Genomic DNA, 72,089 nt, shown 5'->3' with positions numbered 1-72,089 from the left:
ACACCAGCTTGGTCCAACAAAAATATAAATATTTGATTTTAAATATTCTAGTAGCCACATTAAAAACTAAAAAGAAACAGATGGAAATTGTGTTGATGATGTATTTTATTAACACAATATACCCATGTTATTTCATATTATAACCAATATCAAAATTATTATCTTGATATTTTATATTTTATTTTTATGCAGTTTTGAAATCTCAGTGAGTGATTTACATTTTCAACACTTCTCCATTTGAATGGTGAATTATTATCTAACGTATTAATCTGAATTTAAACTGCATGAATTTACAATTGAAACTATAGATTCACATGTGCAAGTCATTCCAAATATATTTAAAAGTTTTTAATAACTGAATCTATATTGTTTGGAATTTTAAATTAAATAAAATTGAGTTAAAATTTACATCTTTAGTCATGTTAAATACATTTCAAATGCTTGATGGTCTCATGTGACTACTAATATTTCAGACAGTACAGGTATAGAGAGGAACAATCGTGGCACAGGTAGATTATCTTTCTTGAAGGAAGTTTATGCCTAATCTGTCTTCAGATTTGAAAATAAATGTGACCTTTAGCTGCCTTGCTTCTCAGGCTTTCCAGCAAGTACTGAAAAACACAATCTAGGTCTCTAGCTTGCCAACTGCAGATTATGCTGCAGACTCTGGGACTTTTCAACCTCTGTAACCAGGTAGATAAGTCATTCTCTCTCTCTCTCTCTCTCTCTCTCTCTCTCTGTGTGTGTGTGTGTGTGTGTATTCATCTCTTCCTTAAACTACAGTGCCCCCCAGATTAAGTGGCTCTAACTTCTCACCTCCTGTTCTCTGCTCAGCTCCATCCAAGGAGGTTTCTACCTGAAGCATTCATTAAAAACTGCTCTAGAATTCCATCACATGTTTCTTTTAAATAAATTATATATGATATATGTCTATGTGTGCATATGTATCACATACACACACATATACATCAATGTAGATATAGATCACCTGTAGTTTTTGTTATTTAAACATTTTTGGTCTATATAAATCCCATTAGGACATAAATTCAAAATTTCTCTTGTATGCTATTCCAGTGCCAAGGTTATGTATATTTATTGAATAAATGTATGGAATGGCTATATCAAAAAATAACATTTATAGAGTCAATTTCACTCAATGGGGCAGCAGAAATATCTAGAAGAATGCCCCACATATTATCCATCCTCATTCAGTGTTATATGCACAGACACTTTATTGAATATCCATGATCATTCTTGAAAGATCTGCTTTGTTCTCTGATGTGCATATTGGCCTCTTGTAGTAGTGGACATAAAGAAAAAAACATTTTAAAATTTTTATTGAGGAAACTTACATATATGACTTAGACCATTGCAAGGAGTACTTTTTATTAATTTCATTTTCCCTTGATTTATTAGGGAAAAATCATTGGAAAAGTTATACTTAAAAATAGTCATTAATGAAAGATGTCTTAAAACACTTCTTGTGAGGAAAAATGCAATTTAGAAGAAGAGAATATTTTTTTATATACCTGAATTGGCAAAAATTATTTAATAGTCTCCAGAACTTCAGCAATTTATTGGCTTATAAGCCTAGGGCTGTAAAATGTCATAAAATTGTGCATTATTATTTTTGGAAGGGAAATAGGAGGAGTGTGGTATACTCGTATGGAAAATGAAGCAAAGAAAGACTCAGGGTGGGGCTGTTCTAAGGAACAATGTAAGGAGCATACAGCTGACTACATTGTCTTCCAACCAATTATTATTCAACTTTTCCCAATGTTTTGACTTTTACTGAAAAAATTGAATATAAATTCCAACTTCTTATACAGAAAAATTTAAACATGTTGATAAGAAATACTCATCTTTGAATGCATTAAATGTACTGTTAATACTAATTTATTATGGGTTATTGGGACTTCCATTTCTAGTTTGTTACATATGTGAAGAAAGGAAAGGGACTTAACCCTGTGCCGTCTCTGGGAAGCACATTGTTTTAACATTCCTAAATTTTCAGTAAATGGTTGAATTATTAGGGGTGCAGAACAGGGGCAATGTTAGTCAAAAGAGATACTCAGAAAAGCAGGAGCAAGAAAACTAAGAAAAGAAGAAAATCAACTTTCAAAGATGCTGCTGTGGGTTGCAACTTAAACTGTAAAGTTCTTAGAGAGATGGAAGTAGAGACAGAAATTCTTTTTTAAGTGTTTTGAGTTGTTGGATTGTATTCCCATGACGATTTCATGTAGAGTCAAAGTCACGTAGTGACTACAATTTATGTTTGCTCAGGTTATATCCTGGAGGGTGCAGTTAATAACATCTCTAGACCCAACTAAACCTCGTCACTGTACAAACTGAGGCAAGGTTGTGTTCTCTCTGACAAGCCTGACTGCTGAACTCCTCATAGAAAGGAGCAGAAATAATCAACAGAAGCCATTCCAGCTTCTAGAAAGTTATGTCAAAGTCACAAGGTGTAGATAATGCTAAAATAGAAATTGGGTTTTTATTGTGGAGAAAAATAGGGTTTATGTGGTATTATGAGATTTTATTACCTTGATGAAATCTTAAAACCCTCTACTGAAACTATGTTGGAAATGAGGTTCTTTGCAATCTCTTTGACACATGCTTTATAAGGAATCACAGGTTCCTTACGCATAAGGTTGTGTGTATTTATTGGCTTCCATGTGATAATTCAATACATGTACATTGTTTTATGTTAAGGGAAAACATATCTGTATCCTCAGGCATTTGTTATTTCCGTATGGTAAAAACTTCCAACACCATTTGTTCTTGCTTTAAATATATATAGTACATTATCATTATTTATAGTCACCCTCCTATGCAATGGTACACAAGAACTTCTTTCTTCTAACTTTAACTTTAACTTTGTACCAATGGATCAATCTATCCCCCCTCTCCCTTCTTCCTACCCTCCCAGCCTCTGGTAATTCTACTCCTAATTTCTGTGAGATCAAATTATACATTACTTTTATTTCTGTGTTTTATTTTACTGAATGTAATGATTTAAAGTTCCATCCACATTGTCACAAATGATAAGACTGTACCTTTTTATGGCTTCAGAGTATTCGATTGCATATATATGGACACTTAGGTTGTTTCCATTTCTTGAGTGTTGTGAATAGTGTTGCAATTATAATAATTATAATAGTGTTGTGAATAGTGTGCAGGTGTCTTTTCAACATTCTAATATCATTTCCTTAGATTATACACCCAGTAATGGGATTTCCTGATCCTATGATTGTTCTACTTTTAATTTTTTGAGGACTCTCTGTCCTGTTTTCTTACAATGGCTCTCCTAATTTGCATTCTAAAAATGACATGAGGGTTCACTTTTCTTGACAGCCATGCCAGCACTTATTTTTCGTTTTTGGGTGTGTTTTTGATAATAGCTGTTCTAAGTGAGGTGAAGTGATATCTCACTGTTTCTGATTTTCATGTCCCTGGTGATTCCTAATGTTGAACACATTTTCATATATATGTTGACCATTTGTATGCTTTCCTTGGAGAAATGTCTGTTTATATATATTACTCATTTTTATTTATCTTTATTATTTTTTCTACAGTCACTTGGGATTTTTATATATTCTAGATATCAACCCCTTGTCAGATATATAGTTTGCAAATATTTTACAATATTTTCAAAATACCAATTGCATTCTTTATAAGGTTAAAAAAAAATCCTAAAATTTGGATGAAACCACTAAAAAGTTCCATATAACCAAAGTAATGTTAATGAGAAAAGCAAGAAACATTATACTACCTGACTTCAAAATGTACTATGAAATTATGTGGTATTGGCATCAAAACAGATAAACCAAAGAAGGATTACAGTCTAGTAGTCAACCCACATCTACAGTCAGCTGACCCTCCACAAAGGTGCTGAGTATACACATTCAATAAAGGGCAGTTATTTCCACACATAATGCTGGGGAAATGAATATCCACATACAGAAGAATGAAATTTGATCCCTGCCTCTAACCACATAAAATATCAGCTCAAAATGAATTAAAAACTTAAATGTAAGACCTAAAACTACGGCACGCCTACAAGGAAACATAAGGAAAATGATTCAAGACATTGAAATGGGTAAGGACTCTTTGGACCAAACTCAAAAAGCACAGGAAACAAAAGCAAAAAAAGTAAAAAAGTAAAAAAAAAAGAATAAACAGGAAGATTATACCAAACTATAAAGCTTCTGCACAGCAAAGGAAACAATCATGCCAGAGACAACTTAGAGAATGGGAGAAAATGTTACAGGCCATTTTGATGGCAAGGAATGGTCAATGGCTGGTCATTAAAATTGGTTTCAGCTTCTTTCAACTAGTACTGCAAAGAGTACTTCACTCCTCCTCATGAAACATGAGATCAACTAGGATTCTTCAATGAGACAGTGTAATCCTTAATAGAAACAATAGAAAAATAGTGGGTCAAAAGTAATTTTGTCACTAGCAAGTGAGTGCTCTGTAATTAATATGTAATATCAGCACTCCAAAGTGGGTATTTTCAATATTTTCCTAAAGACGGACTGGGAAGTAAACCAGAGGATACCTATTGTTGTAATAACCATATCTCAGCTACGAATTATTTCAGGTTATACTAAGCATGTGCTTTTACAAATATTTACATTTATAAACAATTTATTCAAATAAAGTCATGAATTGAAGATAATATATAAAATGATAAAAGCAAACTTATTCAGTAATTGAAGTGGGAGTGGGAGATAACTTACTCAACACCTACTCTGCCTCTTCCCCTTCCCTAATGTGGACATTCAGGCACTTCAAAAACTGCTTTAGGACCCAGCTAAGAGCATTTTGAAAATCATAGCTTTAATCCATTTCCTATTAATTTTGTGGATCCCAGCCATTTGTTTGCCAAATTACTAGGCAAAGTCCTAACTTCTCATTTTGTAGACTTGCCTTCTGGGAAAGAACACATTTTTCATTTCATTATTTTGCTGCTTTCACTAATTAAATATCTTCCATCATCCTAATAAGAGCACCCAATTACTGAGTGCATATTTTGTGCCTGCCAGTCTCCAATGTCCTGATTGCATTATCTCATTTAATTCTCACTACTTGTCTGTAATGGAAATCCTGCTGCTATTATTATAATTACTTCTCTGGTTTTCTGGATGAGGAAACTGAAGCTGAGAGATATTAAACAAATAATGCAGATACAGTTGGTTCTCCGCATCAGTGGGTGGTGCATCCTCATATTCAACCAACAATGTTTTGAAAATATTCAGAAAGAAAAAATATGCACTGATGTTCATTATCACCCAAATGATAAGCATAGCGACTATTTAGATAGTATTTATATTATATTATGTATTATCAGAAATCTAGAGATGATTTAAAGTATAAGGAAAGATGTGTGCAGATTATATCAAATATACGTAATTTTATATAAGGGACATGGGTACTTCCAGATTTTGGTATGCAGTGGGCTCTGAGATCAATCACCCTCCCATGTGGGTGATGAATCAATATAACTTGTGAGATCATAACACCCCCAGGATATTGAATCCAGGTCTTTGGGACTCCAGCATCCACCTGTATAACCAGTACTTGCTGTTTCCACCTTTGTTAAATAATTTGATATTTGGAATAATATTTCTGATTTCTAAATTAGGATTTTTGTTCTTTTCCATGGGTATGCTCCTATTTTTCACCATTTGTTTGGTCTGAAAATGTTTATTAATAGTCCCGAAAATTCAAACTGATAGTAACACAAAAGAACCTATTCTAAGTATATGTTAAAGACCACTTGGTTCAAAACTCAGGTTCAGCACATTGATATTTGCTGGTTTGTGAGAGCGGCGGCCACTTCTCTCTATTCATACACTGATTCTGGTAGGAGATAGGTCTGGCAATGCACAAAGTCCTCTGGATATCATTTGACTAGAGCAGTCATTGTTTACATCTCCACATCCTTGATCTTTCCCAGACTTTATGAAGAAAGTGGCATGCATTTATCAAACTTTTTTGCAGTTCTAGCAAAGCTTGCTAATCAGGTACAGGCTGGGATCCTTTCTGCCAAGATGGAAGGAGGGTTAGTGAGTTCTCTGCATTCCTTAGACTCACTGGAGGGTGCACCTGGTCTCAGTTAATTGGGTGAAAGAGTTTTGCCTGTGAGGTGAAAGGAATTAGTGACAGGTTTCCTATTCTCTAGACCCCCTGAGGTGGGATAAAAAGCTTGACTGGTTCCCTCATTTTACAAGACCAATTGGGGACAGACACAATTTTAAAAACGATGGTGTGGCATGAAATTATTTTCTTGTTTTGTTATGACAAAGGTCAAGTAATACAATTTTAGACAAATATTGGGTTAGCTGGCTTCATTTTTAATATCAGTTAGCAAACTGCAGAGACAACTAACTAGATCATGTAGCACCACTGGGTTATAAATTTACCATTATATGATTTAGCTGAGTGATGTTGAATAGGTCTTATAAAGTTTATTGGAGTTCAAGAAAGGAAACCATCACACCTGGCTCGCTCTGACATAAGGGAAAGTGCCTTGTGGGAGTTGGTTAGACCTTCTAATATGATCAATGGCCTGATGTTACCCAGCAAAAAAGAAATAAAAGACTTGACTTGGAAAGTGTGTTAATTCTTTCGGGCTATTTAGTATAATTTAATGTACCGTAAAGTGCCCTAGGGTATTGAAAGAGTTAAACTCCCTGGAAAAATGAAGAATTACTCCCTCTTTCCTGGAAAAATCTGGCCCATATGTATAGAGAGAACTTTATTAGAAACGGTATTAAAATTGGTTTCACTATTAGCGATTTTCCTAGGTCCCATTTCTGTGCCATCTGTCCCTTCTTTTTCCTTACCCATAAAAACAATAAAATGTACACATTCACTAAGAAGAAAGGAGCAGAGTTTTATGGTACTCAAGCTTCATTAAAATTCTGTTCTCTCGTAGGCTCTATCTTGTTCTTTCGGATGCTGTTTTTATAACTGGTTCCTAATGTATCTTTCAAAATAGTCCATTCTTAATGTTCATGGACACACACACCAATTGGGCAAAAACTATGAACAAAACAAATCCCAGGTAAGGTAAACAATAATAACCACATGGTGGTTATAGTTTTGAAATAGATGAATCACAACAGGTGAAACTAACCTGCTAGTGGAGCTAACCTTTCCTTCATGGTCTGCTACTAAGCGGGAAAAAAAAAAAAAAAAAAAAAAAAAAAAAAAAATTAAATTAATAGAAATTGGATCTTTCCAGAACATGTTCCCTTGGAATCTGATCACTATAGAAGATCAATGGTAATGAAGAACTAAAAGATTCAGTCATGATATGATTTTTGTGAAATCACTTTCCTCAATTCAGATCAAAGTTCTCATAACATTTACCTTTTATCTGTGCTTTGGCCTGCGCTTATATTTATTTTATGGAGTCTTTCTCTACTTTCTTACTCTTCAAAGAAAATGAATGTTTTCAGTGGCACTCATTACACTCAACCCAATACCTGCTGAAACTTTTGCAGAATCATATTAAATATTTTCATGAAGATATTTGGCCAAAATGAAGAAAGAAAGGAATGAATTTGACCCATTGCTGTTGAGTGCAAGAGTTTTGACCTCCAGTTAATTTGTACATGTCATTTCTTAAAATCATGTAGGTTGGAAGGTGTCATTCTGTGATAATTATCATATTCTGAAGCAAACCCTTTTATGCATTGATCCCAAATCATTTTTCAAATAAATGAAGAGCATTACGCATGCTATCTGACAAGGGAAAGTCAAGGACAGGAAGCTAAACTTTCCTTCCTGAAGTTGTTCTTTGAGAAGAAGATAAGTCAAGGATAGAGCTTAAAATAACATACTATTGATTTTTCTGTGCCATTAGATCACAAGCATTTCATTCAACAGCATGTTTCACAATTTACCAGAAGGCAGTAGCACCTTATCTCTCTTGGTGCTGAGGGTTTTTAAGTCCCTTCTGCTCCATTATCTAATTTGATCTCCAGAACAAACTTCCCTGTGCACCAGTGTCTCTGAATCTGTTTTCTCTGCCCTCAGATGAGGAGTTTATCCAGATCTATGGATCTGAGAAAACTCCTGGTCCAGAGATGCCCTTCTCATATTTTACACTCTCTGTTCAGAAACCCAAACTGGAAAAGTTTCTGGTTTTTTAAAAACAGTACTTTTTCAAAGCCTATTTAGTTATTTTTCAGCAACCTAAATAATGTGCTACTGTCACTATATACATAGAAAATACACAGAAAATAAAAAAATAATTGTGCTCATATGCCTCCATCAACACACTTACTGTTCATATTTTCTATTCTCTTGTGGGTACATTTGTGCCATGTGACACAGGGCTATATTTTATTTCTGTGTTCTCATTTTTTGCACAGAGCTTTGTAATATAAAATATAACTGTGAAATAAAAACAACTATTTCTGAATTTTATTTTGACAGTGGCTTCGTACTAACAACTGCATGTCTCATCATCTATTTTAGTGTTCTGTGTTCATCATGGGAAACGTTTTGAGTGTAATACAATAAATGGCACTTTTGTTCACCTAGTATTAAATGAGTTTAATGTCAATTGCTTATAATCTACCTTCCTCTAGGAAGATTTCTCCAAGTATGAGTAACATTTTTAAGGCTGTTGATTGTCAGAGTTTGTTCTAAAATGGACTCGAATCCAGGCTCTGGAGCCTACATTTAAATTTCAATTCTCTCTCTTATTCTTGTATAATGTTACTAAGATAGTAAACTACGTTTTGTCTCCGTTTCTTTGTGTGAAAAATGATGATACAGATTATATAAGCCATTGCTTTAGGTTTAAAAAGTTAATATTGACACAGGATTAAGAAATGTTAATGTACATTTTGTGCATATAATATATAATGAGATATCATGTAATAATTATGATACAAATTAATGTAAATATAAGAATATTAAGCCTAAATTATGATTCTCAAACTATTTTAATTCACCTAAGTCAATTTTGTACAAATATTCATAGAACCAAAATCTTGGGACATAATGAGTTAAGTGTTCAATAAATATTTCATCTCACATACAATCACCAGTACATATAAGAAATAAGAATATTTGTTGTACTATCCGTCTAGTATCATAGGATTTGATATTTTGATATATGTATTAAAATGGATGAATGGTATATATTAATTTCAAAGATAGTAAAATAAGCCAAGAAATACTAAAAGTTGAAAATCTCTGTAAGCATATCCCATATAAAAAGCAGATAAACAATTAATATTTAATATCATCTCTCTAATATGTCAAATTACCACATTTTTATAAATGGGTTCATAGTTTTCTATTGTCACTTTTTTTCTTTCTGCCATTATCATGGTCTTAATTGTGACACATTTTTTATAGTTTAATATTCAGTTCAACATTTCACCTTTGCCTTGTCCTTTCTCAAGAATTTCTTGGCTGTTCTTGGACCTTTGCGTTGCCATATTAAACTTAGAGTTAACATGCCAAATTTCATCAAAAATAAAGACAGCCACGCACTGTGGTGCATGTCTGCAATCCCAGTAGCTGGGGAGGTTGAGGCAGGATGATCATGTGTTCAAACCCAGCCTCAGCAAATTAGCAAGGGCCTAAGCAATTTAAGGAGACTCTGACTCAAAATAACAAAGCAAATAAATTAAAAGGGCTGGGAATGTGGTCACATGTCTCTGGGTTCAATTCCTAGTACCATATAATAATGATAATAAAAATAAATATCATTACTATAAATAGGCAAAATGCTGCAATTTTACCTGGAATTGCATTTTTATCAAGAGAACAATTTGAAATATTTGTGATAAAAGTCTTGTAATAGATCACTTACTTAAATCTTTAATAGTAAATTGTCCATCTATATTCTTCTACCTGAGGAAGCTTATTCAACTTCATTATTAATTATAATTATTTATATGTCCACTTAATTATATATCACACATATATAAAAACCATGTTTTAACCTTACTTTCACTCTTCAATACTTTTACTTACGTTTTCATTTTTTAATTGCACTGACCAGACTCTCCAGTAAATTATGAAAGAATAGTGGTTCTGTAGTATGTCATTTTTTTTTTCTTTATCTTGAAGAGGATGCTCAAAATGTATCATTATCACTGGGCAGAGTATCCTCATTCTTAAATTAAAAGATCTACTTCTATTGATCTTACTTCTATCTTAACATGAAGGAATCTAGAATTATATCACATTTTTCTGTTTATTTGTGTGGCCAGGTGCTGTTTCTTCTTTAGTCAGTTTATCTAGTGTATTATATTAACAAATTGACCTCTGTGAAATTAGTCTTTTATTTCTTGGGTAAACTCAATGTGGTCTTATGGTAGATTAAAATTCTTATGTATTTCCTAAGAACACCGCTACTTGATTTCATCAGGATTACTGCATCAATAGTTTGAGAGATATTTCTTCTGTTTTCATCTTTTCTACATTTAAATGATTGTTTTATTAAATTTAAAAGTTTTAAATTATCTCAATGGAGTAAGTTGAAAAGAGGATATCTGCAGTTTTTTTCTTTGTTCTTATTTTAGAATAATTTCTGTACAAGTGAAAGTATCTTAAAGATTCATAAACATTTAGTAGACATCACCATTTAAGATCTATGGGTCCCACAAAAAAAAGAATTTTTGTGCATTATAATTTTGTATCGGTGGTGGAAAATATTTAATTACTTTTTACGGAATATGAGTTTTCCTGATTTACCAATTTTTCTTGCAATAGTTTTGACAAAGCATTTGGTGACAGATAAGATTGTTCACTTTGCCTTTTGAGCGGGGGTCTGTGGATTGAACTCAAAGTTGCTTTACCTCAGAGCTACATCCTCAGCACTCATTATTCTTTATTTTGAGACAGGATCTGACTAAGTTACTTAAACCTTGCTAAATTGCTGAGACTGGACTTGAACATGTGATCATCCTGACTCAGCCTCTTGAACTGCTGGGGTTACAATTTACCTAACTTTTAAAAGGTTTCTCAAAAACATCTTCTAACTACCCTTTTGCTACCTTTATAATGACTGCATCTTCTATGTTTACCTGTCCTTCATCAAAAAACTTCTTTCTTCCTTTATCATACTACTTGATAATTATCCAGAGTCTTTTTGAAAATTTTATTAGTCTTTTGAAAGAAAAAAAAAATCTTTTTATTCTGTTGACTTTCTCTAGTGTATCTGTTTTTATTCTCATTTTTCTGAAGTTTACTTTGTTACAAATTTTAAAGATTTTTATTTTGATAAGAAGCCTAATCCATGTACTAGAAAAACAAAGGATATTAAGAACAGATGATTTCACTATTTTTATCAAGAAAATCAATATTTAATCTATAACACATTTTCACATTGGCATATCCACCAATAATACTAATAAATGAAATCAGGTATTGATATTAATTACTCCTTGAAACTATTACCTTCATACTGCCAGTACAGTCTCAGGCGGAGGAAAAAAATGAACACTATCCCAGAGCTGAAGAAACTGATGACCTTGTTAATCTCCTCTGTCCTCTACACAAAGGCCATATTCCTCTATGGCAACTGGGTCCTGTTTGGTGGAACTGTCAGAGGCCTTGACCCTCTTGTGCAGTCTGCCTAATTATGTAAAGAGTGGCTGTTAGTTTCTGTTTCTTTATCTACTTTGTCACAAAAATTCCTGCTCTTAAATTTTACACCTAAACACAAAGGGTATCTGTAGCTATGCATTTGCTTTTTCTTTCTGTTTTGTCCCAGATCAATATTCATCTCCAATAATATTATTTTATCACCATTTTAATTTATTTGAGTAATTTTGATATGGGAACAACTTGCCTTTGACTCTATATAATAATCATATAAATAAAGTTCTTTAACATCAATGTGATTCCACTGTTTCTTTCATAACACTTTTCTGGAATCATTATAACATGACATTTGTTTCAAAATGAGAGTTGCCTATTTCTTGATTGTTAATATGTAATTGGATACATCACCAGTCTTTCATTTTAGAAATAATAGTTACTTTTTTAAATGTACCAAACTTCCTTGAAATGTAACTCCTATGTGGTAGCAAATGTCCATTTTACATATGATAAACTTTTAATTTTCACCACAAGTTTTCATGAAGTTTAGAGGAACCTCAGATAATCCATACCAATGATGACTTTTGATTTGTGTATGTAAGTGTCTGTGTGTATTTATTTGTGTATGTTTCTGATCAAAAGTTTCTTCTACTGGCAGAAGTTGAAAACTGAATGGAAGGATTGAATGCAGAACATTAGTTCCAACTGTGAATGACAGAATCTACAGGACAAAATCCATTCTTTAAAAACTCTTATCTCCTCCACCTGACCCTAGGGGGCTTCTTCTGTGATAAATGTGGGAACATTTTTATAAGCTGGTTTCTAATAAGAGAAGAATGTGCCTCATTGTCTGTACTAAATACTTAGCTGAACTCTATGAACTTGTAAGTACCTATGTGCAGACCGACAAGGGCTTTTCAAATCCTTGAACAAGTGGATTGTAATACTTTTAATCCAGATTCCTAATCTAAATTATGACAGTGTTGGTTATGGTAATCAGGAATTCCACTTGCCCTTTGAAAAGAAGTTAAAATTAATAACAAACTATAAGCTGCCCAAAGTCAAAAATGAAAATGTAACTGCCAAAAGATAAATATATGATACAGATCTCAAGATATTATTTGTGAAAAATGTATCTTTTTGCAAACAATCAACTTTTTTTTGACAAAAACCACTGCTTTTCCTGGTGTCTGTGTATGCACTAAACACTTTGCCAAATTTCTATTACAGATCAAAGAACAGAAGGCTGCAAAGACAGTAAAAACAAGGTTTGGAAGGTTTCCATGATTTTTCTCCAGTGATTTAAAATTATTTAATAGAAAAAACGCTGAAGTAGACTTATTATTTTTGACCTTAAAAAATATTTTGCTTTAATCTGAAACTTGATATTTTTATGAAGCATTGTTGGATTTGGTGTGTATTTATGAGGAGGGGGCAGTGTACCTGTCAGAAAACAGCCCACATCTCTTTCCTTTTCTTTTCACAGTGTTGAAGTTATGAGGGGTCCACATACAGACATGGAAAGAAAAAAATCATCATAATAAAATATGTAATAAGAACCAGGAATTTGGAATTCTCTAAGAGCTTGAACTTTTTACCCTTCTAACATTGTTCCTGCCCCCCCACCCCCGCTTCTTTCTCTAATGTCAATCTATCTATTAATCATCACTAAGTCCTCTAAGGATTATTTTGTAAAGTGTGTGTGAGGGTGTAGGCCCGAATTTCCTGTGGAATGACTCGGAGATCTGTGAAATAAAGCAAATATATATGTCACTACATAGTAAAGTTTAGAATTCTTCTTCTTTTAGTGTTCTCTGGTCTCTTCCCATCCCCTTGTCATTTACTGAGTGCCTTCTAGGTACTTTAATCTGTCTCTTACTCAGCTGACTTCCTGCATAATCACTACTGCTCTGTGTTTGACAATTGTCCTCTAACCTCTGCTCCATTAGGAAACAGAATAAATAATATGCCTATGCAAAGACATGAATGCTTACATGCATTTCTTGCATTCTAAATAGTGAATTCTCGGAGACCATCATGCTAAGTGAGATAAGCCAATCTCAAAAAACTAAAGGACAAATGATCTCGCTGATAAGTGGATGATGACACATAAGGGGGAGGGTGGGAGCATGTACTACAATGAAAAAATGCAATATTGCCTTTCATATTCAACAGTATGCTTTTTTTTAGTGTTTTGTTGGTGTTAAATAATTAACCTTTAAGTGATCCTCTGGTCACAATCATGGTGAAAGATTTATACTGTAAAAAGATATAAAACATTACACTCTATCTTTCCATAATTCTGGAGCTGACATAGCAGGTAAATATCCTTTAAGCAAATTAAAGCATGGTCACAAGTTGAAAGAAAAAATAATAAACATCAGAGCTATGATACATAAAGAGTGTTCCCAAAGATGCACAATTTAAAACATTAGGAAAAAGTTGGTTGTTATTATTGTTTTAAGTTGCAGACTTTTTTTATGGTACTGAGATTTGAACCCAGAAGGGCTGTACCTTGGAACTACATTCCCATTACATTACATTACATTACATTAATTTGAGACAGCGTCTACTTAAATTGACAGGGCTGGCTAGAACCTGGGTGAATCCTCCTGTCTCAGCCTCCTGAGTCAATGGGATTATAGATGTATATGACTATGCCTGGTAATTTTCCTTTTTAACCAAAATCTATTGTGTATATGTAAAGAAAATATCATGATGAATATTAAACCACTTATCTGCTACATACTCTGTGAATGTTTTCCCATTCTGTGAGTTGACTACACCTTGCCGACTGTTGTCTTTGCTGGGCAGAAGTTTTTAGTTTGATGTTGTCACCTTCATACATTTTTGCTTTTGTAGCTGAATTTTTGTTCCAATATTTAAGAAAGCATTTCATGGTCACCTTCATATATTTTTGTTTTTGTAGCTGAATTTTTGTTTCAATATTTAAGAAGTCATTTCAAAGGACAATGTTGAGGTATTTCACTAGTGTTTTCTTTTCAAACTTTCATTTTTGACTCTCAGGTTTAGGTCTTTTATTCATTTTGGGTTGAATTTTTGTGTATGGTGTACACAGATTCCATTTATTTTCACGTGGAAGTCCAATTTTCCAAGCACCATTTGATCAAGAAATTATCTTTCCTCATGTATTTTTGGTTCCCTTGTCAAAAACTAGTTGATTATAGATATTTGGACTTATTTCTGAGCTTTCTATCATAATTCACTATAATTTTTCATGCCTATATCTTGCTGTTTTAATTATGATAGCTTTGCAGTATAATTTTAAATCAGGAAGTGATATCTCCAACTTTGTTACTTTGTTTTCTGATTGATTTTGGTTCGTTTCCCTCAGAATTGTTTTGGCTATTTGGGGTCCTTTATAATTCCCCCCCAAATTTTAGGATTTTTTTTCTTGGAAGAAAACCATGGAGATTTTGATAAAGATTGCATTGAATGTATATATTGCTTTGGGTAGTATAGGCATTTTAATAAGTTTGATTCTTTCAATATATGAACACAAAATATCCTTCCATTTGTTGGGGGAGTCCTCTAAAATTATTTTCATCAATGTTTTGCTGTTGATTTTGGTCAGCTACAATCTCATTTCATATTTCAATTCCTAAGTTGTATTAATTTAAAAAGGAATACTCAAACACCAGTTATACTTACATACAATGATATACAAATTTTCACTGAGATATTATTGTCAGCCACTTTAAAAGGTTTCATATTATTTGGGTGATTAGAAATAAAATTAGGTTTTATCTAATTTCCAGGGAATTTAAGAAGGGAATGATGAAAATAAAATATTGAAACCTGAATTCAGAAGGGAGGAGTTGAACTACTAAAGCAATGAATTTGAAGGTTAATGTAATAATAATAGGAGAAAACATCAATAATAATAGGTTAAAAGTGAAAAATTCTAAAACTCAATATTGGTTGAAAATATTTTTTCTTTTACCTTTTCGCATGTAAATAACATAATGAGATTAAACAGAGTGACTATTTTAGAATATTTATGTGCATCTAAACTTTTTTAAATTGATTTATTTTCTGAATAAGAGAACTTTCTTAGACGGCAAACATATCTTGGGATAGTGGTCACTAACTAGATTGTTCACTTATTGTGTCTGCTTAATGTTGAATAATCAATGTGAAAGATGCCTGAGGTTTTTGATGTTAAAATGTATATTTAATATGGATATACTGTGACCATCTGCCTTCTGTATGACAGTTTTGTTGCCTTGGGATTAGCACAAATTTATAGAACTTAAAATTGTTGAAACATAGGTGAATATGTATGACTCACCATGTCAACAAGAGAATAGAGAAATATCACCAGATATGAACTAAAATTGTCTTCTACCTATATTCTGATATTTTGTTTGTTGGCTTATTACTTGTTTTTATCTATCTATCTATCTATCTATCTATCTATCTATCTATCTATCTATTTATCTTCAGGCATGCCTCAAATTCCCAAAGAAAAGATGTACAGCTAACAATCTTTAAGGTCATGATTGTGTAAATTGCACATAAATTTACCTGAAATATATGTTATCTGCTATTGAAAAGTAACTATGACTAAAAAGTAACTATGATTGACTAAATAGTTTTTTTTTGTGTGTGTACTGTAAGAAAATATTATAAAAATAATTTAAAACAATACAATGTATATTTGATGAGCTTATGAGCTACTGTAGCAGAAAAGTACTTAAAATATTAAAAACATATGAGCAATTATACACACCTATAGAATAAGAAAATGGAGATGGCATTCAGTTCAAAAATATATTGTACTTAGTTTATATTTTTCCTACTTAGAAAATTTCCATAAATCTATATAAATTACTAGAATAATAGAGTATAGTAAGATAGTTAGATTATTTAAATCCAAAACCATATTATATAACTGCATATTTGATCAAAAATTGTATGTAGTTAATATTTTATTAATTGTATATAATTAAGATTTTATCCTGAAGCTTTAAAAGTACTTATTTGAAAACATACATATCATTACCATAGTATCACAGTGTATTTAAGAATGACTCAAACACAAAAAATTGATACTGTATGAAATATGTAGAACTTTATTTAAACATATGTATCCTGTGTTCAACAATAAAAAACACAGTAGAATGAAGATTGGAAATCTTGACTTTTGGTCTGTGGAGCCAATGTAATTCCAATTAGAAATCAGGAATTTTAGTTGGCCAATTAAATTTGTCTGTGTAACAGCAAAACCCTGAGAAAAGCAAAGAATTATTGAGAAATGAAAAAAATAATGCAAAGCATTTTAACTTACTATATTCCAAGCTATATTCCAATTTATCTTTTTATTTAAATTTTTTAAATGCGTACTATTAGCTCAGGGATAAACAGTTTGATAAAAAACAGAATAGAAAGCTTAAAGATAAACCCCACATACTTTAAAATTTGAGTATGAAACTAGTGGCATTGTAGGGCCATAGAAAAGTAAAGACTTGTTCAACAAAATCTATGAACAAATCAAATAATATATGAGGTATGTACAATATTTGTTTGTACAAATATTAAATTTTAATTTGATTAAGAAGAAAGACCTAAAATATATTGAAAAAAAAAAAAAAAAAAAAGATAATTAGGACCAGGTTGGAAAACAAGATGAATTCATAGGAGTAGAAAGTGATTGGGGTTTGGCACACAGTCCTGTCCCCAAACCTGTCTGCAGTTGCACTACATGTGTGCTATAGAAGAGTCACTTATTTCTTAATGACCTTCCCTTCAACCCTCCCATCCTTTCTACTTGGTCTTTTCCTCCTCCTCCTCCTCCTTCTCTTTCTCTCTCTCAATCATACCTAAAAAATATTTTTATCAAATATTTTGGCATTTGATATTAAGAATTGGTCAAAATCTGATTCAGAAATAATCATTAAAAATGTAATCAAATAGTTCAAGTAAGAGAACTTGCATATTCAGAATTCAGAAATTCATGATTAAAATAATTTTGTCACGTCAGTGTATAAAGCATGTTTATTTTGTTCATGTTTTCAGAAATTAATGAGTAAAATATTCCATTTATATACTTGTTTACCCTGTGCCTAATGCTTTAAAACTGTTGCTATAAATTCACTTACAATATTATCAAAATAATCTACTATATATTGCCTTAAATGATAACTTTCAAAAGCAGTGATTGAAATGAGGAATGCATTTAATTTACTAGGGAGGTGATTCCAGTAAGCAGGAATGAGAAAGCAATGAGAAAGAAAAGGAAAGAGAAATCTGGAAACATATTTTGGCTACTAGTTTTCATTATGGGCTGCAAGGATGTGGTTCCTTTTTGATCTCCTGAGCAGTCAACCAGAGCCCTCTTGGTATGCCTAGTGGAAGCAGGTTGACTGGGAATCTTCACCGGCCTACCAATTCATTGACCATGGAGACTCTCTGGAAAGGGTTAATTTCCCTGTGCTTTCTTGATGTACTTAAGCTTCAAACTAAATATTTTTTCTCGTTTCAGAGATCTTGAGGCAGAAAATCAAGGTGAGGTATGTGAAGTATATGATCGTGCCTATGTGAAGTCTGAATGAACTCCATGTGAAATCTTTCCTTCATCTGAACCTGAGATCAAAAATCAAATTTTTTATGCCACAGAGAATAATAACTCCCTTAAGCATATCTTTTGGTATTATTAAAAGTCCCCATTTTAGTGCCAAGATGGACAACTATATGAAATCGAGAAGTTATCTAATGCATGAGACAGAATAGTCTCAAAAATTTTGTTATTAATTAGGTAATAAAAGTAATATTATCTAATATGCATTCATGGTGTCCTATAATTTTTATCTCAGCCTAAACTGTTTATTTTTGTACTGAAATATTTTAAAATAAGCAATATTGCTGAGTTCACTTCACTGAGACTTTGGTAAACAAAATATCCATGAGATAAAAAGACTTTTTCACTCATTTACGTGTTTGCAAGTGGAAAATAAGAAATTACTCTCATGAGATTAGTTCCAGCAGTATGAGATCATACTAAGGATAACTAATCACAAGATCACATGGTAATTACAAAATCCAAAATGCTTCACCTATTACAAAATGACATATTTTACTACCTTGCATGAACTAATGTTCCAGGCTCATGTTTGGGACCAACCAAGCTAAGAAATAGAAAAGATATTTCAGTAATGTGTTGTTGACATTACCAGTGACATAAAGGCCATAATGATTCAGAATACAAAAAGAAAATGATCTCCCTAGTCGGAAGCCATGAAAAGAAATTGCTTAGAGGAATGCCATTTTTTTTTCCTTCATGAAAATATCAAAAACACTATTCAGGGCAAATATTCAAGTAGAAACAGTTAATTTTTTTAAAAAAATAGGACTACATGAAAAAAAATCACAAAGCTATAAGTACATAAGCAAGGATACACAAAGTCAAATCTATTGTGGAAAATTATCACTTTACAAACTATTGAACAATGGTTATTGTTTTCTCAAAACAGTTAAGAAAAATTTCTGAACATTCCTAAAAAAATTATATTTTTAATGAATGCAAAATTGCATGAAGTACATTATCCTATATAATATATTTTATGTATTTTAAACAAAAATTTAACTGTGGAAGAGTATATTTAAAAATGTATACTGTTGTTTCCTCTTTTAATTTAAATTCCATTAAAAGTAATTTTTTCAATATATTTAATCAAAAATAATGTTTTGATATTTTAAAATGATATGATATTATCTCCACATCCATTTGAGTTGACATAAAAAATTTCAATATTTCACTTTTCAATAGCGTAAAAGGAAAAGCTGGGAGATTTCAAGAGTGATTTCAAATTTGGAGTAAATTTAGAGGATTCCTCTGAAGTCTTAATGCTTATATACAAATTTCTTTTAGTTAGCACCAAAATCAATATTATCTTTTGCTATTTGTTGCTGCTTATATATGTGAAAGAAATTCCTGTTGAAGAAGACATTCAAAACAACTGGAAGAACCATCATTGAAAGTTTCAATCACATTTTCAGTTTAAAATCTGAAAATCAAAGTTTCTCAGAGGCCAATTTTACTAGTTCATTTTCCATTACCATAAATGCGATACTTGAATGACACATAGTGGGGGGTGGAAGGGGAGCAAGAATGGAGGAAGGAGGGACTGTATAGAGGGATAAGAGGGGTGAGAGGGGTGGGAGGGGTGGGGGAGAGGAAAAAATAACAGAATGAATCAAACAACATTACCCTATGTAAATGTATGATTACACAAATGGTATGCCTTTACTTCATGTACAAATGGAGAAACAAGATGGATCCCATTTGTTTACAATAAAAATAAATTTTAAAAAAATGCAATACTTGAGACTAACTCTTAAAGGAAAGAAGCTCATTTAGTCCACAATTCTGGAGGCTGAACATGACTGGGAGTATTTGCCAGAGGGAGAGATGGTATCCACAGACCTGAAGTCAAAGAGCAGAGAGGGAATCTTGTATAATAATTTGCTCTCACCAAAGCCAATTCATAGTCCCATGAAAAATACCTTCACTTCATGGGAGGGCACCATCCCTATAAGACTCGTAATTTCCCACCAGTCTGCATATCTTAGCATTATTGTCCACTCTGGGAACCAGGATTCATGCACAGGAACCTTTGGAAGGGAAGCTCAAATTATAATTATACTATAGCACCACTTAAGCTTCTTATTTAAAATTTTGAAAATAACCTATTAAACATTCAAAATGGCATATATCCCACATTCATTTTATTTTAATTGTGCAAAATAGAAAGAATGCATTATTTCATCAAGCCTCCCTCAATTCACTCAGATATCCTCCATTTACCCCATCATGTTGTATATGGAACTTTTTCTTTATGTACATGAAATATAACATGAAATAATAGCAAAGCAAAGTTTTTAAGCAGTAATTAGAAGGTAAACTATTAAGGTTGATTAGTTGAAATATTTTTCTGAGGAGTTTGCAGGTTAGATGAACTGAATGGGATTTGGAGTGTGCTCAAAACTGTCAGAGTAGTGATAAGATGTACGGACAAGTTCTGAAACTAGAAGGAAATGTGAAAGAAAATATGGATAGAATCCATGAGATTTGGAAACAGACTGACTCTGTGGGAGGTCATGCATAAAAATCCTTGAGCTCTGATAGTCAGAGTATAGCTATAGTTATAATGATGCTTGTACACTATGAACAATGGCACTATTCCTAAATGTCTTATTTTTATTATTAAATATAGTTGGTATCATTTTACACTAATTTATGCACCTACAGTTTGCTGGTATCTTTGCAACTAGGATTTCTGAGTAGTGATATAATAGATTGTTACAGGCGCCATGTGATGTATGCCTTTGAAAGGTAACCATCTATACCTATTCTGATTTAAGGTACAGTAGTCTTAATGTGGTTACTCAAAGGATGGCCTTTAAGGCTATTTAACATCTTTCATTTCATTTTTAGTATGCACTAGGCATGATTGAAAGTATTTCTCCTCCTTCCAAAGAGCTGAATTACAACTTGATGACCTTTCACAGAGTAAAGCTGCAGGAATGACCAAGTTTACCTTGAAACTTTGTCAAATTTATCTCCAGACTTCTAAAGTGTGCACTAAGTGACCTCAAATAACAAGTTCAAGAAGCAAAACTACAACGTTTGCTGAGGTTTCTGAATTCATAGCATACAGATGTGTGATATGGATGTGTGAAAATCCTGAAAAGGACTCAGATTAATACTGACCTTCAGCCCCATTATTTATGATTTTTATAATTGTAGGGTAATTGTCTTGTCTCTGTATGTCTTTTATCTATCAACTTTAAAACAAAGATAAAGATTGACAACACTCAATCTCACAGAATTTTTTCATTAACCAACTTCGATAGTATATTTCAAAATCCTAAGAATTATCAAAAACTTAAAAACTACAAAGCATTTATGTATTAAATAGTACATGCTGTTACCATCTCTTATGAGATGTATTTTTTGGTATAAGATATATTAAGTAGTTCAGTTTGTTTCTTCCATCTATGCTTACAAGAACAAGCATTAAATTTCTACATTTTTAATCACCAAACTGAGTTTTTTGTTTGGACAATCTATAGGAGCTTGTCAAATAAAAGGAAATACGTATTCAAATAATGCCATGTAACTCAAGGTTACAAAAACATAGTCACTTAATAGATATTTCTCTTACCTCAGTTTTAGCCAGATCTCAGATCCAGGACTGGAGCATATAATGAAGTCTGATAAGGAATATAGTTTATTGGTGACATGGATAGTAAAACTCTCAGCTTGTGAGGCATTTGTGAATCAGTAAAATAACATATTTTAGAGAACATGTCTAAGTCAAAGAGCAAAACACCCTCTTTAACACAACCTTGGGCAACTGTAAAATACAATCTGCAATAACAGTTAAACATAACAGTTCTTTGGGGACTTATATACCAATATATAAAAGTAAATGGGTCACCAGCTTTCCAATGTGGCTTGCCTTTGGAAAACGAAAGCTACAAACCAGGAGGCATGCTGGAGAAAACCATAGATGGTCTGAGCATGAACAGTGAAAGACTTTTGTTTCTCCCCTCCATCCCATAAAAGCATTGCATGGTATCTCCATCAATAGTCTCCCTCACTCAATTATTAAATAAGGGTTGTAGGGTTGTAGGGTAGCAAAGTACCAAATGGCCATGGACATGAGGAAGAATGATGCAGTTCTCCTTTTCTAGAACACGTTTTTAACTTAGTATTATGTGTGAATCACAAGTCCATAATTATTTCAAAACTATGTTTTCCTTATTTTTTATGTTTTTTTTTATTGTAAATAAATGGGATACATGTTGTTTCTCTGTACATTACTGAAAATTTTTCTTATGCAACTTTCATAATTATAATAATGGGAAGTTTATGTTCCTTTAGATACCAAAAAAACACAATAGTAAATGACAAATAACAAAGGTTTATACTTTTTTAGAAATAAACAATAAAACAGTAATTATCCTCAGATCCTAATTGTGAATTATTTGTTGAGACATGCAATATATCAAATTATAAAATATTGACTGTAGCATAAGTGTTTTAAGTCTCCTATTCCTCTAAGTAAACTTCAAGTTTATTTAGAGAGTTTAAGAGTGACAAAGAAGAGGATGACCAGTCTAGCATCCACCCAGATAATGGGATATCAAAATACCAGATGGTCATTTCATTAAGCCAGCAATTATATCTGGACCACTGAAATTTAGCTGTTGGCAATACAGCCTTCATAATTTTCCATATATATATATTACCAGTACTTCACATCTGTGAGAACAAATGGTTCACCTGAAGTCAATACTCACCTGAGCACATATGTTTAGCTATTTACTATATACATCACCTGCTAATCTGAGCGCGAGGACACGTGGCAATGACTGGGTATAAATCTATTTATGGCTTCTCACTTCCTTGACTAGACATCTCCTGATTCTAGGTGTGAGGAAAGGTTCTTAACATCCACTTGGGTACAGAATCTTAAAAAAACAAAAAATAACTCACATACTATGAGTTAGTATGTCATGGCAAGAAAAATTTCTGAAGAGATCAATAAGAAATCATGTATCAACTTGGACTACAGTTTCTGTAGTAAATTTGTTATAGTAAATTTGTTTGAATTCATCAAAAGACCTTTATTGGCCTCGGATGATTTCCATTAATGAGTGTGATTCATGCCCCATTAACAGGGAACCAATGTGCAATGCTTTACTCCAGAGAATTGGGTGGAAGAGGGTCATCCACTGACAATTTTCCTTACCTGGGCGGGTGTCTCATTTCCACGTATCTGTCTAAGATATCACTGCATGCCAAAAGACATATCACATTCTACAGGAAAAAAGGAAAAAAAAAAAAAAAGAAAGAAAAGGAAGGGAAAATATAATGTGATCCAATAGAACTGTGTATTGTTTGTTTTAATTTGTGAAAAAAGAACAATATTAAAAAGTGAATGTGGACATCTAAATAAAGATTTCCAGAAGGCATTATGACTGATATTTTAAGAGAAAAATCATTTCCAAAGAGCTTTAGTATTTCTAGACTCAAGGAAATTCTGATATTGTTAGAAGATAAAATCATATACAGACTAATCAACAATAGCGTCTCCAACCACAGGATCAGGGAGGAATACAGGAGTCAAACAATAAATATTAAGTGGGAACTAAGTTGTTTTCATTATGTAAGGGTAGTGTAAATCCATTTCTATAATTTTCTGCAGAGAAGAACTGAATGACAATTTTAACTGATTACTCAAAAGGGTGAGCTCCGATTCAGAGAATTAGTAAAGTAGGATTATTTTGTTTGATCAAAAATGTGTGCTTGAATGAAAAAGAAAACAGGAAAGGGAGGAGGAAAACTTAGAAAAAAGAAAGCTACAGACTGGATTTAGGCATACATGAAAAGAGGAGGATAATTTGGGTTCAGTGTTGCTCTGGGAATGTCCTACGATTATGGCATTGCACATTTTTAATCAGTTACTTTGTTAAATATGGATATTTATACTGTTAACCAGCATGGAGGGATGTGAGTTGTATTTGATTTCCAATTCTTTGATTGCCCTAAGTATTTAGAGAGGTACCCAAGCAGCATGATGCCAGTTTCAAGTCAGCTGGTTTTAAGCAGAGACATTTGCCTTTTGTCACACTCTGCACCTTCAGTTCTGCTCCCCACCTTAGAAAGCAATAGACATCCCATGAATATTTATGGGATGAGTGAAGGGGTGAATGAATCCTGGCCTTTGGGAGAGAGGTCATAAATGTCTGTAATGAGATAATAAGATATAAGACATGAAGCCTCATAAAATTAATTAAATGACTTGAGTTGCATATATTATGGTGCTATTCTAAATCAAAGTAAATGCTGCTCATTAAAAAAAAAAAAGAAAAAAACAATAAAGGACAATCACAGGAAACCAATCCCAACAAGGTCCACTAGGCTCCGATACTTTATTTCTGCTCTCTCTTATGTTATGAATAAGTGAGTGAAGAAATGATTTACTGAATCACTACTTTATGCATTCTCTTCTCTCTGTAGACATTGTTGCCCTGTAGCAATGTTTTCAGTGACTGAAGTGAATTGCCAGGTCATTTTGGAAAGCACCAGGTTTTAGAGATTTGGAAGTGGATTCCTACAAATAAGGGAGAAAATGTAGACACCAGTTGTCCTTGTAAAACAAAACAAACCTCTTTCAAGATTGCCTGGATTGCTAAACAAAAAACAGCAAAGCTACCTCATAATCCGAACATTCCCCTCGTTTCCTCTTTTCATGTTGAACATATCATAAAGTTTACAACACTTTTAATCTCATAGTTTACAATAGGGTATCCAGGTAGCAGTCTACAGGTTAGCAATGGAGGAGAACGTGAACTCAAATTTCAATTCCAAATTGCATTATCTCTTCTCCCCTTTTTGACTTCCTGGTCTATCCGGTCTTTTGCTTTTGCTTATGGTTGAAACTGCAGCATATACTCTTAGCAACTGAGACAATTTTATTTATTGATCTATTGATTTTAGGCACTTGCACAAGCAGCTCCATTAGTAACTGCAACTGGGTATTCCTCTGGGCCCAGGATTCTACTGAGGAGACACTTTAGGCTTGACATGTAAATTGCTCAGAGGGAGATAAGAGACTGCTATATCCATTATTCCCATTATTGGCCAATTTGTCAAAGACTCAAAAAAGCAGAGCAGTTAGTTCCAATGTAAGTCAAAGGAGACACAAGATTGTCCCCAGGCAAGGGCAGAAAAGAGATGAATTGAAAGAAATTGATTTGTGACCTAATGTCAAACGACAAAGTTATACAGTAAAGGAAGACCTAAAATCCTCCAAAAGGTAGGAGGGAATAAGGTGTGTGTGTGTGTGTGTGTGTGCGCACGCATGTGTGTTTTGGTCCCCATAATATTGCTGTAAAACTGGTCCCAAGAAAACAAAATTCAACAGAAGTTTTTTGGTTCAATGACTAAAAAAAATGGGTGAGCTGCATTTAGTTTTGATCTTTAAAAACAGCAGCTACGAACAGAATGGCAGAGAAAATGAATTAAGAAGTCCTGCTGAGGCTGGGAAGCGGGCGGGCACGCGCGCGCACACACACACACACAGCACCACCACCAGCACCACACACACCTGGAATAACCCAGTTGCTGTTACATTAAAACTCAAAATCCTCTCCTCATTACAAAGGAGTTCATGTCTACAAACTAGTCTGCTTGCTCACTCCTTGTTTTATCTGGCACTGATCCCCGAACAAAAATCAATCTCCAATTCCTTTTAATGTTTAGTACTAAATCCAGAAAGCAAAACAAAACATGGGAGTCTCACATTTATTATGGAACCTCTTTTATCTGGCTGGAGGGCAGCCTTCTAATCAAGAGAATGAATAAACAGTCATTTACTTACTTCTCAGGGACTAGCCAGACAGCTCAATCTTCCTGAAGACCAAGCAAACCAAAGGGGCCTTCAATTTGTAAATCAAAACATTAGCAGCTTGTTAATTTAGCCTGGCAATTATTAAGATGTAAAGAAGTTTGTATTACTGTGTTTATTGATGGAGGTTATAGGTAGAAGCAGAACTACTTATTTTCTTTCTTTGTGAAAGAAAAATATATGGTAACTGAGACCAAAAGGCCATTTGGGGGGACAGGCATTCAGTAAAGCTTTTAAAAATAGCTACTTTCTGTTTTTTTCAAATTCTAAAGAAAAAAATAATAATAATTAAAGAAAAAATATTTAAAAGGCCCAAAAACTGAGCAACAGCGTTTAAATTGTTGCCTATGATTCATTCAAAAGTATAGTATGATGATAGGATTGAGAAAAATATGTTATTAAGTTTGTTTTACATCAAGGCTTGGTAATGTAATTTATCATGCTTGAGAGAGAAACAAACAGATGGACACACACACACACACACACACACACACACACACATCCACACAAACAAATATCTTGGTAAATCTAGAGAAAGCTATCTCTTGTTTCTGTATTTCTCTGAAGTCATTTCTTTATCCACAGTGGTAGTTGTATTTGTTTATGCTACTTCAGCTACAATTCGAATTCACTAAAGTAGAAAAAACTATAGTATACTAGGTAGGATGTGGAAATCTTTGTACTTTTTGTGGCAGAATTTTAGGAAACAGAATGTTTTGGTGTAAGCAACTGGATACCCAGCTTTTTATTTGAACAGGTTTCTCTGGTGTAGATTTTTCTTCTTTCATTTTGCCATTTTGCAAATTATAATCAAAATTGTCCCACATGAATTCTTACCCCCTTTTTACTTTTTTCAAATTATTTCATTCAAAGAAACTGAAGAGGGATATGGAATGCAAATGCCCACTTTATAAAATCTCTGGAAATTAAAACAAATAGCCTATTAAATGTGATGGTTTAGAAAGTCACTAGAAAATATCAGCAAATATTTTGATTATTTCCTGGGAGAGACGGTAGAAATATAACTCTAAAACCAAAGTGAAAAATAGGGAAAGGTATCAGGTTTGAGAGATTGACTAGAAGTATATTCCACTAACCATGTAAAAGATAAATAAGCATGGAACATATTTGCAGCATGTATGATAAACATGGCATTGCTATTTTCAATACAAATGAAAACTCTGTGAAAATTGAAAGGTAGGTGGAGCTGGGGATATAATAGTAGTCAAGTATTTGAACAAGGCCCTGGGTTCTATCCCTGCACTGCAAAAAATTAATTAACAATTTTTAAAAGTGAACATCACTCCTTACTAAAATTTCTATTACTATAATGAAATACCTGAGGTTGTATAATTTTAAAGAGAACAGGTTTATTTATCTCCCAATTTTGAAGGTTGAAATTCCAGTAGGAATGGCACCACACTGGAGAGAACCCCCCATGGTTGTGTCCCATCATGGCTGATGGTGTCATGATTATCCAAAAGCACACAGGTGTGGGATCACCCAACAAGATAGAAAACCAAGGAACTACTGAGAGGTCAGGGTTCTGCCATTTTGTACTGCCTCACCACATGTGCAATGAGAACTAACTCAGGGTCTCTTTAAAACTACCTTAATCTCTCATAAGACAGTGTCCCAATAATCTGAAGACCTCCCACCAGGTCCCACTTCTTAAAGGTCCACCACTGCTTATACCACTGTAAGACCAAGTCTTAGCACAGGAACCCACAGGAGACAAATCACAATTAAACTTTACCATAATCTCTAGGATTACTGTTCTTTAATTTACTATGGGAATCCTGCTGAAATTGTAGGGCAAAAACTATACTCCAGAGAGTAGAGAAGAAAATATGGGAAGAATGAAAACCATCAGTGATATGGCTTAACACTGTTCTGGGTGTAGGAGCTGAAGTATGTAAATATCAGACAGAAATGAAAACCAAATGAACAAAAATCAGCAAGATCTTTTGGGAAACAACTGTCCAGGAAGATAGGACCAGTTAGTGCCAAGATGCCACACATCTACACTCCAGACTCAACATACGTTCTTTTTTTTTCTTCTCCCCCACCCCTCCCACCCCTCTTTTTCCACTATATGGTCCCTCCTTCTCCATTCTTGCACCCCCTCACACCCCATTATGTGTCATCATTCGCTTATCAGTGAGATCATTCGTCCTTTGGCTTTTTGAGATTGCCTTATCTCACTTAGCATGATGTTCTCCAATTTCATCCATTTACTTGCAAATGCCATAATTTTATTATTCTTTATAGCTGAGTAATATTCCATTGTGTGTGTGTGTGTAATATACCACAGTTTCTTTATCCATTTCCACCACTCATGGGACGATCAATGTTGTCTTCCCCATCTTAAATGAATCTCTTTTATCCCCTTTCATTCTCTTTATATTTTTTCTTTTTTTTTTTTTTTGAATCTCTAAGAAGTTTTACATGATCTTTTCAGTGAGCTTAAGTATTACAAATAACACAGGTTGCAAAGATAAGACTCTTTTGGGGGAACTTATGCTCTTTCACCCAACAAAATATGTCTCTTAAAGAAAAGAAAGCGAACTCAAATATTTACTTACACAGGATGAGAGCAAGGGAGAAAACATGGAAAGAAAAATGAAAAAAATAAAAACTTAAATCCCTCCATATACCAAAAATTACCTGCTAACCTATATTTTTCATTCTTATAAGCTTAGCCAGATTACATTACAAAAAATTTAGAACCAAAAGACTCAACATTTTACTATTTTTATGAGGTCACCGTGTTATTTTATAAAGTCAGCAGCATTATCCCTATTAATGTACAGCTGCGTGTCGACTCTCATGCAGGGTCATGATACAGGTGTGCACTATTTCGTCTTTCCAGTATGAATTAGCTGTTTGCAAGACTGTGAAATGTAGGAAGTGCACACCTGCAGGGTCCCATCTCCTGCTCAGTGCACCCTGACTCTCTTTTCCCAAACACCTGTTCTTTTTCCCACCTCCAGGGTGGCACCAGGGTGTCCTTGGCCCTTCAGTTTAATAAAGGAAAAGGTTCTTAGTAGATTCACACAAAACGTTATGTAAGTTAATATTTATTCCTTATCCACACTTGTCCAAAAAGGATAAGTCCAAAGGGGGGAAAAATGTTTGCTGAATGGTCGATTCCAGGTAAAGTGGTATTTGAGAAGGCCTTTCAGCTGTCAACAGTCACAACCCTCCACAGTGGGACCCAACTCTGTACTTCTGAAGACAGAAACTGTTAGAGAGATGTGTTGGAAAATCAAGTTCCTGGCAAAGGAAAAAGCTATGTTATTAAGTAATAATTCCCAGCAAGAGTTTCTCCAGGCTGATAATAGGTTCGGCTCTTTGAGAGCCTTCTGTAGTCCATTAGGCAGCAGGAGCATCCCCTGGGGAATAATGCTCACTGATGATCACATTGCTGATGCAATTAAGGTCCTTACACATAGGGACTTTGAATACCTATTGTGTTTCTGTCCTTTCCTGAAATGTTTCGTCTTTGATATTTTTCTAAACATAAGGTTCACGAAAAGGTGAATGTTAATCGCCACATTTGAGAAAAATCTCTTGGCTTGTTATTTATGATGAATATGTAAAAGTTAGGCTTAAGCCCTGCCAAAAATATTTCTTGAGATTTTCTAGTTAATTATGATAATTTCTAGAAAAGGGAAAAGGTTAACTTTGAGCTTAGTGTCTCTTATAAGTAACCCTGAGCTAGGATATTGTGCTCTTACACATTTAAACATTTTGCATTTTCCTGATTTGCATACCTATTAAATCATAACTTTGATGCAGTGCTATGTGTTGTTTTAAAACATTTTATTATTAATGCAACTGTCAGTCTGGGTATGTTCATTCCTCAAAGAAGTCAGTAGGGATGTTTAATGCTTAAAATAACTAAAGACTTAATTTGTGATTAATTAAAAACAACTCTTTCAAATATATTACAAGGAATGTATAGGGCTTGTATTTTTCCCTCTCTTTGTTTTAAAATCCATCCACAATATAAAAAACCTAGTGAAACATCAATTTCAATTTTGCCACTTGTATCCCAAAGAAAATATGAGTCAAAAATGATAATTTTCTTCAAAGACAGAAAAAGAAAATGCTCAACTCTGATTGCATTGAATGTTCTATTTATCTTACTCAGTAGTTTGACTTTTAAAAGGATTAAGATATTTCATTGTTCGTAAAATAACCTAGTATAGTAAGCATACCTTTGACTAATGATTTCCAAATAAAAATTAAGCTGGATGCTGTTCAAGCTAATAATGAATTAATTTTAGTAAGTTATTTCTTATATTTTCTAGAGAAGCTTTGCTCGGTGTATAGAATTAAACTTGTAAAATGTGTATACAATTCCAAACTGGTTTTAATTTTTGTTTTAAGGAAGTCGGAGACATATTTGTATATGACAGTCATAACTCTCTGTAATTGATTTGATTCTTCTCTGGGAGTAATCTGATAGTAAAGATTAACTAAATATTAGTTTGTCCTGTGGCAGCAACTAGCTGAATACAAATCTTTCTTAGCTTTTCAACAACTGTTTGGGCATTGTGCAGACAGCTTAACAAAGTGCTGTACCGTTCCAGTCAGCAGCTACTTTGGCTACTTCAAGGGAAAAACAAATATAGTAACATAATCAAGGTTAATGCATTGCGCATTTCAGTCTATTGTTTTAGCTTTCGTTGGCTCTGTCCATGCCAAAATCAACATAAAGGAACTTTAAGTCGCCAATGAAGTGTTGACAGGGAATAAATGTCATCCGAAGTGCCAACAGGCATCAGCATTTGTGTACTAAGGGCAAGCTTCTCAGTCTGTCTTTTCATGTTGGTCTAAACCTGAAGCTGAACCTCACCCAATAAACTGGAAAGTGTGGCAAAGAGGCCTCCATGCAGGCATGGAGCAGATGCTCTGCACACACTCCTGAGAGCTGTTTTACACCTCGTGATATGTCACTAGGGTGCATTTTCCTATGATAATCATCATGCAAGGATTAAAACTTGTCTGTGCTAGATACAGTGCATAGAAAGAGTTCAGCTTTCCTAAGGCACACTTAACTCTTCCAACGTAGAACCTCACTCTTCAAAAGCTGGCATTTGATCTGCTGACCTGCTTTCCCCTAGTCACACGTGGGGTGAACCTCTCCATTTGGCTTTACGTAAAACTAGCTCTGAGAGAACTATCACGGAGAACTGTCAATTATCTCACCAGTGAGATCAATTCTTGGGCCTGCTGTCCTCCTTACTAAGAATAAATCATTGTTTGGCCACCCACCCACTCCATCTTCTCTCTTTTCCAATAGAATCGAGCAATCATTTTTAACCCTCACCACCATGATGCTCAGAATTTAATGGTATTGTTCCTGCTTGACCCACTCTGAGAACTATCATTTCCATGTACAGTTCATGCTCAAATCGAATTAGTCAAAAGATTCTGCAGTGTTAGACAAGCTGGTGAATTAATGGATAAATGGATTTTGAGGAGACTTTACATGAAAAGGATGAAGTAATAAACAAATGGAGTTTTTTTTTAAAAAAAGTAATTCATTCCCTGGGGTTATCTTGCAAGGTTATGACATTTGGAAACTGTCCTATCATGAAAATTTCTAATTTACATTGATGTTGGCATGCAAGATATCCTGTCTTACCTGAGTTTTGTTAAGTATATCTACCAACTTTAAATTGTAAAGCAGGTTTTCAACCTCTTTAGAGGTTCATGGATTAGAAATGTTAATAATCAATACAACTTTTACTTGACCACTTTTCTTTCCAGCAGGTTTTTAAGTTGTCCTTCCTTACTAGATTTTGACATATTCTTAGAGAAGGAAGTTTTATCTGACCGGAGTTATAAATGCAGTGCTGACATCAGACACACATCACATAGCTTCAAATAAAGTACTTTTAAAATCTGGTATTTTGTGATATCAAGTCACTTTCCCCTTGTGTTACAATGATCAATCAAAACCAAAACATTTCACTAATCCATATTCTTACTTGCCTATCCAACTGCAATTCTGTCCTTCATTCCTAAGAGTCATCCGTTCTTGTTTAAGGAAAACCAGCAATATACTCAGGGAAGGTAGCTGTGCACCTTCCTCCTCTCCCCTTGCTCAGTCATGGAACACCAGCCTTGATGGATCTGGCCATGCAATTCCTCATTTCCAGTGATGGTGAGCAGATGAAGTGCTGGTGCAAATGGAAGTGTGGAAGACTTGCTAAAGGTTGCCCCTCTTCCTAATCAAGCAACAAGGACAACAAAAGAGAATAAAGGTTGCCCCTCTTCCTAATCAAGCAACAAGGACAACAAAAGAGAAGCAGAGAGATAGAGATAGGGATTGAGAGACAGAGAGAGAGAGAGAGAGAGAGAGAGAGAATGAGAGAGAGAGAGGGAGGAGAAACAACTTTTCTCTAATTTCTTGTTTGTTGTTTTGTTTGTTTGTTTGTTTTTTGCACCTTCCTTCTTTGGATGTTGAACCTGACATCGTCTACTTGGGGAATTAGCCAATTCAAGGAATATTTTACTTTTGCATAATCTTATTACATGCTTTTTTGTTGTTGTTTTCACGGAGACCAAAAACACCATAGTTGGTACAATGACAGACTCTTTAAAGACCAATTAAAAGCTGAGATCTTCCCTGTCTGTGATGAAAAGCCCTCTGTAGGAAGCATTCAGATGTTTATGAAGCATAATGCAGGGTAAGTGGAATGCTGAGAAATGCACTCACCCTACCTGTTGAGGCTGGTTTGACAAAAATGGACGCCACAGAAGAACTATTCAAGCTCCCTTTGTCTAAAGCATCAGCACCTTGCCTCCTGTGTGGAGTCGTAGTATTTGACTCATGCCTTCATTATATAGGACTCCTCATGGGTTTCTACAAAGAACAATACCCACGTTTGTCTGCCTTGTCAGTCTGTGAGCTACTTGACATTTGTATATCTGAAGTAGTTTTCAAAGATATAGACTTAGAAACTGTTGAATGAAGCTGAAAAGTGAACTATATCTGCTTAATCTTTCAATGGTTTTTTCTCTTTCCAGTTTTATTCATTCATCATGGGCAAGAAATAATTCCTAAATTTAGCGTGTACGTTAATACATTATCAATGGCTAAAACCTTGTTTGTTTGAGAATTGAGGGCAAAAGAGTTGGTACTCTGCATTTTAATGAATCATCACAGGCATTTCTGTTGACACATCAGTTTTGAGAACTGCTTGACTTAACAAAAGGAAACAGAAAGAGGACAAATTGAACCCCAAACTTTAGATTGTCAGTAGTGATGTATTAAGTGAAAAAAATACAAGAAAGCTGTATCTATGAATGCCATTCCTTCTAGAGTATCAGATGAATTCTAATGAAAACAATAACAATATGTTCTACAGCTTCAAGTGACATTCCAACAGGTCTCCAGATCTCTCTGATTCTCTTTATTATCTTGTTCACTCCCTTATCATTTTTACTCAGCATGTTCTTGCTTCCGTCTCAGCTTAATGGATTTCCAATTGGGAGAGCGCAATATCCAGAGGTAGGGAATCAGGTCATTTGAGGAGTATGACTGTTGGAAGGCTTTACTTATCATCCCCTAATCATTGAAATATCAATGAGATTGACTTCAAGTCCAAGTGACAGTTACATTTTCTGTGTCTATTCAGGGCAAAGGGAACTGAAACCCCATCAGAGAAGAAAATAATGGCCATTCTCAGTCAGAGAGTTCATTTCCATGATATTTTTCTGTGATGCTTCTAAATTGTCTTTGTGGATGGACCTGAATTCATAAGTCTAGGCAGCTCCAGTTCACTTTAGTTATTTCAGATCGTCATCAGCATGAGCATCAGTGAAGGGTCTCAACATAGATTCGAAAGGATGAATACATTGAATCTATTGAAACTCTGGCCGTTTGTCTTTCAGAGGAGATTTGAAAAATACATGTTTCGATCACCTTTTATATATTTATGCTAAATATATTTAAAATGAATTACATTTTATTTTTCAGCGAAGGCCCTCAAAATACATCCAAATGAATTAGAGATGTTTTAATATAAATAAATAGCTGATGAACTTAAATGAAAGAAGGCAGCCTTTACATGAGAAAGAACATGGCAGCTAGAATTGGACTCTTGATTCTGCAAAGGAGATCATGTACATTTTTTCTGAGTCTAAATATTCTCATGAGAAATACAAGAAAAATACTACTTATTTTAGATGATTATTTTGATAATAAAGAGAAATTAGTTATAAAAATGCTTGGTATATGATAAATAAACATTCCACACAAGTCAGTTAACATCATTTTACTGAGTGAGAGTTATTCTATTTTAAAATGATTTGGTAAAAATCCCAGGTGGATACATGATAATATTATTGTGCTTTGTGAGTCTTTTTTTTTTTTTTTTTTTTTTTTTTTTTTTTTGGATGCTGGGGATCAAACCCAGGGCCTTGTGCTTACAAGGCAAGCACTCTACCGACTGAGCTATCACCCCAGCCCCCGTTGTGAGTCTTAATAATCAAAACACCAGTGATTGCTCAGCTCTGTAAACAATTTGAAATCTCTGATACACATTTCTTTATTAAAGCAACTTAATGAATGTGTTCTAAAATTATGTTCTTAAAATTATGATTATGACTTGCATAGTATATTTCCTTTTGAGTTGTGGTGCACGGAGTACATTAAGATAGAGTTCCTGACCTTATACTGTATAAGCTAATAACAAAAAGTCACTCTAAATATTAGTTTTATATAAATAGTAAATAAACTAACAGAATTAAAGTTAAACATAGTTAAGGCTTAGTGGGACAACTTCTGTAACTACGGGTGTTACTAAACAGAAATTAAATGTTATAAATCAATTAATTATGAATTGGATTCTTATCAAAAGATAATTAGGTAAAGGATTTTATTAAGGGTCTCGAAGGAAGCACAGAATTTATGCAGCCTTATTCACACTATGGTTCTACTTTAGACAGACACGTGTGGAAAACAAATCCTGGAGTCATATATTCTTTAAAATGTCTGTTAAAGCCCTGTACGATAGTCTGGATCAAGACTAGCAAAGTTGGTTTAGAATAGATCATAGGAGACATAGAAAACATTGATTATGCATGTGAATTTTATTCTGTAGATGATCAAGATCTAATAGAACTTTTCAAAGAGGATTATGAATGACTTAAGATATACTTTGATTTAAAATATGACACTATTTCTATGCCAATGTGTAGAGTAAGAGGGACACAAAGACTAAAGAGTGAGTAAATTTGGGCTCAGTTTCAGAATACTTTTCTCATATGAACAAGGTCCTGGGTTTTATCTCCAACACACACACACACACACACACACACACACACACACACGACTGTATAAAAATTATAGAGATATAAAGGAAATTAGAAACTTGAAAAATACTTTAATATATGCAGCAGTCATTATTGTAATATAGATTAAATTTCAGAAATCAATAAGAATAATATATGTATTGAATGCTTTGAATGAAAAATGGCCAGGGTTTGTAAATGTCAAAATCATCAAGTAAGACACAATTTGAAACCAGCCACAGGAAATTTCAAACCACATAATCAACAAAAATATAAATTGAACCACCATTATTTTTACCTATAAACTGATATTTATTTTAATGACCATATACATCAGAGAAGTCTCAAGTTAAATGGAAACTAGCATAGGTTTGTCTTTTTTTAAAATTTGTTCTAATTAGTTATACCTGACAACAGAATGCATTTCGATTCAGTGTACAGAAATAGAGCACAACTTTTCGTTTCTCTGGGTGAATGTGAGGTAGAGTCATACCATTTGGATGATCATAAAAGTACCTAGGGTAATAATGTCGATATGATTCCACCATCTTTCCCACTTGCCTGCACCCTCCCCTCCCCTCTGCCCAATCCAAATTTCCTCCATTCTGTCCTTGCCTCTCTCCCATACTGGATCAGTATCTACATATCATAGAAAACATTTGGCCTTTGTTTTTTTGGGGATTGGCTTAGTTCGCTTAGTGTGATATTTTCCAACTCCAGCCATTTTCCTGCAAATGCCATAATTTTATTCTCCTTTAAAGTTGAGTAATATTCCATTGTGTATATATACCACAGTTTCTTTATTTCATCTATTAAAGGGCATCTAAGTTGGTTCCATAGCTTAGCTATTTTGAACTGAGCTGCTATAAACATTGATGTGGCTGTATCACTGTAGTTTGTTGATTTTTGTCTTTCAGCTTTTATGAAAAAATACATTTTATCAATATTTTCAAATTATGTGATATTTTCCTCCTAGTTCAAGCAATAGCAAACATAAGAATCCAAGGAATCTTATAATTATAAATGTTCATTATTCTGTCATTTGACAATGAAAATTTAGAACTATTCAAAATGTATTTCAGGCACACCCACCAAATTCAAACACAGAAAGAGCAAAAATTCATATAAACCATTTTACACATATATACATATTATACATATAGATACTTCTATAATTTTGCAAGTGATGTTTTAGATTTGAGATGGTATTTATATAAGTTAAGATATGTACCTATACAGACTTAATGAAATTGGATATGTACACTGAATTTGGTGCAGATGTAAAAGTTCTTAATATAATTGCATATTAATGTGTTAAATGAAAAGAGCAACTTATATATGTATACATATTTATTTTTGTTATTGTTATACCTATATCAAAAATGGAGTGAAAACAGATAGAAAACACTTCCAATACAAAATCTGTAAATCCATACATAAAACTGGTTTTAAAATATACGAAAGGCTAGATCTATTTTTACTTATGGTCTTCTGATTTTTCTAAATGCTTATTCAATTCTTGCGACATGTCTGGAATTATGAAAACAACAAAGAGCATAAAATAATGAAAATATTTAGCTTTCTAAAAATTTACACTATAGATAATGAATATGGAATTAGTACAGTAGTACAGTTGGAATGAGCAGGATATGAGCAAGACAGATTATCAGGAAACACTTATGCAAATTCATAGAACAATCTAAATGTGAAATCTGCACATGCATTATTTCTTATAGCAAAATGTTTTTCTAGACTTTTCAAAGGATTCACTGGACTCCAAAATAGTAGACACCAGTCTACAAAGGATTTTTAAAAATTCTTTATACGACATTCTGTCAGATCAGTCTGGGTGAATACGTTATGTCCATTTACAATTTTAGAAGCAATGGAGCAAGCATTTTACATTCTTGTGTTGCCTGAAAGGTTAATATTCAAGTTCACCACCTCGGCTTACAAACAACGGCCAGTCTTGTTCAATCCAATCAGTGTGCAAATTCTATTACCTTTGATGTAGTGGTGTCACAGAGGCAAAGACCCCCACTGAATAAAATTGCCCCAAGGGGATCTCAATTAGTCTTCTCAGAAAGTCCTAATAAAAGTTAAAGAAGAATTCTCTAATTATAAATTTAAATCCTCCTGACAGGCCCTTCAAACATGAGAGGTTGTGTTTCCTTGTGTTTTAGGATCATCAGAATCTCTTTTAGTCTTCATGTTACCTTCTTAAAATGTACAACTGTCTCCTGGGCTTGGTTATATTTGAATGGACATTTTTACAAGGTTATCCCTTCTTATTTCTCCCCAGGTGCCACACCCAGAAACACACACACATATTGTCCATATCTCAGACAACTTGAATTTTCTTTGCTTTAACATCTACATTTCAGTGAAAATAATTTTGTAGAGCAAATTTCCCTTCCATTTTAAAGTATAAAGAGATAGTATAGTGAAATTCCATCTTTTGGTACTTTCTTAATGTATTAATAACAGTATAGCCTGAAGTAGAGCATGAAGGAATTTGTCATGTAGGAAATCACTTTGATACAATGGTAGTATCCAAGTATACCATCAAGCAAGCTACCCTGGAGTCACGGGATAAAACATTCAACAGACAGAAATAAAATACTAGTGTTTTATGATTCATTGAATCTGTCCGAAACACATGCTGATAGAATGTAGGGGAAAGAGTTGGGGAGAGTTGGCACACGTCAAATACAATGCAAACGAGTAAAAAGAATCACACACTGGCATCCTGAGCTACAAGATGCTCAGATCTCTGTTTGATGGTTGGGGAAGCTCGGACCACACGTGTTCCACGAAGGGATGCCAGCGTAAGTCAGACAGACCACAGCTGTGGCTGTGTGCTTCTTGAAGAGAGGGCACTTGGCACCCAAAGGATGACTACCAACATGAAGCTTAATTGGCACTTCTTGATGGTTGTGTGCTTCACATGCCTTATGTGTGTTTCTATCATCAGTATCCATTGCTCTAGAAGCCACATGTATGATTAATGCCTGCTGACCAATAGGTGGCTCTTGCCCTGAATGCCACGTTGCATCGGCCATCCTTTCTGTGTTCACACATGTGCCCTAGGAACTCCTTATGTGTTCTAACTCATGAATTTCATCCATCCCATCTGGTTTTCGTCTTGATCTATAGCAAGTTTGGATATTTCTAAGCAATATAACAGATGCACAAGACTTATTAAAGATAATATTTATATTTCTTAATGCCAAAATATATGACAAAGTTGCCTCTTTATCTTAAAAGTACTCTTAAATATAAGGGAGTCATCTTACATGAAAGTCTTTACAGCACAGTCTTTCTTAATTGCTTTCTATTGGAAAATCTTACTTGGAGGAAAAAATGGAAAAAAATATGAAATAGCTTTAGTTTAATAAGTTTGTGATGTTAATTTGAACAATGTATGTGTGTGTGTGTATGTGTGTATACACAAAAACTCATATTACTTATATATAGGGAGAGAGGTGTGAATGATGCAGAACTGCTTTAGTATTCAGTGAAAAGTCTAATTCTTGGAGGAGTGACTTTCATATGAAAGTCATACCTTTCATACCTTTTTCACTGTATTTTCATACTGTGTACCTTTTTCACAGTATTTACAAAGAAATGCACGAAAGGCTTACATTGGGTAAGTCACAGATATTCAAATACAGGAAGAATGAGAGGGAATGTTAGAATCCTGGAAGTGAAAATTTGTATAGTTGGATAAAAACTCTTACTAGCTTCATCAAACACAGTTTTAAAAATGCCATGATACAAAAAAATAGATTTAAGTAAATTGGAGTATTCTTGGAATAACAATGATAATGAATTTAAAAACTAGGTGTAGCATCAATGAAGACGCAAATGTCCAGTGTCCAGAATTCAAACTAAGAAACTGAAAAAAAATTATTCCATGGCTTGAAACACTACAAAAATTCCAGTTTATGCCATACAATGTGTGATTTTTCTGTTTTATGTTGAAGACTAAATATTATAAATAGACGTGACAATTTCATCTGTATTCCTAAATGTTCATATATTCATATTGACAAAAATCATTTAATCTTTCATTAATGATGAGAGGAGGTAATCTTATATGGAAGATGACCTTAAGAGCTACAAAGTTATTATAAACATAAATCAATATATCAATTGATAACTATATGAGAATTTATTAAAAAGTTCAAAAATGTCATCATCAATGAGTAACCTTCAATATTTTGAGTTACTTCCCAGATGTTTTCCTCCAGATATTGACATTTATATAATTGCTATCTAACGTAGTTTGTACGTATACACATGTGTGTATGTGCATTTTTACTTACATAGATGTTCACCATGTAATGCAAGTGATAACTAAGTTTATCTTGAATAGGCCTGCCATCACATTCAAAAAAAGCATTTAAAAGTCGTTTGATATTTGTTTCACCATTAAGAAAGAAGAAAAATATTCCAAAAATCCACCAATACCTTATGTGAACCCCTCAAAGAAATGATACCTTCATAGGGTTATTGCTGTCAATATGTCATTGTTCTGGATAACTTTGTATTATATGTACACTTATGTTCTGGGTAAAACAATTATAATAAGATTTTGCTGAGAGTCTGAAACTTAGAAGTGATAGTATTTTTATTTCAAAAATAGTACCTTAAATGTTTTCAGGAGATTTCATTAAATCAAGTTGGTACTGATAATATGTGTTTTGTATTTGTACAATTTAGATGTTTTTGAAGTAAAGTCAGTCCATGTCCTGAAATCTTAAGAGGTTATTTTACTTGTCCTAAAATTAAAACAAAACAAAACAATTCCTACTAATTAACTTCATTTTAGTGCCCACAAACCACAGATCAAGTAATAATAATCTCTTACTGAACTTTCCTTTCTATTGGTGATTAGATCCAATCTATAAACATCTTTTCTCTAGTCTACATAGCTAGCTTCAGGCTATATATTAACATGTGTTCCCAACATATGTGAAAGTATCAAAAACTCCACTCTCTTCCAAACACATGCCAGTGTACTTCTCATTTTAAGAAGGATAAATATCAATGAGCATTTAGCCTCCCCAAAATAAATACTGTCAAGCCCACAATAGCATGCAATTTGGGAATAGAACAGAAAGGATATGCTAAAAATTCAATGCCCTTCTTTTCCCATTTCAGAAGTGTAGAATCATCAGTGAATCCAGGTCAAGGATTACTCTCTCTGGCTTTTGGCCATGAAGCAATTCTGAACATCATTAAACCATCATACATTCTGGCACAACGGCTGGTGTCTGCTCCAAGCAGGCCCACAGATGAAAAAATTTAAAATTAGGTCTTAGATTCATCTAGCAGACAGGAGAAAGTGATGTGAAAAAGTCTCACTGCCAAGTTCAGTCACTGATACTGTTTATCAGGGATGATCCTCAAGGATGTTCAGTAAGAGGTCCCACGTCTTGGATGTTTAATCGACATCTTGTGCCTGCAGAATTGAATTAGAAATGACACAAGGACCCCTCAAAGATTTACCATGAGAAGTGGAATTTTTCTTAAAATCGTGGCAGGTATTCATCACCTGTGGTGGATGCTTTGTGGGGAGCTCCTCTGACAATTACTACTCTAATCCCAAAGCAAATGTTCCAGTCAAAATTCCTGCAAAGTGGTTGAGAGCTGCTGTTTATCTAAGAAAGCTAAAAGAGAGGTTTGCTCATTTGGTTTGATCACAGGAATCACAGTGTAGTGTTCATTTTCAGAGTAAAATGATACGTAACCTTCAGTCCACCCCTTTCTCAGGTATGCTGTTTGCCATGCCCATCAAAATATTGGATATTCCCTTGTGGGAAGAAAGTAACATGTAAAAACTCACACCAATTACCATGTGGAAGAATCATTTACTCCCAATTACTTGTCTGTCGTTGAATACAAATGCTCACACCAAGAATGAGTGGAAAAGGAGTAAGCCAGGGATCCGATTAAAAACATGAACTAAAGATGTTGAGCATTTTTTCATATATCTGTTGACCAATTGTGTATCTTCTTCTGTGAAGTGTCTGCTCAGTTCCTTAGCCCATTTATTGATTGGGTTCTTTGTGTTTTTAGTGTAAAGTTTGAAGTGCTTTTTAAATTCTGGAGATTAGTGCTCTATAAGAAGTACCTGTGGAAAAGATTTTCTCTCACTTGGTAGGCTCTCTTTTCACATTATGGTTTGTTTCCTTTGCTTTCTAGTCTGAATTCATTCCATTTATTAATTCTTGTTTTTATTTCTTGGGATTTGGGAGTCTTGTTAAGGAAGTCTGGTCCTAAGCCGACATGATGAAGATTTGGGACTACTTTTGCTTCTCTTTGGTGCAGAGTCTCTGGTCTGATTTCTAGGCCCTTGATCCATTTTGAGTTGAGTTTTGTGCAGAGATAGGGATTTAATTTCATTTTGCTGCATATGGATTTCCAGTTTTCAGAGCAACATTTGATGAAGCAGAACATACATTTCCATTGTATGTTTTTGGCACCTTTGTCTAGTATGAGATAACTATATTTATGTGGGTTTGTGTCTGTGTCTTCTATTCTCCACCATTGGTCTGCCTGCCTGTTTTGGTGTCAATATCATGCTGTTTTTGTTACTATTGCTCTGAAGTATAGTTTAAGGACTGGTATTGTGATACCTCCTGCTTCACTCTTCCTTTTAAGAATTGCTTTGCTATTCTGGGTCTCTTATTTTTTCAAATGAATTACATGAAAAAATGTTCAACATTTCCAGTAATTAGAGAAATGAAAACCAAAACTATTCTAATATTTCATTGCACTCCAATTACAATGGCTATTATCAAGAATACAAACAACAATAGGTGTTGGTGAGGGCAAAAAGTACACTCATCCACGGTTGGTGGGGTTGCAAATTGTTGCAGCCACTCTGGAAAGAAGTATGGAGATTCCTTAGAAAACTTGGAATGGAAATAGCATTTGACCCAGCTATCCCACTCCTTGTCCTATACCCAAAAGACTTAAAATCAGCATACTAAGTGACACAGCCATGTCAATGTTTATAGAGGCTCAGTTCACAATAACTGGGTTGTGGAACCATTCTAGATGCGCTTCAATAAATGAACAGATAAAGAAACTGTGGTATAATATATATAATATATATATATGTATATATATTATCATGTATAATATATATATAATATATATTATATTATCATGTATATGATAATATAATAGTCTGATAATATAATATATATTATATTATCAGACTAGAAAGCAAAGGAAACAAACCATAATGTGAAAAGAGAGCCTACCAAGTGAGAGAAAATCTTTTCCACAGGTACTTCTTATAGAGCACTAATCTCCAGAATTTAAAAAGCACTTCAAACTTTACACTAAAAACACAAAGAACCCAATCAATAAATGGGCTAAGGAACTGAGCAGACACTTCACAGAAGAAGATACACAATTGGTCAACAGATATATGAAAAAATGCTCAACATCTTTAGTTCATGTTTTTAATCGGATCCCTGGCTTACTCCTTTTCCACTCATTCTTGGTGTGAGCATTTGTATTCAACGACAGACAAGTAATTGGGAGTAAATGATTCTTCCACATGGTAATTGGTGTGAGTTTTTACATGTTACTTTCTTCCCACAAGGGAATATCCAATATTTTGATGGGCATGGCAAACAGCATACCTGAGAAAGGGGTGGACTGAAGGTTACGTATCATTTACGTATCATGTATAATATATATATATATATATATATATATATATATTATCATGGAATGTTACTCAACCATAAAAAATAATAAAATTATGACATTTGCCGGTAAATGGATGGATTTGGACAATGTCATGCTTAATGAAATAAGCCAATCACCCAAAACCAAAGGACAAATGTTTTCTCTCATAAGAGGCTGTCTATACACAATGGGAGGCAGGTAAGGGAAGAATGGGGAAACATAGGATTGTGCAGAGGGAAATGAGGGGAGGGGAAGGAGCAGGGAGTAAGAAAGATGGTGGAATGAGACTGACATCATTACCTTCTCTACATGTATGATTACAAGAATGGTGCAACTCTACATCATGTACAACCAGAGAAATGAAAAGTTGTACCCCATTTGTGTACAATGAATCAAAATGCATTCTGCTCTCATGTATAACTAAATAGAGCAAACAATAAAAGAAAAGAAATGGGGATATAGAAAACCATACCATAATCTTTTACGGCAAGAAGTAGGAATAAATAATATTTAAAACTGACAAATGGGGGAAATGGGGGCTGGGGAGATAGCTCAGTTGGTAAAGTGCTTGCCTTACAACACAGGGCCCTGGGTTCGATCCCCAGCACCGCAAAAAAAAAAAAAAAAAAAAAAGACAAATGAAAAAATATCAATAAAAGCTATCATTTAGGTAGATGAAAACAAATTTTAGGATAAACACCTAAAAATCATTTAAAATAGTACCCTCTGGCACAAAAGAATTAGAAAACAGAAATAAAACAGATCCAGCTATTTAAGAACACACGAACTAAGATAGTTCTCAAATTGGTCACTTACAAATCATGAAATTCTGAGAAAACATAGAATTATGCCTAACATTGGTACCCACCTCCTCTGATGGGGAAAATGAAGTGTTTCTACATGTAGTGTCTTTGAAACAATCTACTTATTGGAGGTTCTGAGTTAGTTACTTGCTGTTTGATTAGTGTTGATTATGTTGAATTACCTACCTTGCAACTTTGGAAATTTTAGCCTAGGTGGAGGAGAGTTTCATTTTGCCTTCCAATCTGTAAAATCTCAATTTTTAACTTAAATTACCAATACCAAGAGATATTGTACAAGCATGACCTTACACATGTTCATGTCAATGTTGACAAGTGCACATGATAGCTTGCAGTTGATCCAGTTATGGCTACGTATGGTGAATCCATTAGCTTTTAAGAAAACGAAAACTTTGCACGCTGACTATTCTTCATAGATATTACTTATCATTAGGATGGTTTATTACATGCAAAGTAAACAAAGCAGAGCTAATCACAAAGAACGAAGTCCAAGTGATTAGTCATTATTGTTGCATAAGACAGATGTATTCTGTCCTTTTCTGAATATTAGAAATTTATCAATTCATGAATTAATACTCAGGTTTTGCATAATCCTGGCAGAAGATATAAGTAGTGGTTTTATAATACCACTGAAGATAATGATCTGATTATTATTTCAGGAAATGATGGTTTAAATGTAGTTGTCCATTGACCTTGTGACATACATCTACTTGCTTTTTTTTTTTAAACTGTCCTTTTTTATCTATTCATTTTTAATTTTTATAAGGAGAAATTTAATTGATTAAGAATTATTTTCAAAGAATTAAGATTTAGCAATTTGGTAGAATTATTTAATAAAGATCGTCTTTCATTTAAAGAATGTAGAAAGACTGGACATTTTTATTTAATATAAGCCAGGCGTGGGAGTGCATGCCTGTAATCCCAGCTACTTGGGAAGCTGAAGAAGGAGGTTCACAAGTTTCAGGACAGACTATGCAAGTTAAGGAAAACCCTGTTCTAAAATAAAATGAAAAAAGTTTGGGGGATGTAGCATAGTGGTAGAGAGCTTGCCTAGCAGGCATGAAACCCAGTATGACAAAATACATAAACAAACAAACAAATAAAACCATGTTGGAAGGAAAAGGAGACATCCTGGGGTACAGGGAATAAACAGGAGATCCCACAGACACAGCAGAGAATGAGCATTATAAGAAAGTGGGAGTAAATTTATGATTACACAAATGGTATGCCTTTACGCCATGTACAAACAGAGAAACAACATGTATCCCATTTGTTTACAATAATAAAAAGAAAAAAAAGATTTAAAAAAAAAAAAAGAATCTGAAACAGACTGCAGACCTGTTTTGTCGCTATTGCTTATTCATTTAATTTTGAAGTGTCTTTTGCATTTCATAATTTTATTTTTTGTGATTACATACATTTTCATAGTCAAAAAGTCAAAATTATTTAAACAGATATGCTTACAGGGGACGGACTCCCTTCTCTTCCCCCCTGCCCCAGGCTCCATGCTGTTCTTGTCTGTAGTTATTTTCAGCCATTCTGTGGTCTCCTTCTGATATACATGAATGTGGGTGGGTATCCACACTCACAGATATATAGCACTCCCCACACGCACATGATTGCAGTATTTGTCCTATTTCCTGGAGTGTTCTCTCATGAGTAGGTCCTGATTTACAACAGCCCTATTAGATGTCTGTAAAGTTAATTACATGTTTTTTTCCTCTCTGTATACCAATTGATGTTGTGAACTGTATTATAAATTCCCAAATATTAAATTCTCTTCAAAGTTTTGAAAAACTTTCTTTTCCTTGTTATAGTTATTTAAATGTGCTATTCAATTCTGCTTGCTAAAACATTGTTCACTATGTGGCATTGATATTCATGTTTGGTTATTAGTTTTCCTCAATGTGGCATGGATACTTATTTTCCATTATTTGTTTTCTTTTAAATTTCTTGTTTTTATAATTGAGCTTACATGTCACAGTTATACTTACTCTATTAAGAGTTTGGGACTTTTCCCCCTTCTATTCTGGGATTACCTTAAGTTACACTGGGATCACTGAGTCCTTGAAAATTTCATAGACTTCCTCTGTAAAGTCATCTAAATCTGATATATTGTTACGTGGGTAGAGTTTTATGATAACTTTATTTCTCCTATAGGCTATTTTACTGAATGTATTCACTTCATGCGAGTTTACAACCTATCTATACAGAATTCCAAGTTGATCTGAAATGTTTTTAATGTTTTTATTTTAACTTCCAATGTTTATGTATTGTTTTAATGCTTTTGTTTTCTCTGCAGTCTGTACTCCTTGCTTTCTTTTGTAGGTACTGTATATTTGGGACAGTGAATATAATTTTTTAGAATAAATTTTCAGTGCTAGATTCTGTAATACCTTACTTATTTTGTCGTTTTTTTTTACTTAGACTTCAAGTATATTGAGCATCTGTTATCTGAAATCCTTGGGGGTAGAAGTGTTTGAATGTCTGATTTTTTCAGATTTTTAGAATCTTAGGGTATACATAACTAGAAATTTTGGTGTTCGGAACAAAAAAAGCAAAAAAAAAAAATGACTTTTTATATATGTTTTATACATATACCCTGCCTGTGATTTTATACAAAATATTTCCTAATTTTGGATATCAAATAAAGTATAAAATATAAAATTTCCTACTTGTGGAATCATGTTGTCTCTCAAAAAGTTGGATTTGATCTGGGCATGGTGGCACACGCCTGTAATCCCAGTGGCTCAAGATGCTGAGGCAGGAGGATCTCAAGTTCGAAGCCAGCCTCCACAACTTAGCGAGGCCCTAAGTAACTCAGTGATACCCTGTCTCTAAAAAAAAAAAAAAAAAGGCTGGAGATGTGGCTCAGTGGTTAAGTGACCCTGAATTCACACCCAGTATCAAAAAAAAAAAATTGATCTGAGAGCATTTGGGATTTTGAATGTTTGGTTTACATATGCTCAATTTCTACTTAGTTTTAATGTTTTAAATAAAATATTATCATACAACACAAATTACTTATCCAGCAGCCATTGAAATTCTATTTTTCTATTTCTCTCTTGTCCTATTTTTTTTTTTAAGTTTTACCTTACTGTATGGTATTTACATATTGTTCTTGAAACCTATCCTATACCTTGCTTATATCTTAGCTCAACTATTGAATATGTCACCAGATATCACTAGAGTTTGCAAACATTATTAGAGAAAGCAATTAAAATGATTTAAGTAGATAGAGATCAAGATTTATAACTTTTTATAAATCAAGAACTAAAAAAATTTCTTTAATAGAATAAAAATTTGACAGAGTGAAAGTATTATACAAGGGACAATATTAAATGAATTGGGAAACAGGCAGATTAATCAAAATAATTGTTAACAGGAATATGGTCTAAAAATAACCACAATGAATAACTTTGTTGGGGTTTAAAGAGAAGATGAAGCTGAAATAGTAGACAACCATAACATGGAAAATGAGAGGGTAATTAGAAATAACCCATATCAATTTTCTTATATTGTTTGTGAAGGTAAATATAGTGGTGAAATTTAGGTTGAGATGTTTTTAGTAATTATAAAAGAGACCCTTTGGCCATCATGAATCTATCCAACAAGTCTAAACAAAAAATACCCTTCTAAAACAACATGAATCTGAATTAATTTTAAGTAGGTGTTTCCTACAAAGAGATGGGTTATCACAGAAAATTTTAGAATGAATTGTATTTATACTCTATCATATTGTTTTAATTTTCACTGAAATATATGGAATTTTGTGACATTTGCAAAAATAATGCATATACATAATCTCATATTTTCATATCAATTGTAAAAGAAAGGAAGGGTTGTTGTCTTTTATATAGGAAGAATTTAAATTTTTAGGGAATATGCTTTTCAGATTATAATTTTTAGTTTCTAAAGTCATACTCCAAGTCATTCTTTATTCTGTAAACCAGACACACAAACATAAACAAACACACACACACACACACACACACACACACACACCAGAGCCTCACTTTATAAAAGTAATACAGATTAAAATAATCTTTCCTAAAAGTCCATTTAATAATATCAAATGCTCATTGAGTTGAAAGAAACAAATCATGGGCAATATCTGCATATTGATTCAGGGATCCTACTGTTACTGAGAGGATTACAGAATCTTTTTAACATTGGAAATACAGCTGTTTTCCCAACTACTGTGCTGGAGATTAAAAACAGAATGACAGATATTCTGGGTGAACGCTTTTTCCCTTATTTCAGGTGAGACACTTAAGACACTTAGGGAGTAGATGTGACTGATTCTCAGGCACATTTTCAAATACCAGTGAATTGCAAAATATATTTTCAGATTCAAATCAAAACAGACAGTGAATCTTAATGTTGATTTTAAATAAAGAGGCTTAAATCCAATTCAACACTGTTATAATAATGAGCAAAACACACCTAAATGATAATATAATTTGTTGCCTTTTGTAAAATCTAATAAATTATTAACTTAGCTGATGTAAAGAAAAGCATAGAGAAATTTAGAGGGCTTGGGGGGAAAGAAAGAAAAGCAGCTGATTTTTGGTTTTGGTTCCTGGTTCCTCAAATTCTCCCAACAAAAGTGCACAGTGTTAATATATTTAGGATACGGTCCTGCAGAGAGCAAAGCAGGACCTTCTCTTCCAGGTGGTTAGTTGGACTCAGCATGCTCTGATTGGTTCCTTTGTCCCTTTTCGTACCACTATCTCCAAACCTAAGTGAGAGCCTCAGGAAGTTGGTTTACAGATACTACCTGATGTTCTGCTCATTTGCTCTTGCTGGTAATCAAATGTAGCAATGCCCTGTAGAAACTTAAGGGAAGGGAGCTTTTGAAACACCAAAGCACTGATTCCTCTGACAGGACAAGATCCAGTTAGGATGCATTCCCAGAAAAGCAGCTGACATCAGTGATTCTCACCTTAAAGCCATATTTACTTAAATATATTAAGATTACAATGGGAAACTCACTAAAACTCACAAAAGAACAGAAAATTGCTTCATTTTTTTCAAGAAAAATCAACTCAATAAGAAACTTGCTCACAAAGCTGAGCTCCCAAATGAGAAAGTGGTGCTTTTCTGAGATGCAGCCAAAATGAACATTAAAAGAAGTTATCTTGGCTCAGACCTGGACAATCTCTCCCTCACTCCTTTATCTTGCCTCCTTTCACTTGGAAAAGAAAATATGCTGATGATTGTTGTTGGCCTGTACTCTCCCAAAAGGGGGGAGAAGGGAAACCTCTTCTAACACCATCCCATCTCAAAGGCATCCATCTCTCTTTTTCTGAGCTCCTTCCTTTTGCATTCCATTGGGGCCACTCTTTAACCTTTTCTTTGCCACACATCTTACTTAAGCAATATTCTACGAGCCCTACAGTCCTCTTTCTAAATATGGGGTGTTTGTTACATTGACTTTTATATCTTTTTTGGAGGGGTGCTGGGGGACTTTTATATCTTTAACAGTTTATATACCACACAGTAGGATGGAAGTATCCACAATTGTTGCTCCCATTACTTTGTACCAAAGCCAGAAGTAATCATTGATGGCTCTACTTTTTATTCAACAAACAAAATCATCACAGCTAAAAACAGAAGAATCCTATGTCAGATGAAGGCTGAGTGAAGTATTTTATACCCAATGTAGACTATGGTTCTTGAGCTCCAAAAGAGATGTCATTTTCTATGGAATAGCTCCTCCCACCAAAAATAAATAAATAAACAAATGAACAAATAAATAAATAAGAAAGAAAAGAAAAAAAAAAAAAAAAACCCAATCTGTAAAACCAGACAAGCTAAGATAAAAACATTTATGCCAAACTTAAGTGTGTATATATATATATATATATATATATATATATATAAATATTTTTCATTTGAGATCATCAGAGAAAATATGCCTAAGAAGATAGTATAGTCAATTTCAATAAGTCAAGAAGGAAAAAAGAATTATATTATTTAAACTGTGAGTTGCCAACATGGAACAAATATTTTTGAACCAGGTTCAGTGCTAAACAGTTTATGCATATTCTGATTAAATATTATAATTAACCCTATGAGTAGAATTAACTAATTTCATTTACATGAAGACTAAGCAAAAGAGATAAATATTATATAAACGACCCATTATAAATGACTAATGGAAATGCTATTGGAAACAGGGTCAGTATTATTTTCATTTTTCTAAACCACACCATTTTTGCTTTTGTCCATCAAGGCCTTTAAGATGGTCTTCCTCATCAAGTTCATCTACTTGAACTGAAGTAGCATGCTGTATTTAGGAACCGTACCTGTGGTGTGTAAAATAAGATTCTCATAAAAAACAATGGGCTAATGGGTTGTAACACAGTTGTCTTACAGATTTGCTCTAATATTAAGACACCCGATTGAGTTAGTTTGTCCTAACTCTGTACTTTAGGAATAGTTCACTCAGTTATAAGGCACAATTGCTACTGGAGAGAGAAGAATTCTGACACCAACTCTTAAGCATGTCTGTCTTTTTTGAAGTGTGTATTTACTGTTTTCATGGAATAAGAGGCTAACTTTTTCTCTTTTTATCCATTTGTCTTCAGTTAGTTAAGGTTAATTTCCCTGGAGAGTAGAGAATTTTTATATTGTATAAAAAATAAAATAATCAAAATTAATTGAACAAGATTTCTTATCACTTGGCTCTTGTCACAAAGCAAACCCAAAACAAAGACAAAGTCTTTCCCACATTAATTTCATGGAAAATAAAATCAAAATATAAGAAGTTATCACAAAAAATGTTCAAAGCAATGTTCACATCTTGCTATTGGGTTGTGATACTATTGTGTTGATAATTAAAGATGTTAATTATAAACTAAAGAAAAGTTTTTATATTTTTTTTTATTTGTAAAGTATGGGTATAAAAGAGCAGTTTTTCTCTTGCTTCCTAGCAATGTATGAGCTTCAAAATGAATGGATTTCTGCCCAGACACAAGTGGGTCATTCAGCTGGTCAACAAGGATGCTTCTTGTGAGAGCAGATTTTTTATGGGGACAGCTGTCTCGCAGGAAGTATATTGCCATGTGGTCTTTTTGAATTTAGCAAAAGGCTGTCAAATACTCCCAGTAACAACCCACTTAGTTTTATAGCCATTACTTTTACATAGAAGTGTATTAATAATAATAAATCTGGATTTGGAATCAAATTTACGATAAGCTGGTTATGGGTAAGACAGAGATAAAAATGTGCATTACCTAATAAAGGACACTATTTATGTATTCAAATGGTGTGGCTTCTAGTCACTCTGCAAAAACAAATAACCTTGAATGTAACCCTCATTTCTTAGAACCTGGGAATCCCAACCTGAAAAATGCTGATATCACCTCTTTAAAATCTTGTCATGGAAAAAACATTCTCTGCTGTGAAAGGGAAATGGAGTAATAGAACAATTTTTATTAAGCTTGCCTATGAAACCTTACGAGAATTTGTTTTCCCTAACTACTATGGGAACAGTCAGCTCTATTTCCACTTTCTTTGAAATGTAAGCATTGACCTTGAAAAAAAATGTGCTACATTTTAATGTAAACACTTAAAATGCTTCGAAACCTTTAGGGGGATGGACCCATCTCTTGCCTGAACCAGTGACTAGTTTTCTGCCTGGGAACCCTAACATGATGACTTTCATAATATGGATATTAGCTTCTTAAATTCATACTAACAATACTGATATCAACATCAATATGCGCACATGATTGAATTGTATATATTGAGCTTTGGAATGGTGAAAGAATTGCTTCCCTTGAAGACTAACTTGTAGAATTTGAGAAATCATGTCTTTAGTGTGTAACATTTACTGCCACTAAAGAATCACCACATAGGGCCAGACTGAACACATAGTTCAGTGTTCGAGTACTTGCCAAGTATCTATGAGGTCCAGGGTTCAATCTCCAGAAAATGTAATAAATAAATAAAAATAAAAATACAAGAATTACCATGGAGAATCTATGCAGCTACTTAGCTGAAATAAAGGACTGCATTTGTTTCCCATCTGAATGGAACTGTACAACCGTGTCTACACCAAGACATTTACCAGGCAATTGGCCATACTTTGAAGTCTTGATCTCTGGACACATTAAAATTCTGTTAGTCAAGGGGAAGAATTCTAAACAATGTTTGAGGCTTGTGATAACACACTCCCAAAATCCTATATCTTGTCTTATGTTCTGAAGGATGCTCCTCAGAAGCCACAGGTCATGAAACACAGGGTAGCTGATCCTGCCCCTCACTCAAACATTAACCATGTACCTTCTCGCTTTCCTACTAATGTCCAACTGATCAATTCCACAAACACCTGGAACTCATGCTTTCTTCCTGAATTCTGCACAAGAACTAACCATGATACCTGATCATTTCTGGGAGAATCTACGTTTTATGCAAACGACCCACGACAAGACCAGATGACACCAGTGCTTTATTGAGACACAGCTTTGGTGAGTGGACAAGAGACTTTGGTCAGTGTTCACAGGCTGACTACTCCACTCAACATGACAGAGATTGTCTCCATTTCAGTACTGAAAGTCATTTGTCCCAGTGAATTACTCAGTTCTAGGCAAACAGGGACTCTGAGTCACCTTATTTCTAAATATAATGTTTTCAAATTATTTGAAAGGTATTTCATTTGACTTCAAATGTCTTTACGATGAAAAGCTTTCAGATTATGCTAGCATTGCTGGTTTAATGAAATGTTACCCCTTGGTTTCAATAAGTATCCTTTTTCCATTCAAAAGGGTCTGTCTTCCTTATATCTTGCAGAGCAGGGATAATTTTTATGGTGTTTTCTTAACAAAGAATCCTGTTAACCAGTATGATGAGGAGATACAACTTTCAGTCAAAAAATAGAAAGTTTGTTGTAGAGTACAACTACCTGTATACAATGATGATAAGTAATACAAGACCCAAAAGAACTTCTCTAGTGACCAGTAATTGCAACATGAAACCCAGTATAATATTGACTTCTGGTTTATCAGTTACTAATTCAGATTTCATAATTAACGACCAGCTCATTTGAAGACAGTTATAATCCTACATCAATCAGTCTTTCTTGATCTCTTGAGGTACCCTCTATCAATCAGCTTAAAAATATTTTGCTTGTTTACTTTTGATCATCTCTTTTTAAGGCATTGAATAAACCATGAGATGTAAGATACTCACTGTATTTTTACTAACTTCACCATAACCCAAGACACTCTTCTCTTCTTTGCCTGATTAACTGACCATATAGTTTTTGCTGGTCCTGGAATAAGACCAGATTGTCTTGGCTTTTGTTTGTTTGTTTGGTTGGTTGGTTTGTTTACTTATTGCTTTTGTGTTTTTAACCACCAGATGAAAACAATACTTTGGATTGGTAGAGTAAATCTTATGATTGTTATCAGTGGTTTTATAGTTTTGAATTACATTTTGGTAAATCATTTTTTCTATTCCAACATTTATTTATATCTAAATATAGAGATAACTTCAAAATAGAGAGTGCTTGATAAATATTTCTTCATGAGCTTATTACCACATTGCTGAAGATATATAAATGAATGAGCACATTTTGATGGAATTAAATAACATTATAACAGATTTGAAAAGGGTTTGGTTTTTGTGAGAGAGAGGGAGGTATAAGATAATGAAAAAGATGTATCTGTCTCCTAGAGGATATGATTAGAATTTACAGTACTATATTCTTTCTCATCTCTTGAGAATTATTTCATTCTCACTTTTATCTAAATATTAAAGTAACATAGATAATATTTTAATATAAAAATCCATTGCCATTGAGGATTTGGTGGAGATAGAGATTGCTATGTACTTAGAGAAGCTGCAAATCATAACATAATAGTTATGAACACTGATTCTAGTGACAGACCGTCTGGTTTTAAACCATGACTCTCTCACTCACCAGCTCAAAGACCTTCGGCAAAATATTTTACCTCATTGTGCCTTAATTTATTAATCTGACAAAGTTGAGTACTGTTATGTGTGACATGAATATTAAACAAGTTAATATATGTAGCATGCTTACAGAAATGTTATGCATAATTACTCACTTTGTTCATTATTATATTTATCATTTTGATTTACTCTTTCATTTCTCCAGGTTTGTGAGTACATAAAAGGGTGTATATGAGGAGCACCCTCATTTTTCTGCCTGTTTTTTAAAAACTATTTTAAGAATTTATTTTAGTTGTAGGTGGACACAATACCATTATCTTTATTTACTGCTGAGGATCGAACCTACATGCTCCACCACTAAGCTACAACCCCAGCCCATCTTCCTGCCTTTTTTATAAGTCCTCCACAATAGTTCAGGAAAATACATAAAATAAATTGCTTACAAGAAAATCTTTAAAAGAGTAAAGTTAATAATTTAGGATTAACTATTTAGGAACTATTTTCCAGTTATCGGATACTACAAAAAATAATTTATTCTCCAAGATTTGATCACTACTCTTAAATGTAACTGGGAAGGGAAAATTACAACCAATTGCTATGTGTTATTCAGTACAACCTAATAAACACTGACTCGAGGAGCAGAGGAACACTAACCCAAAACAAAATTATCAAGTAGGTGTGAGACTTTTTAGAAAACGGTCTACAATCCTCCAGACAGAAGGCTTGTCTGTCCTTTGTCCTTTTTGTTTTAACTTGGGTGCTGGCACAGCTAACTTTCAAAGGCAGTCTTAAAACTTTTCTTTAATTTTTATTAATGTTTTTCATAGTGACCAGATAATACCTATTTTACAAAACTGGTGAAAGGGTTGGAAGAGTTAAGGAATATGGAGCATCTCAACAATTTACTGCCCAACAAGTTTGATGTGGAAGACTCTTCCCACCTGCTACTCACTAAGTGTTCAGTACCTCTGGTTGGTTGATTCAGGAATTGATTCCAGTATCTTAAAGTCCAACAAGGTCTCCAGAGCTTTATTGAAATTGACCTATTCTCTCCCTTTACCACCATAGGAGCTGGACTTAAAACCAAAGAGAACTTTGCATTCCTCTCAGGATTACCTTATGAAAGACCTCACTCAATCTGGCTCAAAATGTGCTTGTTTTCAATTCATTCTTCTCTCCTTTCTCCATTTTCCTTCCTATTTAAATGTCTTAATGAAATGACTTGCTTGCATTAGAAAGAACTAAAATTCTTTGACTTATGAAATATGAATTCAGATAAAAATGTGAAAGGACTTATTCACAGGGATAACTAGTATTTAATCAGGGATTACTGTATTACAACTCATTAGCATTCGAATTTGGGAGTCTTTAATTTTATAGTGTACACAAGTTATGCACTCCTTATCTGAAAGGTGAAAGGTTTAGGGCCAGAAGTGCTTTGAATTTTGAATTTTTGGTTTAAGGATGCTCCATCTTTAATGATAGGGTTATGTAGACCCATATACACTCTCTCTTTCTCACACATATGCAAACATGCACACACACACACGCGTGCACGATTTCATTAATGTGACATATTCCAAAAAATTAAAATAAAATGAAGTTTTCATTCTCACAAGTTCATCTTTCTGATTAATGTAAATTAGTAGAAAGGAAAATAAAACAATAGTCATCTAAAATCTCAAATTACAAAAGACAAACCCAAAATGTAATATTTGTGCGTCTTCTGTGCTATGCAAGAAGTAAAGGATTTCTTTATAAAAGAAGTAAAACTAATTCCCTCCTGCCCCTGCTAGTCCATTTTTACTGCTAGCTTTCCCTGTGTATTAAAAGGATTTTTGTGAACCTAAGGAGTATTGGTGTAAGTGTGAAAATACCCTTATGTAGACACACAGACTTCAAGTTTAACTGAAATATTCTCCCTGTAGGAAAACAAACTCTGAATCAAGACTTGTGTTTTGTTGGAAGTTCATGTTTTGAATGCTTGAACATTTCTAAGGAGTCAAGTTGAATTTCCGAGAGCAGAATTTCTGCTGGACAACATGGTTTCCTTGAAAACCAACTCAAATGATATCCCCTATTCTAAATTACTAGCAATCTTCTTGAATAAACGATCTTCCATATTTTGCTCAATCTAATGATAATTTGGTATGTGCTAAGAGCCTGGTTGAAAGTTCCTTCAACTCGCTTATGATAAACTATGTTCAATTTCATTATAGAAGCAGAGTAAATCATGGCCTCTTACATGTGCTTACAGTCATATTCAATCAGAGTTTGTCCCTCCTTCACTCTAGAAACAAAAGCTAACCAAAAGAAAGAGGAGGACACAAAGGAAAGAGGGAAAGAGAAACACCCTTCCCTCGTACCACAGCAGTTGACAGTGAAGAAGTCATGAGTGTGATATTTTATGTCAAAGAGCATTGTACTTCTCCATTTTTGTGTGCCAAATCTGTGTCTTCTTTGAAAGACATTACAGATAATTTGTGTGCCAAATCCGTGTTTCCTTTGAAATACATTTCAGATAATTTGAAGTAAAAAGTAGAGCAAAACCACTCACCTCATGGCCAGAAAGCAAAGATGACAAGGAGAGGGCTTGGGTCTCCCAGAGCCTTTCCAAAGCATACCCCAGGACTTAAAGACCTCCCTCGGGTCCCACCTCTCAAGGTTCCACCATGTCCCAATAGCAGCACATTGAGGTTAGTTGAGGGTATGAATTCTATAACTGAAAGTAAATATTCCCTTCAAGAAAATGAAAATGCTCATTTACCCATTATCTTCTTCATATGTTATTTAAAATTAGTGAAGAGGCATAAAAGAATAAAAGACCTTTAGTTTTTTGGGCCAAATTTATATTATCTATGCTTTTCATAGGAAAAATGAAAAATGGGAGAAAATGTGTAGTCATATTTTTGCATCACTGAGTTCCTTCTTCAGGCTTAAGTCAGAGAAATAATGTTAGAAATTCTTCACATCAGACTTGAATGTTCTTACTAAATACTGACGACAGAGAAGAAACTAGAGAAGAAAGAGGAATCAAATTAACTTGAATTAAGTATACACTGAAAAAGGCATCAAGTTAAAGTACCACAGTGATATTAATTTCTGATTTGAAACTAAGTTATGTGGGTTCTGAATAATTATTTTCAAAAGGCAAGACTCAGATAATTTGATAATTCTAAAAAAAAATTTACAAACAAGAGAGTTTCTAATATGACTTTTTTCTGATCCCACCACAAGAGAGAACAAATTCATTACCTGATTACATCTTTAGTGTACTTATCATCTCTGCTAGTCAACTTTGAGTTTTTGTAACAGATGCCTGAGATAACCAACTTAGAAAATGCTGACTTCAACTCATCGTTTGGTGAGTCCAGTACATGATTAATTGACCCTGTTGCTTTGGGTCTGTGGTGAAGCAGCACATCATGGCAAGAGTCTCTGGTGGAGTAAAACTACCAATGTCATGGCCACAAAGAAAAGATAGCAAGCAGAGAGAGGGCTAGCAGCTTCAGAATTTCAATCAAAGACACACTAACAGTAATCTAGAACTCCCATTAGACCCCACTTCTTAACAGTTCCACCACCTCCCAATAGGGGCACCCTGGCAACCAAGGCTTAAGCACATGAGCCTTTGGGAAGACCTTTAAAATTCAGCTATGGAATTCTTCCAGTAGCCCCCAAAGGTTTATAACTATAATTTATCTCACAATATAAAATGCATTCAATTCATCTCCAAGAGTCTCCAAAGTCCCAACTGTTCCATCATTGCTCAAAAAATCCAAGTCCAAAGTATCCTCTGAATTTCCAGGCAAATTCAACTGTGAGCAACGTTGTAGTATGGATATGAGATGTTCCTCAAAAGCTTCTGTGTTACTGCAGAAATACTGAGATGTAAATGATTGGATTATGAGAGTTATAACCTACTCAGTCCATCTTAGTTTGAATAGGCTAAGTGTAGGTAGGTGGGATATAGCTGGAGGAGGTAGATCACTAGAGGCATGTCTTGGAAGGGTTCTTTTGCCCTTCTGCTTTCTGTGTTTCCCAGCCACCATGAGGTGAGCAGCTTTCCTTTACCATGCCCTTCTGCCATAATGATCTGTCTCATCTTGGGCCCAGAACAATGAATTCAGCCTACCATGGACTAAACCTCTGAAACCATGAGCCAAAATAAACTTCTTTTCCTCTAAGCTGTTCTTCTCAGGTATTTTGATCATAGAGATCAAATACTGACTAATAGAAATCCCTATGAAAAGAAAACCAGATGCATCCAAGATACTATTGTGTGACCAAGGGTATATTTCTATTCAAAAAGGGAGGAATGGGAAGTAGAAAAAAGGAATTGGTCCAAAGCAAAACCGAAATTCATCAGGGAAAACCTTAAGTCCCATGATTCCATCTCTTCCATCTGGGGCATGCTATGGTGGAATGTGTGGTCCCAAAGGCTTGGGCAAACCCTCCACTATGACCTGGCTGGTTGCAACTTGGTAACTCACTTCTGCCTAGCTCTGCTCAGTGCCTAGAGCTTTCCTTGGCAGACTTTGCTACCTCTACCTTTATAAGATCTCCAATGTAGTTTCAGCTTCACTCCAACAACCCTACATATCACCCTGTCAAGGGTCCACTTACAGGAACACAGGTCCCCAAACACACTGCCTAGTCTCCCAGCTTTTCTACTGAAATATTGATGGAAGTCACAATGGTCCACAATTCTTGCATTCTGCTGGACTGTAAAATCAGCATCACATGGGTGACACCAAGCTCTGTCACCATCATGAACAGTACCTGTGCCCACAGTTGCAGTGACTTCTAATGAGTATCTTTTCAGCTGAACATGGGGAAGGAAATTACATAACAAATGAGTCCTTAGGTAGTCCTAGGGTGCCAGAGGATCTGTTTTTGTTGTTGTTGTTGTTGTTGTTGTTTGTTTGTTTGTTTGTTTGTTTTGGTTTTCAAAAAGATACTGTCCAGGAAAATCTCTGAAACGAATTTGCATTTCCCCATCTTTCTTTTGTGATTGCTATGACCTTGCTAGTATCTGAAGTGTCCTTCAGGAATCTTTCCCATTGTCCCAGGGCAAACCATTTGTTTTCTTTTTATCAGCACTAGGAACTATACCTCCTTGGCTACACTTTACGTAAACTATTTTTCTGCACAAACTGAAATTTTCTAAATCCTTCCACTCTGCTCTCTTTGCTTATGATTCCTTTGTAAATTTAGCAAAAATCAACCAGAGGTACCAATGCTATAACCTCATGTTTTTCTGTATTCATATTTCCTCCAACAAATAAACTAGTACATCAGTTTTACGTTCAGCCTCCCATGAAGTCTCAGCAAACAGACAACATACATTCAAATTCTTTGCCATACTGTGACAAAGCTGGCCTCTAATCTAATTACAAAAATATTGTCTTCATTCCCATCTGAGGGGAATAAATCTGTACTGTCTACATTTCTCTCAGTATTATGGTCTTGTAAACTCTTTTCAAATTTAAGTTTTCCTTACAATTATCTAGAATTTCTCTAGTCTACTCCTCAATACTTTTTCAATTTCTACCTATAAATCAATTCAGAAGCCTTTTCCTCATTTTCTCTAGGTGTAGCTATAGTCAATGATTTCACTTCTCAGTTTCAGTTTTCTGTGTTACTTAGCTTTCAGTCTTTACAACAATAGTCTGAGAACATCAACTTATAAACAGAACAGTTTCAGTTTTGCTCACAGTGTTGGAGCTTCCAGTCTATGACTGGTTGACCTCATTGATTTGGGCCTATGAAAGGCTATACATCCTGTAAGGAGCATGTGATAGAGCAAAACTCTTATCTCATGGCCAGAAAGCAAAAGAGAAGGAAAAGAATGATCTGGTGTGTCCCACAATCCCCTTCTAGGGCACATCCTCTATGACCTAAAGACTTTACACTAGTTCCCATCTCATGAAAGATTCACCACCACCACCACAATAACACCACCCAGACCACCAAGAGTTTAGCACATGGACATTTGGAGGGACAGTTAACATCCAACCATAGCATCATCTATTTTAAAATAGGAGATAAACAAGCATAGGACAAGTAGTGAACAATCAAGTATATTCCGGTAATATTAAAGTGACTTTGTTAGTTCAGACATAGGAAAAATTAATTTAGTCTACTATGGCAATGAAGAGGAAGGAGCAGTGTCTTTGGGATGAGTTGGAATGCAAGCAAAGCCTGACAAAGCATAAGGCCAGAAAGAGATCTTACTGAACAGAGAAGAAAGCACAGTAAAAGATCATGATACAGCATGACCAACACAGGGAATGTTCTGCCTGATAATACCTTAAGTTTGAAAAGGCACATTCCTGGAGGAAAATAAACTGCTTACCCTTTTGAGTTTCATACTAGATATGGGTTGAATCTCTAAACATCCCCTAAATAATTAGAAATTTTGGTGCAGAAAGTAAAACTTGTTTGGCACTTACGAACCAGTAGTTATATTTAATCTCCCACAACAGAAAAACAGACAGATGATAATCATATGTGTATGATTTCAGAGTCCAAGGCAAATTCTACTCTATAAATTTGCAAAAAAATATTTAGGAAGCAAATGAGTAAATGAATTTGCATAACTTTATCATATTGAAAAAATTCATAAACTCATTGTAACAGATTGAAAATAGAGTGGCTTATTTTACTGCCATTACTAACAATCAGAGTACACCTCACACCTCTCTGTGAGTTGATGTGTGTTTCCACACTTCAACAGAGAACTACTCCTCTGTGTTTAATGCCATTGTCTAGCAATGCCACTATGTTCCTGTAATGCTCTTGAGTGATAAGGACCTGGAGAATTTCATCACTATGATATTCCTTTGCCAGTCAGAAGCAGTTTCTACTCCATATACAACTACACATTCAATCTCTTTCAGTTCCAAATGACTAAATGGAAAATACGAAAAAACTCACAGAGATAACATTCTTTTATCAAAGGACAGAGATTTCCTAGCACAACACTTTGACAGAAACTCTATCTTCCTACCAATTAAGAGAAGAAGGTTGCAGAGGTGAGGATGGACCATAAGAAAAATACCTGTGGCAGTATCTGAAGGGAAGTGACTCACTAAGAAGTTTGTGGATCACAAGCAAGAAAATTCAGTGACTTGAAGTACCCTGGCCAGCAAAGTAGGTTTTATTAGACTGGCTTCACTCAGAATTAATAGAGCATTAAATTTAGTTAAAGGACTTATATTACTACCTAGACTTTACTTCTAGGCACAAGGAAAGACGGCTTGAGATAAACAAAATGGGTCACACTCATATTATACATATTACTTTGAAGGACAGCATTCTTGTGAGGGTGGGGGTGTGTCTACATTCCTGCTTGTGTATACATTTGTATACTCATATTCTTTTCGACCATAGTATTTTGTGACCCATCAACGGTCAACATATTTCTTAAATCTTCAGTTCAGTTCAGAAATCAAATCTGCTGCCTTGCTTTAGGAAATGTCAAGAATGACCTCAGCAGCCATATTTGAAGTTTGTCTTTCTACACAATTGATTATGTCAAAGGTGGAATCCTTGCCAAAATTCTCTTTCCCAGATATTTCACAGGTGGAATAAAAGGTAAATAATGTGATGGATCAGATCTTGGAGACCTGTGAACTTGGGAACTCCCAAGGACTATCTTCCATCATGTGTTTGAAAAAGCAGAAGAAACCATTCAACACAGAGACAAAAATTAAACTGAGAACAGAAAGGCGCAATGGTCTATGGCAAGTAGTCTTTTCCAGTCTCCTTCAATTCTCACTTGGCTTTGCCCCATTTTTTTGGCTCCATGAGGCAAAATTTTGCATCCTTACGATTATTTCTTCTCTTACAATGCTTAATTTCTTTGATCAGTTTTGGTTTCACTTGTCCCCAAAATTGTATTCACCCAGAGGTTGTGCAGATCTGATCTGAATTATATGATAGTTGGGCTATTACTGGTAAAGTCACCAATGGGGAAACTAGTCCCCACACCCAGTAAAGATCTCTTATTAACTTGAGCATGTCAAGTTGTAAAATCTTACAATCAGTTTTCACACTTGCTAATGGCTTTACAGCTCTATCTCAACTCATTTGCAATTAGTCAAGAACAATGAACCCATGATCTTTTAATGTTGTTCTTGGATTACACAGGTCCAGTGTTTCAGAAACTTCAGTATGCATAATCTACAGAGTCTCATGAAAAGTTCAGATTCTCAATCTTCATTCATGCCATATGGAATCCATATCTGTACATAGACCTGGGAATGTATAGTTTTAACATGTCCCATGGTTCTGATTGAGGCAATATAAGACATTTACTTCAAGAAACACTGGAGGCTGTGGTTTTTAATTCAGCGTTTCTCCTACAATAATTTGGGAATCTTTTGTAAAACATGTATGTTAAGTACCACCTCAGACTTGCTGAGTCAGAATTTTAGCCAACATGTAAGTATTAACACAAGAACCCCAGGTGATGCTGAAGACTTTCAGTTATGAGCTACAGATTTGAGTCCCTCAAAGGGAATTGATTATCACTGTGAAGGTGGCCACCTTCTATTTTCATCTACCCCACAATACCAATATTTTCCTTCCAAGGCCACATTGAAAGTTTTCAGGTCTACACCACTCAGACTGTTTCTCCTTTGACCCATTTTAAATCAAATTCTGAAACACTGTCCTTCCTCTCTCCTCTGACCAGAAGTGCATTCTTTTAATTTGGACACTTGCCTACCACTATAATTCAAATGTTAAGTAACTAGAGATAGACCTGACTATAGAAATACTCCTCATTCATTTCCTTCATTTTACAGTATTTTAAAGCTGTAAGGAAGGTCAAAAATACAGGCTTTTTGAGACACACAAAAAGTTTATTTCCTCCTATCCTCCTATTCCACTTTCTGACATTTTATTTTTAGATCTTATTTCAAAGAATAAACAAGGTCTCCTTCATATTAGATACCAAGATTAGATTAAAAAACCAAAATACACAACACTTTTATATTGAATGATTTAACTATTTTGGCCTTTTAACATTTTTTTCCCCTTTTTCTTTCTTCTTTTAAATTTATTTATTTATTTTTGGTGGAATGCATTTTAGTGAGTAAAAAATGCCTAAATTTCTTAAAATCTGTGAAGAACACTCACTTGTAGACAAATAGTTCAGATAGATATGCTCCCTCAGACTTTCTTTTTTTTCCCCCAGATTTAAAATTAAATTTTATGTTTTATTAACATGCATTAATTGTGCATATTAATGGGGTTCAGAGTGATATTTCAACACATACATGTACTGACCAAATCTCTATTTCCCCTTCCTGCTCCTCTTTTCAACATCTCTTAATCATTATTCTATATTTGGGTACTTTTTTTAAGCTTCCATCTATGAAAAAGAACATTTGGTACTTGACTTTCTGGAATCTGGCTTGTTCTACATCATGATGTTGCCCAGGTCCATGCATTATGCTTTCAGTATCAGGATTACATTCTTCTTTGTTTCTGAATAAGATTCCATTTTACATACACACTATATGTTCTTTATCAGTTCACATGTTCTTATGCTGATTCCATATCTCAACTGTGGTGAACAGTGCTGCAATAAACATGAATACACAGTTATCTCTTTGGTATGCTGATTTCACTTCCTTTACATATGCACCCAGAAGTGGGTAGCTGAATCATCTGATAGTACTTTTTTAGTTTTTTGAGGAACCTCCATACTGCTGTCAATAGTGGCAGTAATGTAGTCATTTTCCCACCAACAGTGTATGAGTTCCTTTTTTTCCACATCTTCACCAACGTTTATTATTATTTTTTCTTTTTTTTTCTTTCATAATAGCCATTCTAATGAGGGTGAGATGACCCCTCCCGTAGTTTTCATCTGGATTTCTCTAATGGCTAGTGATACTGAACTTTTTTCATATAATTGTTGGTCATTTGTTTTCTCTTTTTTGCAAGTTTCTCAGGCTATCACCTCCTCCTCTCATTGATATTTTGGTGAGATGAGTTCCTATCATTCATTGGGAACTGCACTTTGGGGGAATCCAAATTACAAAACTAAAACCAATGAAATATAATATATGTGTATTCTTACATATACATGGACATGCATTTTCCATATGTACCTGTAGGTGTGTAAATTTGTTTTTCCCAGCATATTTCTCATGACCCCAAACTACCAGCAAAATTAGTGATAAAACTACCTGTACTATAATTATCCATGAAGAAATAGGATTTGAACATTTTATTACATGCCTTTCATAAAATAATACACAACTACTAAAGATAGAATATTATGCCTATAATAGTTGATTCCGAAGAAGACTCAGTCTGAAATATTGAATAAAAAATAAGCTAGACTTTGATAGCTGTATTACAATTGCTTAACAGAAACATCAAAATATATCCTTGCTTATGAGCCTGCATGTGTTGATGTAAGCAATGCACATTTAAACTGTACTCCAAAGAGTGACATTGGAAGGAAGAGCATTTTTATGTACTTCTTACATGACTTTAGGGTCACATGAACATGCATAAATTTTTAAATTTCCAAAAACAAGACACAGAAAAATATCTAAAATTACACATCAACTAAACAAAATGAGAAATGAAGATAAATAGCCTTTTTAAAAAAAATTAAAGCAAGCAAGAATTCCTAACAAGAATGAGATAGTTAGCATTAGCAATAATTAAAAATGCAAACTTAGACAGCAAAATTCTTTTTTTTTCAACTTAAGTTGAAAAACATTTAAAAAAGAATTGTCAATCCTGACTAAGGAAGTTGAAGAATAACATTTTCACAAAACACTGGTGCATAATTTAAATATTTTTTTCTGAAATCATCTTGAAATTATGGATTCAAAAGCATATGAAAGTTTATGCTTTCACCTGTGGTCATTCTTTCAGGGACTTGCATTAAGTAAACAAGATATAATGAGTGAAAGTGGGATCTTGGCTAAAGTTCCCTTAAGTGGCAAAAATAATCACACAATTTGTTTCCATGAACAGAATCTATAAATGTTTTCCCATTATATTTATCTTTCTCCCTGTTTTCCTCACACAAAGAATTCCAAACGTCTCCCCTCTCTTATTTGCGTAGACTCTTAGAGGCCTTGATGGACTTCTCCACTCCCATCCTTCCCCAGACAGAGGATTACAGCCTCCCCAGCTGAGTCTCCTGGACAACTGGGATCTTATTGTGCAACCATTTTTCTTCAGGGAATCAACCGCAGTAGCACAATTCCAGGGAATAAAACCACAACTCCAGCACATACCGAGATGTAAACATGTAAACAAAGGCTAAGAACTTCTCTGATAGTGATTTTAGAGTTTTCATTTCAATTTTTATTTTGCCAGTTTTCTAAAATTGAGTAGGTGTTTAGTATATAGTCTGAATAAAACAACTAGTTGAGTTGTCAAATATTTGCTACCTTTCTCATCAGTTGGCTGCTTTCTTTAACTTGTAAAGGTACTTTTTCTCATTTAATCATCTGTATTTTCTAAAAGTAAACAACAGTTTAGTCCCATCAGTTAGACTCACATACTTCAATGAAAGTAAGTGAAAACAAAATCTGTTATGACTTATGTATATGGTGAGACAGTTCTCCAGGCTGCTCTAAGACATAGACTTTTGATTATTTTTGTTTCAGTATCCCTGAAGAATATGACTGATGGTATCAATTTTTCTTCCAAGAAATAAATATTTTACTGGTGCATTAGTTTCTTAGGGCTATTGTAATAAAGCATCATGAAATTGATGTCTTAAAACAGAAGAAATGTATATTGTCTCACCACTCTGGAGGCTACAAGTCCAAAATCTAGGTGTCAGAAGATCCATACTGCCTTTGTGTGTTAGTCAACATTGCATAGCTGTGATCTAAGTACCTGACCAGAACGAATTAGGGAGACAGAAAGAAGGTTTATCGTGGCTCATGGTTTATAGGTTTAACCCATGCTCACTGTTTTCTTTACTGTTTGTCCAGGGTGAAACAGCACATCATGGAAGCAAGGTGTGAGAGAAAGATAGAAAGATGTTGCTCAGAACATGACAGCCAGTAGAGAGAGAGAGAGAGAGAGAGAGAGAGAGAGAGAGAGGGGAGAGGAGAGGAGAGGAGAGGAGAGGAGAGGAGAGGAGAGGAGAGGAGAGGAGAGGAGAGGAGAGGAGAGGAGAGGAGAGAAGAAAAAGCTCTTTCAGGCATCCCCTCCAGTGACCCACTTCTCCAACCTCATCCCACCTGCCTACATTTACCACCTAGTCAATCCATTCAAGCTAGGATGAACCAATTGAATTACAGCTCTCACAATCCAATAATTTCACCTAACATTTCTGCATTAACATAGGCAATTTTGGCAAGACCTCATATACAAACCATAACACTCTGAAAGGGGAGACATTGCTGATTATGGATTAAGCATGTAACTGATATTTTAATGTTACAAGTATTTACCAAGAAACATTTTAATAAATTGAGTAACATGAGTCTGCTCTACATTTTTCTTGGTTCCATAGTTTATATAGAATAGGCACTATCATAACCAATCAAATGTCTGCTGAATTCCTGAGATGAACCTGCTGGTCTTTTAATTAGTTTTTCTACACTCAGCTCCTTCTGCGAACATGTCTGAAAACCTTCCCCTTTATCATAAGTGTTTTATAAGTTAATAGTTAGACACTTCTTTCATACCTCCAATTAAAATGCATATCAAAGAAAACCAGTGTTAGAATAGCTAGAGTTGCTAACACTTTGAAATACTATATATGGTAGTATGTTGAGGCTGTGAGGACTATTTTTGGGTTGATGAACAAGAACATAATAGCCTTACTGCTTAAATTTGGGATCAATAATAATATAATTTGGAGGTCATTTCTAGCTAACGACACTGTTCTTCAAGAAGTTACATGAATGCTTCACTAAGTGTGTGTTCACATTAATATTAACTTTACCTTTCAAAAATATTATATTTATAATGGAAACTATGGAGCTTCTATCATGTTATCCACTTATAGAGCAAGGTACTTTAATAACATGCATTCATGTACTTTAATAACATGCATTTCTTTATATTCAATCCTTAGGGGATCATATGGTGATATTATGCCTAATTATGAAGCAGCAAACTTATTCTCAAAAGAGTTAATTTCTTTTTTTTTTTTTTTTTTTTTGGTCAAATAGGTCTGTATATTCCCAAGACCTGTATTTTTTTTCCCTAGACCAGGGCCAGTCAAATCTAAGTCAAATTTACTTGCCGTCTACTCTTGTAATGAAGTTATATTAGAGCACCACTGTGCTGTTTTATTTATGCATGGTCTCTGACACTTTCCACCCTACAATGGCAGAGTTTGGTAATTACATCAGAAACCATGTGACCAGGAAAAATCATATAATATTTACCCTTTGGTTCCAGCCATCACTTACAGGAAAGTTTTCTAACTCCTCCACTAGATTATGCTGTCTCACGTTCAGGCTATTTTCAACACACAAAGGTATGTCTAGACTTTTCCTTTAATATAATCAGTAAGAACCAAAAAGAAAATAAAATGTCACAAGCCCTTTTTTCCCCTAGTAATTGTGAAAGTAAATGATTAATAAGGTTTACACATTTCCACTTGGGATTCTTTACTGTAAGTAAAATGAAACAACCTAGATGAAATAAAATAAAAAGTTGGTTTTGATTAGGTAATAGCTTCCAAATCTAAAGACTAAAAGACAAAGGTTTTGAAGGACCAAAGATGATCATCTATGCTGAAGGCTGTGCCACAAGATCCTTCTGCTTGGGCACTGATTATTGTGCTGCCATTCCTGAATACTCTGGATACAAGGCTAAATATTGCTGCTCATCAGGACATGCCACACATCAGGAGAGCATTCTATAATCATATCCGTGACTTCTACATCTTCTCAAGTTTTGAGGTTCAAGAAGAACAACTGATATTTTTGCTTCCCTGGGGTGCAGAGGAGTTGTTTATATTTAAATATTAGTGGTGAAGGTGAAAATCTTTTGCTATGATTAATATTATTTTTAGAACCTAATCAGCATAGGATATTTTAAAATTGTTGGGAACTATTGATTCATATTATTATTTTTACTTACCTAGTCATGTTGTTTTTTGTTCTTTGTTTATAATTAAATTCTGAAATAAAGTTTAACTCCAACTACTGGAATTCCAATTGCAAAAATGATCCCTTGTACATATTTTGTTTTGAGAGAATAACTGCTGGTGCTGAATGAATATATTAATTGATTGAATAATATGAAACACTAAGCTATATACTAAAAAGATCAAAAAAAGATGTTGCTCTTGATACTAACAGGCATATAGTAGAGAAAAATAATGTCAGTTCTAGGTAATAAATGCTGACAGGTAAGCTCATAATGCCAAGGAAAATAGAAGGCTTAATGCAAATGTGTGCTTCTATACCAGTTAAAAAAGGAAAGATGTTTAACATTTGAGTCAGAATGTTAATTATTATGTGTGTTCAAACATTACTATTTCTTTCCTGTTTAAAGATGACCCTACTAATAGTACCACTATAATGTCCAAGAATAACTGAAAAGAGACAGATTTGTCCTCATATACTTTACAAACTGAAATTCAAGTGACCTGTGTGTTGTTAGTGTCTATAACTAGAGTCATGGATTTTTTGATATTCTAAATTATAACTAAATCCTTTAATAGAAGAAAGAGCAACAACAGCAACTCTGTCACAAAGGGAATGTTCTACATGTACATGATTATGGTTCACATTTAAATTTTGCTATCTCTCTCAACCATCAATACTTGGCCACCTGATCTAATGTGGATTTTTTTTTTTTTTTTTTGAGCTTGATCTGCATTTAGTTAAAGGTATATGCTTGCTCCTTTCTGGGACAAAATACATACTGTTAAATATTTTTAAATTTATTTTCAATGGAGTTGTATTTACCAAGTACCTACTGTGTGCTGTGGGAGAAGAAGAAAATAAATGCTACTTCTAGTTCTCAAATATTTGTCTCACTAAAATCACAAAAATCACAACATCTCTGCTCAAGAAACAAATGTGGAAACCTAAATTAAGTTAGTAAACAATCCAGAGGTCAAATGTGAGTGTTATAACTAAAAACTGCATCTTCTCATAATCAAACTACTGCAAGCTAAAGACAAAGGAAAAAACCTTGAAAACTACCAGAGAAAAATAGATCCTTCCAATAGGAGAGAAATGATTTCAATGCCACATATTGCTCATCAGAAACCATGAGTCAGAAGGAAATGGCATGACATTTATAAAGTGCTGAAATGAGATTAAAGAACTGTCAGCCTGGAATTCAATATTCTGCAAAAATATCCTTCAGATGTAAAGGTGAAATAAAGATCCGCTCAGTGAAGGAAACTGAGAGAATTCATTGCTGACAGAAATGCACCAGAACTTCTAAAAAAGTTCCTCAATCAGAAGATTAGCAATTACTCCAGAATGACACTTGAAACCTCAGAAATCAGGGAAGCATGTAGAAATAGAAAGTACCTGGGTGAATCTAGTAGACATCTCATGAGTTTCTTAAATATTTATGTGATACTTGAAAACCAAAGTTAAAGCTCCTCATGGAGTTTCTAATGTACATAAACACAAAATTAAGATCACTGTAACATCAAGGGAAGGTGGTAAAAGCCCCTGTATTATGGTAAGGTTTCTATAATCCCACTTGCAATGGTAATATTTTGACTCTGACTAAAATGTAAAAAGGACAAGTCTGTATATTATAATCCCTAGAGTGACTATGAAAATGATATTCAAAGTGATGCAATAAAAATACACTAGAAAAATTAAATGGAATGCAAACCTAATTCAAACAACCCCTTAAAAAGTCATGAGAATGAAAAAGAACATAAACAGAAAACAAATACTAAAATGATAGACCTAAATACAAACTTACAAAAATTACAATAAGTATAAATGATATAAACAAATCTACTTAAAGACAAAATATCAGAATAGATTAAAATTGTGCCATTATATACCTCATACATAAAGCTCACTTTAAATATAATTATATAGGTAAGATAAAGAAAAGAGAACAAAAAATATATACCACACAAACCCTAATGAAACTTGATGTTATATGAATATCGGACACGGTATACTTCAGAGGAAGGAATATTACTAATGACAAAGGGACATTGCATGTTGAAAAAAGAACCAATTCACAAAGAGGCATGGCAGTTGATAAACAATAAATATGCCTGTATCTAGCAGTAGAAGGTCAAAACACAAAAAGTAAATCTAGTAAAAAAGTCTGCAAAACTCTGACACTTACTCACTTTATGACCCAGTGATCCCACTCATGAATATGAACCCTTGAGAAATAAAACTTACATCACAGGCAAACCTGCATATAAATAGTTATATCATCTCCATTCATAATCACTAAAAACTGGAAGCAACCCAAATGTCCCCCATCACATGAAAGGATAAACAAACTGGAACATACACAAAATGAAATACCCCTCATTAATGAAAAGGAATGAACTACTGATTCATACAATTTAGATGAATCTCTAATGAATTATCTTCAAAAGTTTGCATATTCTAAGATTTCTCTAAGTCTTGAAAAGATCTAACTCTAACAGTCAGGAATTTGTCATTAATTCATGAGAGCTGGAGATGAGGAGAGGTGTCACTATGAAGGGATCTTACAAGGGAAGTGCAGGGAAAAGACAAAACTTTAGAATCTTCATTGTGATGGTGGTTGCATGAATCTATACATGCACTAAAATTCATTGGACTTTACATCAAAGAAATTAATCTATTTTACTATATGACAAATTAGAAATAAAATAAGGTGCAAAGCATAGCATTCATGATTTCCCCAAACTCTTCTTAGGCCTGTAGATTATAAGCTTATATAATATGCCCAACGTTTAAGCATTATCTGGTGTTTTACATAACAAGTGGACTGGGTAGGTTTATTATAAAAGAGATTTTATTTTGCACATGGTTCTGGTCCATTGTTGAGAAGATAGCATCTGGAGACGGCCCTCAGGCTGGCAGACCTGCTGCAACTCAGGGCATCCCAGGTGGAGAGACAGGGCATTGTGTATGACTTTCAGGTCTCTTCATGTTCTTACCAAGTCACCAGGAATCAGTTCCAGGGGTTCCACCATAATCAGCTAATCAATCATCTCCCAAAGCCCCAACTCTAAGTGCTATAGTTGAATTAGCTCTCCCCCCTTTTAATACCTTGCAATAGGGATTACATTTCAACATATGAAACCTAGGGGGACACAGAAACCAAAAGCACCCAGTATTATCAGTATGAGTTACATTCGTTTTTTATCTACTGATATGGAAACAAAGTGTGTTCTCTTCCTATATTTTATTCTCCACCAATTATTCTCTGCTAAATGTTGAAATGAGAAAACATGTTATCTTTTTGGGGAAAGTTTCCACAAAGGAACTCCAGAAGTTGCTGGGATGCTGGTAATGTTTAATATCCTCAGAATGATAGTATTTACACGGGTGGGTACATTTCCTATAAGTTCATCAAGTAATCTGTGCTCTTTTCTGTATGCATAAATAAAAGTTTTAAAATGAAAATAAAAAATAGTTCTTATGCTGTTTAAAAGTCATTTAAAACATTAAATTCCTTGAAGCCTTCCTCAACCTCCTTCAGATTTGGTAATTCTTGCTTTAGTGTACCCATGGCAATAGAAGTTGTTATCAGTTATACAGCTTATCATATTTTAGTATAATATTGTATGTGTGTGTGTGTTTGTGTGTGCGTGTGTGTGTGTTGCATGAGTGCATCCTGCATGTGTGTCTTGCTCAGTGGCCTAACCAGAAACTGAGGATTTAATGTTCAAATTCTTCAAGCCACACTGGCACATGGCGGGCCACAATGAAAATAGATTGAATAAACGTTGAAAAGGCATGTAGAACTTCTGCATTTACAACCAGTCCCTCGTTTCTTTCTCCTGAAATCTCACCCTGAGCTCTCCATCATTCCTATTTTGAAAATATCAGACATTACATATTCTTAGCATCCCCTTTTATTTCTTTGACTCTTTGTTTGACTGCCAATAACAATGATAATTTATTAACATCATGGATCTAATCCTGGTCTTAGGAGATATGCAGAGATACTTCCCAATGGAGAGTATTCATAAAATTTTTGACATAAGAGCCTGTCAGAGAAAAATACAATGTTCCCAAGTATTACAATTTTATGGGCCAGATAACTTATATTCTTAAATTGTTTTGAACTTCTATGGCTTATTGGAATAGACTGCTGGAGGTATCAACTTTGAGCAAAAGAATTTGTT

This window comes from Sciurus vulgaris (assembly GCF_902686455.1).
Source record: "Sciurus vulgaris genome assembly, chromosome: 2".
NCBI lineage: Eukaryota > Metazoa > Chordata > Mammalia > Rodentia > Sciuridae > Sciurus > Sciurus vulgaris.
The sequence above is the reverse complement of the archived record's forward strand: the minus strand, read 5'-3'. Positions refer to the sequence as shown.